The 72089-nt window shown below is 38.8% G+C and overlaps 4 protein-coding genes and 1 long non-coding RNA gene across 5 annotated transcripts in view; 4 read left to right on the top strand and 1 right to left on the bottom strand.

Moving 5' to 3' along the window:
- Window positions 1-5023, top strand: part of LOC124262562 (acid-sensing ion channel 1B-like) — an 18733-nt gene extending 13710 nt beyond the window's left edge. The window contains exons 5-9 of the mRNA XM_046697063.1: window positions 234-284; window positions 835-994; window positions 1380-1471; window positions 1882-2033; window positions 4153-5023. Of these exons, the coding sequence (XP_046553019.1) occupies window positions 234-284; window positions 835-994; window positions 1380-1471; window positions 1882-2015 (437 nt within the window). The 3' untranslated portion in view covers window positions 2016-2033; window positions 4153-5023. The remainder of the gene's footprint in view (window positions 1-233; window positions 285-834; window positions 995-1379; window positions 1472-1881; window positions 2034-4152) is intronic.
- A 13940-nt stretch (window positions 5024-18963) lies between these two features.
- On the top strand, window positions 18964-20222 carry LOC124262567. The gene is made up of 3 exons (XR_006894636.1): window positions 18964-19061; window positions 19486-19536; window positions 20116-20222. It is a non-coding gene; the product is annotated as an uncharacterized LOC124262567 (long non-coding RNA).
- A 6585-nt stretch (window positions 20223-26807) lies between these two features.
- Window positions 26808-36169, top strand: LOC124262572 (acid-sensing ion channel 1-like). Its single transcript, XM_046697069.1, has 7 exons — window positions 26808-26962; window positions 29644-30169; window positions 31335-31518; window positions 32582-32741; window positions 33289-33380; window positions 34928-35033; window positions 36154-36169. Exons 1-7 carry the CDS (start codon window positions 26808-26810, stop codon window positions 36167-36169), a joined length of 1239 nt encoding a protein of 412 aa, XP_046553025.1.
- Window positions 36170-36656: 487 nt separating this feature from the next.
- LOC124262559 (CD109 antigen-like) lies at window positions 36657-59150 on the bottom strand. The gene is made up of 37 exons (XM_046697059.1): window positions 59048-59150; window positions 58678-58755; window positions 57293-57486; window positions 55800-55825; window positions 53942-54101; window positions 53354-53424; window positions 52749-52877; window positions 52267-52306; window positions 51960-52044; window positions 51534-51645; window positions 50982-51206; window positions 48571-48804; window positions 47965-48063; window positions 47736-47798; window positions 47053-47244; window positions 46561-46710; window positions 46357-46440; window positions 45947-46022; window positions 45271-45562; window positions 44788-44905; window positions 44524-44637; window positions 44003-44107; window positions 43705-43833; window positions 42255-42393; window positions 41053-41229; window positions 40732-40813; window positions 40378-40534; window positions 39917-39991; window positions 39526-39703; window positions 39130-39335; window positions 38830-38979; window positions 38636-38698; window positions 38284-38393; window positions 37870-38017; window positions 37322-37424; window positions 37049-37131; window positions 36657-36762 (listed from the first exon to the last, which is right to left on the bottom strand). The coding sequence occupies exons 2-37, from the start codon at window positions 58725-58727 to the stop codon at window positions 36754-36756; spliced, it is 4428 nt and encodes a 1475-aa protein (XP_046553015.1). The 5' UTR covers window positions 58728-58755; window positions 59048-59150; the 3' UTR covers window positions 36657-36753.
- A 6262-nt stretch (window positions 59151-65412) lies between these two features.
- On the top strand, window positions 65413-71769 carry LOC124262571 (acid-sensing ion channel 1A-like). Its single transcript, XM_046697068.1, has 4 exons — window positions 65413-65922; window positions 66688-66789; window positions 67199-67382; window positions 71726-71769. The coding sequence occupies exons 1-4, from the start codon at window positions 65413-65415 to the stop codon at window positions 71767-71769; spliced, it is 840 nt and encodes a 279-aa protein (XP_046553024.1).
- The last annotated feature ends 320 nt before the right edge of the window (window positions 71770-72089 follow it).

Raw genomic sequence — 72089 nt, 5'->3', positions numbered from 1 at the left:
ATTTCTTGAAACTATTGGTTGGAATCCCTTCTAAGTTGTGGGTTTAGGTTCTTTTTCCTTTTCCCATTTAACCTTAACCATACACAAATAAAATTTTACAATGCAGAAAAGATTCACTTTATTTTAAGATAGTTTCTTGAACCTGTGGCATTTAAACACATTTGAATTATTAAATTCGAACTTCTAGTTGCATAGGTGTTTTGTATTACATTGACTGGTGATATATTTTTCAGCAAGAGTCAGTTTACGACACTGCTCTGTGAAGGAAGTGAAAACATGTTACGGTAAGATCATTTCCATTTCACTGAAATTACAAACGCGTAGATCCTATATATACAGCACTGACATTTTCGTGGTACAGATGCATTATATTTGTGGACTGTCCATAGTAAAACCGCAAAGGCACGACCATATTATAAGCGTGTGTCTAAACATCACTATAACATACTGACGCTACAATGAAGTTGCAACAGGGTAAGCGCATCCTCAACTGCCGATGGCTGCCATAAACAAACATGCAAAGGCTCCTTGTTTCAAGCAAACTCTTTCTGAATTGAAAACGAGTTCTCCCTCTTAAAACCGTTTTGGTACAAAAAGGAAGGGAACAGGCAGAGAGAATCCTTGTATATTGTACACAATTTTTTTAACAGGAACTGGTGTCATGATGTGTGTGTAATGTATACATATAGTGTGCGAACATCTTTCCACATGACACATAGTGACCAGTAAAGTCAATATAAACTTACACAATAATGGTGAAATACAACTTACTAACACCATATCACTTAGGGCCATATGGATTTGCTTAATGCAAAACTCTTTATTTGTGTTTAGATCAAGTACAGTGGGAAGTCAGGATGGGGAAGAGTTGTGCATGTCAGTACCCATGTGAAGAGACATCGTATGACATGCAGGTATCATCCATGGTACTGCCATCAAATGTCACCTTCCCGACTACTTTACTGAATGCGGCATATACCCCCGACAAGATAAGGTGAGAATTGATCTGTGGTGAAGCATATCTTTGATAAATTAGTAGTCCATCTTTAAAATTACAAATTGCATAGATAAGTGATTGTGCAAACAATATGCCCGATACGATTACAATCATTACATCAAAGAACTAACAAAGATAGTTCATACAGGTTCATCCATGGTACTACAGCAAACCACCCATCGTTTCTCGGATCTACACTGATTTGATATATCTTTGAATTTACTCATCAAGATGCATAGGAACTTGATAGTTAAGAAATAACAATGAAAACATGTCTCAACAATTACAACAAAGCATACACCTATAGTTTTTGGCACTGAATTTATAATCTCAGCAGATTCTGTGGAGCAACTCTTTACTCATGTTTCCTTATATCATCCAGACAAAATTACCTGGTTCTACAAATCAGACTTGCCAGCATGGTAGTTGAAAGGACCGAGCACATACCAGAACTGGAGTTGGGTGAAATATTTGGTCGGTATCAAGGTCTATTTTTCTGTTGTAATTCAATGCCTTTCTTGGGGACAAAGTTTTCAAGTTAGTTGGGTCTCAGTAACTTGCCCTGTAGAAGAACAATGTAGTCCGTGATCCGACTGGTTTGTGATCCTTGGTTCGATAGCACCGAATTATTGCTTTTAACGTTTTAGGCAAATGAGCATGTTCAACATTGCTCTCACAGTACACTAAATACAATTTATACAGAATAGTTTACTGGAAAGACTTACAAATGTGTTGTTCTTGTTCATGTGTTTAGTTTCTTCTCCAAAAGGATAAACTTTATTATCTTTTTGAAAGATAGAACTGCCATTGACACCTTGTTGACACAGAAATACTAACCACGCATACTTAATGTCAAGCTGACATGAGATTGTCTACTTGTGCAGCCAATATTGGTGGCCAGATTGGACTGTTTCTTGGGGCCAGCATACTCACCATCGTCGAACTCTTGGAACTAGTGGCCGCATGTTTGCTGACAAGCCTGGCGATCCTTTGTGCCAGACGTAAACGTCATGGTTGAGGAACAAAATGGACCTCGGTAATCCAGTTCACCTTTGATAATCCTGTTGTAAACAACTTATTTAGCACATGATCACATTCGTTATTGCTTGAAGTTTTCCCTGATTTTGAGAACAAAACATTTCAGGGACATATTTGTCCGACTTTTGAACCCTCATCATCGGTGTAAGGTCGAACATTAACTTGGTACATGTTTCCTCGCCATAGACTGACTGCATACATAGAGAAATAAGGGAATGTTGAGGTAATACCATTATATATGCATACGAGGGGCGTTCAAAAAGTAGTCAGCCTAACTGTATTCTCGATGTCTAATAGTTTGAAGTAATTATTAGCAATGCCATATACAAAATTTCACATATGTGGGTAATGTGGTTAACGAGATATTAGTCATCATAACAGATTGGGGTATAATATTTCTTTACAAATTACAGAAAATGAGAAACTATCTGCCATTTGGTACCGTTTGGATAATATACTGAAAGCCATTAAAAACGCAATAGGTATTTGTTGTCCTGAAACTTACAAAAGTTCTATTGAAGATTTTTTCCTGCGATACAGAGGATGTAGGGATAAAAGGCTGTTATTCTGGCCCATTTCGAGTCCGAGTCCAGGAGCATTCCTCTCCCATGAACTTTGATACTTAAAACTGAACCTTTGACATTTCTCGTAAACACAACCACATTCATGAAACACGTTGTGCACATGCATTACCTGCACCCAGGCCCTGTAAAAGCACAAGGAATTGTGGAACTCAATCACTTTGAGAAAATGCCACACTTGACACAAGACGAAAGGAATCAGGTTATCGGTATGGTCAGCCAAGGTGCTTCAGATGTGATGATTGCCAGGCACTTTAATGTGCATCCATCCACTGTAAGTCGACTCAGACAACGTTTTCGGGCTACCGGAAGTGTTGCTGATCGTCCGCGGCCTGGTGCACCACCTTTGATAACAGCTCGACAAAACCGCAATATCCGAGTTTCACACTTGCGAAATCGGTTCCAAACAGCTGATGATTAGGCAAGGAGGACAAATGGGACAAGTCAACGTCATTTCAGCGCCCAAAAGGTGCGAGGACGCCTTGCTGCCTTCAACATCCGGTGTCGTCACCCGTACCGTGGTCCAACCTTATTGCATCGCCACAGACTTGCCAGACAGCGATGGGCAGCAAATGGGACCAATCTTGGCAACAGGACATGGCCAGATGTCATTTTTTCAGATGAATCCAGGTTTAACTTATCATTGCATATGGACGTCAACAATGTGTCTTTCAATGCCCCAAAGTCTGCGAGCATGTCTTGCAGCGCACAGTGGACACACACGATACTGACTTCAAGTGACCCCTCCTCGCTTTGGTGTCGTTGTTGCGTCACTGATGTTGTTGTTGACTGGACATTTTCAGATGAAATTATTCACAGATGTTCACCTAAAACATATCTGCCAGTTAGGTTTATATATGTTGAAATTAGTGTGAGTAAAGAAAGTATGAATGTCAAATTGCATTTTTAATGGCTTTCAGTATAGTATGCGGTCCTCAGATAATATCTTATAACATATGTTTAGAATAGTATTGGATGACTCCCCGTCATAATAAACATTCAAAAATTTGGATTTGCTTGAATAATATTTAGACGGGGGCTGTTTTTTAAGGACACCCTTGTTTTATTCTTTCAAAACCATTGTGCCCAGATATTCAAGCTCACATTGTTTACAATATATTGAGAGCTTACACTTGTGTGACCATTCAGTATTTAGTTTGAACCCTTGGCATCATGTATGAATAAATGAAAACATAATAATAAGTTTTGTCCTTATGATTACGTCATCTGAAAGGGGGTGGGTAGTGTCTCCAGAATAAGATCTTTCAGTAAATATGGAGGGGGGAGTCACTTTAACAAGCCATTGTAGTTTCAAATTGCATTTTTATCCACTTTAATACCTAAGTATGATTCTAGCGGACTTCTGTCTAAGTCAAACAAGTTTTTTGCACATTTTGTTTGCTGAAGTTTGTGGTGCATATATTGCAGATTTTGCATTTTTGTGGGGTACCAAGACAAAAGTCAAACAAAATGGGGATCGTGAGTCTGGAACTTAACAAAAGCAATTTGCTTGAGGTTTTGTAAATACTTTTCCAGAGTACACCTGTCACCAGTGTGTAAGGGAGAGGACTCACTCTGTGGGGAGATACAGCGGTGGGATTGCTGTGTACATCAGGAAGCCTGTATCCACACTGTTCACCCGTATACACAGTGAATGGACGGACTGCGTATTCTTCCTGACCAGCATCCACGCCCAGACCCACATATTTGGTTTTGTCTACGTGCAAGACTCTACAACCTTGGCACAGCAGTCACAGGATCGTACAGGAATAGAACTTTTAGAGGAGAAACTAATTTTGCTTCATCTTGAATACCCTGATGCTATATTTACATTCTTTGGTGACTTGAACTCACGTATTGGTCAAGAACAGTGCTTTATAGAGGACGATAGTGTCGGCTATCTTCCTATTGATGAACAGGATTATGATTCAGATTCTTTCAGTATCCCGAGAAAGTCCAGAGACAATGTCTTAAATACCCATGGCAAACAGTTATTAGAGGTGTGTAGATATATGAAAGTACACATTTTAAACGGGAGATCGGGGTCAGGTAACCAAGGGAACTTCACATTTATTGGGCTACAAGGTAACAGCGTGGTAGACTATCGTATTGTGCCCACAGATTTATATGATTATTATAAAGATTTTGAAATAATCACAAGAACAGAGTCTGACCACCTCCCGATTACAGTAAGCCTGTTGTTGTCACGTGACCCGACAGCTGGTCCCGCACGTGCAGCACACACTCACACTCAGTCACATGCATTCGACAGGTACGCGTGGAGACCGGAGCAGCTCGGTGAGTTTGTGGATATTATGTGCAGTTCCATTGATACTTTCACACAGAACTTTGATAACAATATCCATATTGACATTAATAAAACCGTAACCTGCTTGCTTGACCTTTTCAGACACTGTTTTTCTCTAACTGATACCCAACACTCCCATACACGCAAGACCCACAGACCAAAGCACGAACAGACACAACCTAAATGGTTCGACAAAGAATGTGAAATTTTAAAACGCCGAAAGTATACACTTCTCGATAGATTTAGAGCGACAGCCGATCCTGTGCATTGCACCGAGTATCTCGATGCAAAACAAGACTTTAAAAAGCTATGCAACCACAAAAAAGCGGTATATGAGACAGATATTGAAAATGAAATTTTAGATGCAGCAAAGAGCAATATATGTAAAGACTTTTGGAAGGCCATTAAGAAACACAGCGAATCGAAACGCAGTTGTTGTAACATATCAGCTGATAACTGGTTTGAATATTTCAGTTCACTGCTCAACCCACATAACGACCATAAATCCCACTTTGATATGATGTACAACACTTTATCGATAACCATGATGTTACAAATTGCGACCAAGAAATTACGGAGGAAGAAATTAGAAAATCAGTTCATAACTTGAAAAACGGTAAATCCCCTGGGGCAGATGGTATCCCGGCGGAGGCTATCAAAGCTACGTGTCATGTATTGTCACCTTTCTATAAACGTCTTTTCAATGAAAATACGGGGAAACTGCCAGAAGCTTGGCATTTAGGCATTATAGTCCCATTGCACAAGACAGGAAATAGAGATGATCCTAATAATTATAGGGGAATAGCGCTTCTTGACATTATAAGTAAAGTTTTTACATCAATACTTGACACGCGTATAAAATCCTGGATATCAACCAAAGAACTACTCTCTGAGTCACAAGCTGGCTTTCGAAACAATTACAGTACAATTGACCAGATATTCATACTTAACTCAATAATTCATAAATACATAAGAAAAAAACGCGGCAAATTCTACTGTATATTTGTAGACTTCAAAAAAGCTTTCGACACTGTTGATAGGAATAAATTAATGTATGTTCTTTTGAATAATGGTTTACATGGCAAAATAACCTCTCTGCTTCGCAATATGTATTCGAATGTGAGAGCAGCTGTGAGGTGCAGTAAGCAGACTATAACTGATGTATTTAAGTCGACAGCCGGAGTCCGACAGGGTTGTATACTGTCTCCCGTTTTATTTATTCTATATATAGAGGAACTCGTAAACGATATTGTGAATAGCGAATACAGTGGTGCATTCATTGATGAAACTGTAGATGCATTATCTATCTGATTATTTGCGGACGACGTCGCCATATTTGGAGATAGTGTCATAAACTTGCAGAAGAAAATAGATGTTCTTAAATCATATTGCAAAAAATGGGGACTTTCGATTAATACCGAAAAGACTAAGATTGTTGTATTTAAAAAAGGTGGTGGACTTTCAAAAAATGAAAACGGGTTTATTGGCTCTGAAAGACTGGAATCTGTTTCCTATTACAAATATCTCGGAATAGTGTGTTCATGCCGGAACCTATTTTCAAGAGCTTGTGAGATTCTGTGTAAACAAGCCGAGAAGGCGTTATATCCTATCAAAAAAAGTATATGTTGATTTAAATCTCTTCCCCCAGATACATGCCTTAAGATTTTTTATGGCAAAATTCAACCAATCTTGCTCTACGGCTCAGAAATTTGGGGAACAATGTATCGTCATAACATTGAAAAAGTCCACACTAAGTTTTGCAAATTTGTCCTAGGAGTTGGTTACCGCTCTCCTAATAAGGCTGTTTTAGCGGAATGTGGAAGATATCCATTCCAAGTCAATAGTAAAACAAGAGTTATATCATACTGGTTACGACTACTTAGCCAGCCAGCCACAAGACACTCTAAACGTTGCTATAATATGATAAAAAATCTAGATGATAATGGAGATACTAACTGGACCTCCTCAGTTAGAACAATGTTATTTCAATACGGTTATGCACATGTGAGGATCCACCAAACAGTTGGAGATCCTAATATGTTCTTAAAGCTATTCAAACAACGCTGTAGAGATATATATTACCTAGAATGGTCATCCGATATTGCAAACTCCAAATATTTGTATGCATATTCACTATTTAAAAATGACATTGTCCATGAAACATATTTAGAAGTATTATCCTCTATGCAACTCCGCAGATCTCTTACAAAATTTAGATGTGGCATCAGTAAACTGAACGTACAAACCTATAGAAGATCCAAAGATGATGATATCAGTTCTGCCATGTGCGCTCATTGCGTCAATATTGTCTAGGACGAGTACCATGTTCTGTTACAATGCCCTGTTTTTTCTGATTTACGCATCAGGTATATACCACAATATTATTGTGTAAATCCCAACATACAGAAGTTTGTAAATTTACTTAACACCCTAAATGCAAATGTTATTTTACGCCTAGCCATATTTGTAAACAAAATCCATAACGTTTTATGATGCTTAAAAATGCCAGTGTACTTCTCATGCCAGCGCTCCAAAGAACATGATGTCAAAATGTCACTGTACTATTGGCCTCATGGCCACTCTACGAAATAAATCTGTCTGTCTGTCTGTCTGCTTGAGGTTGACAGATAATACAAGTATGTAGAAAAATATAACATAAAAAACACCTGCATTTTTATCATTTTCTAGATGAGGCTGACTAATTTTTGAACGCCCCCCGCATTATCACAACAATAAAAGTTTTCAACTTCATCATACGTTTCTGACAAAGTCTTCAGGAGACTTTCTCTGTATGCAGCTTAAACATAAGTGTAATCATCCTCAATCCGCATCAGAGAATCAATTTGTTCTTCTGCAAGATTTAGCTTCGTACAAGTGCCACGAACTGAATACCTTTCTCTGTCATTTTTATAATCCAAGCCTCTGCTCTCCCGTATAATACTTGTCAGACTATCATCTGTCTGACTCCGAGGTTTCCTTTCGTCAATACTAATGTTTGGGTAAAACGTCAATTTTTATAGTTCTTGCAAAGTCAATTCGATACAAGTTTTCTCGCTGTAGACTCAAAGAAATAAGGGAATCTTGAATTATGTATAATGCTCTCACAATATTAAGGTTTCCCACTTCATCAGTAAGTCATGTTTTTGACAAAGTATATATTCTACCTGTACAGATGACAAATGTTACTGTTCACTTGCATGGTCAATAGTTCAATATAATAACCATCACACTGTAAAGCCCTAACAATCCAACATGTACAATTCTACACTGAGGTCTCGTGCACACTCGTGACTACAGTTTCGAAATCATTTGGAATACGGAAAAATAGCATTACTGAATAGTGTAAAAATGCTGCTAATATATTGGCTGCACCAAACACAAACTGCTTACTAGCAAAAATGTCAAAGTAATTCATGCTGCTGGTAGACCATCTGATTACAGAGAGAAGTCGCTCACATGGCAAGCAGCTGACATACTTCTCAACTTAAACATATCACTTCCCAGCAGTAGTCCCCGATTAGAACGCTTTGACCATAATCTATAACAATTCTCTGCCACACCTATGAAACAAACATACTTAGAATGAATACATATATATCATTTAGGCCGTAACAATCAGGACAGTTCCGGTTTCCTTCAAAGTGTGACAATTAATTCGAGGGTGGGATGTTTCGGTACAGATCGACAACGGAACAAAAATATGTATCGGAACGTGGTACTAACAAAATAAAATACGTTGTTATCCATATAATGTGTCAAAATTGTACTTCCAAACTTGCAAGATGCCCCTCAAAGAAATTGTTAGCATTTTGCACACATTGTCATACATTTAGATGCAACATTATTTGCTGCTCGCCTTGTTCCAGATTGCTCCAGTCTCGAGGAAGCTGATCCCGGCTCAGTTGAATTGTGGATGTCAAATAGATAGGTGTTTTCTTAAAAAAAGCAACGAGGCATTGTTTTGTTGGTTTTATTTCTTCAGGAAGTCAAGTTTAATGTTTCATTGCGTTTATTATCTGAACATTGTGAAATATGGCTTCCAAACACAGTCTTTAGAAATATTGTTTAGTTTTGGTGTCAGAAATAAGTATTTAACACATCACTAACATAAAATATTTGGATTGTTCGTAGTTTCAAGCATAAGTGAGAAGTAGAACTAAACATCGTAGCCCGCTCATGTGATGAAATCCCAATCCATCGGCAACACATACCTCGATTACCTGTATATCTCGATTATGCTAATTTCATATACAATGTGTACAATATGATATGTATCTTCATATAAATTTGATGTATTTCCTATCAAGTCTATTTTTATTGTATTCTGTATGTGTTGCTCTTTCTAAGATTCTTCGGTGAATTATCAAAGGCGCCGACAGTACTTTATCAGACGATAATGTGCACATTTTGCATAACGTCACAATGTCTAAGCGTCACTGCGCCATTGTAGTCTGCCCCCTCGTAATCGAACAATTTCGCTTACGTCACAATGTAAGCAACGCCACGATGCCTGTCAGTTGTCATCGACTAGTACAGCCTCCTACAGTAAACTACTCCGTTACATCCCGTTTCTTGGTTTGCAATTGCTTCACGCAGCTAACGTCACTATGTTTTCCGACGGTTAAAATGCCTCAATTCGACTCACAAGTTTTCGGCGACACGTAAACGTTCGCAATGTTTACATTCCCACAATGCAATCATAGAATATCGCTTGATTACTCAGCTTCATCTGAAATGTACTGATCTAAACTTACGTCGGTATTAGACGTGTGACCTTCATATTGTCCTCGTGCTTTAACTATAATAGTTCAGGGCGAAAGTGTGCTTTATTACACTATACATGGGTGGTAGAGCGAACTGTATTTCTGAAATCTATTTACATATTGTAGTGAGGGAATGGGTTGGGTTTAACACTGCTTTGAACATTGTGTCTCTTTTATACATCCATGTGTCAGCTTGGTATAGGAACAACGGCTGAAGTGATGCAGGCATTAGACGTTCATCACGTTGGTGAAGTCAACGAGCACGGATATGCTGAATAACATCTATACAGAAGGTTTCTGTCGCAAAGCGAGATTCGAACTCACGATTTCAAGGGACGCAACTCTGTACAGTGAAATGCAGCCCGTCCGCCGTCTGGGCAACCCGTGCCTCCTGCACATGTTGTAGCATATATCTATGACTAAATACTGTCACACATAGACACTATTTTTACTGCTTTCAACAAAGTTTCACTCACTGCATATTCCGTTAATTGCACAAGCGTAAGTTTGTAAAGGCACCGAGTAACTCCACAGACAACTCTCTTTCAATTCTGTATGTGCATCATACACTTAAAAACATTCAGAGAAAATAACGTTTAATGGTTGATGAAATTAAAAAATCACATGGAATATAAAACATCATCAGAGTTAGAACAAAGTAGACAAAAGCACGTGTTTACATTTTACGACTCATTGTTAATCTGTTTGACAAGACTGGCTATTATACAAATAACACACGAATAGACTGCTTTAAATGCAATTCGTTCCTGGCTGTCCATTATGGCCCCGGCATTGTTAAGCTTTAAACATACATGATACTGAAAGTCTGCATTACAACATCAATCGACAGAACGTATTATTACATATTTACCTGTCGCTCACGTGAATTCATCGATGCTACTCCTGAATAAAACCTGTTCTGTCAGCCTATTCTGGGACTATACAGCAAACATCAATCATATCCTTCACACCGGAGTTCTGTAGAATGGCAGCATGAAGGTCGAGCCGGTTGCCACGCTGAAGGATGGTAGAACATTGCGAGAAGAACTATTTTCGTAATGGCAGGACTTATGTCGTGCCTTCCTGCAAGATACCAGTTTCCACGGATGGAAATATGTTCCTTGTCTGAGGCGACATATATTAGTCAGGTAAGACGAGTCCTTGTATTTCTTGTTTGAAACAAATACGTATTATTCATGCATTTTATTCCTTCTGTGTGTATTTTTCCGCGTGACCATTTAATAGGTCATTGGTTAGAGGCGGCACAAAACGTGTCATAAGACCAGTAATTGTTTAGGTCGGTTTGACATACATACATATTAACTTAACCGGAAGTCTGTCGTCATGACTGTCCAACCTTCTGTCGTTGCTTGATGTGTTGTTACTAATATGGATCAAAATAAGTGAGTAATTGTTCCTTTTTGTTGCGAATCTTTTCAATTAGATAAAAAAAATTATTAAATTATTTTCTTTTTTGTTTCTATATTCTCGTCGATTCTCTCAAATGCAAAATCTTAGAACATCTCCTACTCTAAGATGTTAATCTGTCCTCTGTTTTTATGCTGAATTACAAAGCCACCTTTCGTTGATTTTATATCCAGATGAGATTCGGTGCTGTGGCATCAGTTCCATGTGTACTCTTAAAATATAACGTGGTTACTCGAAAATAACCTTAAATTTCCAAACTTATAAGAGAACAGTCCCTGGTAAAAGTTGTCTGACAATTATGATCTGTTTGGAAGTGAAGTATGACAGTAGATGTTTTGACGATCTGAGGGACCATGCAGATCGGACATTTCCCAGACGAAATTGGATCAGTACCGAAATGATTGGTCAACTATTTCTTCACTCGATTGGGCATAAAACCGTCTTTTTGTGCTGGAACACAAATGGGTTGACTGTAAAGATTGATGATATCAGTTTTATAATTATCTTCGTAAATTTCACATGATATGTTTGACTGAGACATGTGTAACCGACATCTCTTACTGTTGGTTGGATGGCTATGACGTGTTTTATAGCCCTGCTTTCAAATTGCCAGATCACGGTAGATTCTCGGGTGGTGTTTGCATTTGTATCCACCATTCATTTTTGGAACATGTATGGAAATTAACATCTGATATCGATAATTTCATTTATATCAAATTCTTAATGGAATTTTTTTCTCTCGACAAAGATATGAATTTGATGTGTACTTGTATCCCTCCTATTGGATCAACGTACTATAAGCATATGAATCACAAATGTAATATTGAACAACGGGAGCAATATCTGCTAGCGAATCTCCATGACTTTGCTGAATGTCACACTGTTATCTCTGGTGATCTGAATGCCCGTACAGGCAAACCGAACAGTGTGTCTCCTAGTCTTGATGATGATAATGTGAATCATATATTCCAAGCGAGCGCTGATGATGACAACTATCCTCTTGGTGATCGTAATTCTCACGACAGTGTTGTTAATAATTTTGGCAATCTGTTATTAGATTTATGCTATGCCTGCAACATGTTCATAGCGAACGGTAGAGTGTATGGAGACACGCAAGGTGAATATACGTTTCATGGGCAACAGGGATCAAGTGTCAATAACTATTTTATTGGTTCACCAGACTTCTTCCAATTTATTAACTTATTGAATATTGGAGACAGAGTAGACTCTGATCATTTACCATTAGAACTGACTTGTCAATTTCCAAATATTAACAACTCAAGTGATAAAAACCATATTGATGATTATAAAGAAAAGATTGTTTGGAACGACGCCTTTTGCGAAATATTTTTGGATAATTTGAAAAGTACCATTTCATTTTATACTATTCAAAAAAGAAACGCATAAGCGTTTTGTTTATTTTTAAAGTCTATTAATTACCGATTGTGTTCAAAGAATCGTCAAAATATGTAACAAAAGTGTTGATAACATGACTTTACACAATTGCACAAGTAAAAACATCGACTTCACCTGAAAATGTTGATTTTGATGACATTTCTTACAAGGATTAAAAAGTCATCGCCACAACGCAACAGAAATCACCTTCTTTTGAAATTTTGCAGCAAAGCGCATGCACTGTCTGGCTATAAAAATCCAGACTACTTTCGGAAATCGGCATTCGTTTTGAAGGAGTTTCAAGGTCAAATCACTACGCGACGTCTTGACGCTGCAACGCCGAACCTCGCCATTGAAAAAATGCTCGCTGGAGAATACCAATCTTCTGTTGCCAGGCGTCTGAATGTTAGTCTGAGGACGATATCACGGCTTACAGCTCGTTACAACCAAACAGGCATAACAAATGACCATCCCCGCACTGGCAGACCTCGAGTCACCACTGTAGCCCAAGGTCGGTACATCCAGATACTACATTTGTGTGATCGTACTGCCACGGATGAGAGCACAGCAGCCAGTGTACCTGGACTTCGGAGGATATCCTGTCAAACTGTACGGAACAGGTTGAGAGAGATTGAACTGAGAGCCAGGAGATCCGACGTCGGGCCGTGCTACGTCGTCACCATGGCGCTTAACGTCTCCGTTATCTACAATTATCCACTTGGTTGTGTAGACATTTCCTTTATCTAAACTGATCCTAAAATTCATGTGCTAAAGTCTGTTTGTGGACGAGTTATACATGTTTGAAAATACAACATTTTCGCAACAGATTTCTGGGTTATGCGTTTCTTTTTTGGAATAGTAGATAATGACCGTCTCTTATCAAAACTTGAGTTCGATCTAAACGGAGCTTTAGAGGAGTTTGTCCATCGCATATTAAATTCAGCAGATTGTATGAAGAAAAAGACTAAGACGTTTAAGCAAAACAATAATACACCCTTAAGTGACGAGTGTAAAAATTGCACGACGAGACGAGCGCAAAGCACTTAGAAGTTTTGAGTGTAGTCGCTCGGAGAGCAACAGAAACATTTTTTGTAAAATGAGAACAAATATAAAGCTTCATGTAGAAAATTCAAATCAAACCTGCGTAATCAAAGACTGAACAAATTAAATGATTCTATCCACAATACTGCTATGTTCTGGAAACAAATTCGTTCATTTAGAAAGAGATCAAATCCTAAAAGTAATATTTCAAAATGTGAATGGATGACACATTTCAAGACAGTTTTTTCTAATGATGCTGTTTTTCAAAGTGATGGCTATTCCTTCGATGATGATAATATCTCTTCGAAGGATTATGACACTATTGATCTAATGATTTTGGAAACACAAATTTCAGTAGATGAGATAAAGAATGCTATGAATGATTTAAAGAGCGGAAAAGCAGCTGGTCCCGACAGTATTATAATCAAAATAATTAAATGGTTTCAAGTCGAGTTAATGTCCTTCCTCCATAAGTGTTTCAATACTGTTTTTGAAAGTGGCTAATTTCCAGAAAGCTGGTCTCGTTCAATTATCGTCCCTATACATGAAAAGGGGTCTCAAGACAATCCAGATAATTATAGAGGCGTATCTTTAATGAGTGTTATTGGGACAATATTTACAACTGTTTTAAACAACAGAATCTCAAACTGGTCAAATCTAAGAAACTTAATTCCTGAATAACAGGCGGCTTTTATAAAAGATTTTTCAACTGCTGACCATATCTTATATGCAATAATACAAAAGTGTATATCGCGTAATAAAGAAAAACTTTATGTACCATTTGTTGACTTTAAGAAAGCTTTTGACTTTGTGGATCGTTGTAAATTATGGCACTTCTTGCGAAAGTCTAGTTTACAAGAGAAAATGTATTCTATTTTAAAATATATGTACTTGAATATTAAATCATGTGTTCGTTGTGGGGATGATGTTACCGATTTTTTCGACTGCCCCATGGGAGTTCGGCAAGGGTGTATTTTAAGCCCTATATTGTATTCCTTCTTCATAAGCGAACTGTATTATGATATTTCTGATTCAGGGTAAACATGGTGTGCAAATGTTTCCAGATATGATTGAGATTTTTATCCTCCTTTTTGCCGATGATGTAATTTTAGTGTCAGATACTACCGTCGGTCTATAAAACCAACTGAATATCTTCGAACGTTATACAGATGAATGGAAATAATTTGTTAATTTTGAAAAAACAAACATAGTTATCTTTAGAAAAGGTGGGCCTGTCGCCTCTAAAGAAAACTGTTTTTTGAATGGCAAACAATTATCTACTGTTAATCACTATACCTATCTCGGAATAGTGTTTTCCCATACCATGAAGTTTAAAAAGAGTGTCATAGATCTGAAATCACGTGCTAAGAAGGCTCTTATCAATGTGATGTCAGTTTCCCAGAATTTTGAAATTTAAACCCCGAAAATATATTTCAAATTGTTTGATGCACAAATCCAACCGATTATGCTTTATGGGTCTGAAACTTGGGGATTTCAACGTAATGAATGTCTAAAGAAACTACACCTTTTAGCAAGTAAAAGATTTTTAAATGTAGCGCAAACAACACCAACTTATATGGTTTATGGAGAATGCGGTAGATATCCGATATATATAAATTCACAAATAAGATGTTTAAAATATTGGTTAAAGATCCTTGGGATCACGAACAAAGAATCCCAAAAACTAGCTTATAACATGCTTGTATATTTAGATGATAGGGGTAGGCCAACATGTGCGTCTCATATTAGAAATCTTTTATTTTCTCATGGCTTTGATTTGAGTGGCTTAATCAAACAGTTGGTAATATTAATCTATTTCTTAAGCAATTTCGAGAATAATCTGTTAGCATGTATTATCAAGAATGGCATTCCTGTCTAGACAATATTTCACGATATATCAGTTGTGTAGATCGCATAAGAGCTTAATTCAACCAGAACTATATCTATCTGTACTGACATCTAGAAATATCAGACGCACATTTGTCAATTTTCGATTGGGCTTGTTAGACTTATCAGTAAATAAAAGCGGACGATTTTCAATAGAGAGAAGTTTAAGGATGTTTCCATTATGTAACTCGGCTATAGAAGATGAAATTCACTTCGCTTTTATATGCCCACATTATTAAGAACAAAATATATCCCAAATAATTACTTGTTAAAATTTCAACTGCCTTTGTTTCCATTTTATCCTCCAAAAATGTAATACGTAATCTAGCGCTTTTTGTAAAACATGCTGTTATCCTTAGAAGCAATATCTTATCTGAACTGTCATTTCTTTTGTGAAATGTTTGTAACATGTGCTGTATATATACTTGTATTACTTGTATATGGGCCGGAGGCCTTAAGTATAATAAATATCTTTGACTTGACATGAGGGTATTAAGTGTCCCACTCCTCTGGCACCGCCTACCCAAGTTCGGCGCTCTATGACGTGGACTCGCACTCTCCGCTGTTAATTTTACCATCGGGTCTGAGGTTGACACTGAGTTTAAAAAAGACCTCTGTCTAGTTAGAATTTGTCAGACACGGCGACGTCTATCAAGGAGGTGTAAAGTGAAAACTTGACCTTAGTTTGGACTTATGTACAATTTACGTCTGTTGGCAATGTAATGATTTTAACGTGGCGTCACACGTCACCGTCGAGGGTGGAATAGAGATACACAAAGAAGAATCTGACTCATACCTCGATATCTGTTTGAAAGCTGGCGGTTAAGTGATTCCTTTTTTAAATTTTTTTTGGGGGAAATCCTGGCATCCCATAAATTGATCCTGTACACTGTGCACTGTTGTCCTGGGATCAGTCATGAATATTTTTGGTTTGTTGTTACCCTTTCCATCGGCGTGGTGGTGGCAATACCCTGTTACCTTAGGGAGAAGGCGACCATAAGTGGAGCACTTGTGCTCAACCCCTTTGTCTTATGGTCAAAAAAATATGTTTAAAACTAACAATATCCCGTTGGAGCCGTTATGTGTTGAGACAGTGTTGGGAAAAGGCTTACAAATAGTATTTGGGAAAGTGTGACGTGGTAGTAACAAGGAGCATGATGCAACGTAGTATTTTTAAAGCGAATGGTAGGATCCTTACTTTGGTAAGTATTGGCTGAAACATTACTCCTGGAGGGGCAGCCATGTACAGAACACATGGGATGGATTGTGCATTGGCGCTATATGCAACTCATTTGTGGCACCATTACCTTCACATTCACATGAATGTAAAAACAAAGTGATTGATTACATATTCCGTTTGTTATGGACGTACAACAGTTGAACGATTAGGATTAAATCAATTCTATATTTAGATGGCCATACAAATGGTCATTTTTAATATATTTTATAGTATGTAACGGCTTTAATTTCATATTCAACAAAAAAGTGTTGTGTTATATTTATCTAGCCTTATGAAATATTTTGAAACATCTCCATTATAAGCAATACAAGGGCATAGGTGCGACACAAATACACTTTACCGTATTCAGCAATGAGATGATTTGTGATACATATGGTTCAAACAAAGTTACCCCACTTCATAAGAAACAGGTTTCAGCTGGAACTATATTGTCCGTCGTTACAAACCAAGCACTGACGTTGGTATTGCACATTTCAGGGAAAAGTGTAATGTCTCGGAACTGTTTGTATCATGAAGAAGGTACAACTTGAAATTTTGCCAAACAAACTATATGTACTAGTTCTCAAGGGCTCGCTTCTTATCATTAGAAACACACTCGTCTGATTGCCTCTTTACACAAGGGGTAATGTGGAACCCAGTCTGCAAATCCATTACCCACCTGGTCCACTGTGTCTAGTCAAATGCGAAACGTCAAAGCACCCGAAGAGCATGAATGAGAATCAATAATTCTTCTGTATTGTCTCTAAAAGGCAGTAAACCAGTATATATTTGTGTTTCAGAATATTATGGATATTGCTGCTTTTAACAATGACTGGAGTGAGTTTGAATTCGCTGACTGATCTTTACAAGAAGTACTACAGCTACAGCTTCATCACCAAGATTACAAGAGAACGTAAACAACAGATCAGGTTTCCTGCTATCACTATATGCACTCTGAGCAAGTTTGACATAAGCGAACAGAACCTAACTAACGCAGAGCTAGCCTATCTTCGCAGCTCTGGGTACCTTGCACAAATGTCACCGCAAGTTGACTGGGACGGAGAGGAAGGGAGAGAGCTCGATAAACTCGATAATGTCAAATTCTGGGCTGGTAGGGCATATAAAAAAGAGGATATTTTCAAAGTAATATTCTTCAAAAATAACCGAATCCTCCAGGAAAGCCTGAACTATAGTCAGAAGCAAGATCATCGCCGCTTCACCTTTAACGCTAACGCTGACATCAATGCTCTTGAGTCTGAAGAAACCAAATTGACAATGTCTACCGACATCATGCAAGATACCTATCTGGAGGGAGCTGCATACGAGGCAGGTATACAGGTAAATATCATAATAGGTTAATTATAATTCTGACAGGCCAAGAAATGTGCCAAGGGTCTAAAAGCAAACTACTTGTTCATAGTCTAAGACGAATGTAGTATAACAATCTCTGACATTTACAGACCAACATTTTGATGTGGAACCTTTCTTCTAAATTCACTGTCACTGGTTTGTCTGGCCCATTCTCAATTATTTACATTAGTAAACAACTAGGAAGGAATATTATCTATGGGAAAAGAACATTCAAGACGGTTATTTATAACTTGCAGTTTGCACGGCAAAAACTGAAGCCATATTATGAAAACATAATGGAATGTATAATTGTTATGATGAGTGCACTCATAAACTTCCAATCTGGTGTCACAGTGTCGTCTTCTTTTTGTTAAATCAGGTATATATCGATGAACCTGAAACAGCGCCGAGCTACAGTGATCATTCATTGATTGGCGTATCAGTCGGGACGTCGACACGCATAGGGCTGACAAAGAAGAAGGTAGCTTTGTGTTAAAACCAAAAGATATATTAAATTATGAGTCATAAGTTGAAATCGGTTTATAAGTACACACGATATTACCTCTAAATCAGTTAATTTCACCAGTATGAATAACGCTAAATAATTTGGTATATTCCCAGCAAATTGGTTGAACAAATATAGGACTGAAAAAGCTAGAAGCTCAATGGTGGCGAACTAGGATTCGAACCAGTGTTGGATGTTTCTGGCACCCAGAAGACACACAACCCTGCACAGTGAATTGCAGGGCCATAAATATCTTGAACACGTGTGTTGCATTGGAGCATACAATCTCATGTATCTCGAGTCCATCTTTAACATATATGTGCATACGATGTTGTTGAAATGCGTCTGTTGATACATGCCCTCAGAAGAAGTACCTTACAGACCCCTATAATACCCGCGGGACGGATTGTGTGGACACTAAAGCCTCGGACTTTGTCAACCCTCTGGAGTGGTTCAAGGTGTACAGTTTTGACGGGTGTCTTCTGGAGTGCTCAAATAAGGTTGCCATGGATGCCTGTAACTGCACCGCCGGATGGGAACCCCAGCAAGGTACCTTTCCCATTTTCAAAAGCAGTGGACACTTCACATCCCAAGAAAGCAATAACACAGTTTCTGCCATTTGGATATATGTCTCAAAATTATGTGTAGTAAACAGGGATTAGTACAACGGTGTCCTGTTTCTTTTTCATTTACTAAACTAAGGCAGTGTGCCTTTAATATCATAGACTACGAACATGGCTGTTTTCACTTAGGGCATTTCTTGAAACTATTTGGAATCTCTCCAAGCTGTTGGTGTAGCGTTTTACCTTTTCTCCCAATACACAAAAAAACATCTTAGAAAATACAGAAAAGTTTCACGTCATTTTAAGATAGTTCTTGAACCTGTGGCATTTACACACATTTGAATTACTGAATTCGAGAATTTAGTTGCACACAAGCTTTGTATTACATTGACTGGTGATGTATTTTTCAGCAAGAGTCAGTCTGCGGCACTGCTCAGTGAAGGAAGTGAAAATATGTTACCGTAAGATCGTTTCTATTGCACTGAATATACAAACACGTATCTACAGCATTGACATTTTCCATGGTACAAATTCATTGTTATTGTTGATTTCCCATGATAAAACCCAAAAAAATGTTGCATGTGTCTCGCAAGCGTGTGTCTATTAATCACTGTGACATACTGACGCTACAATGAAGTTGCGTTAGGATAAGTGTGTCCTAAAGTGCCGATGGCTGCGATAAACAAACATGCAAAGGCTCCTTTTTCAAGCAAACACTTTCTGAAATTTGGAAACGAGTAAGTTCTCCTGTTGAAAAAAGGAAGGGAGACTGCAGAAAGAATACTTGTAAACTGTATACGATTTTTGCCATATGTTTTGAAGAATGCAGGCTGATTAGTGTAAGAAGAACAGGGACAAGTGTCATGATGTATGTGTAATGTATAATGTATGCATATGATGTACGAATATCTTTCCACATGACACATAGTGACTAGTGAGGTCAACATATTTACTTACACAATAAAGGTGAAACACAACTTACTAACGCCATATCACTTAGGACCATACGGATTTGCTAATGCAAAACTCTTTGTGTTTAGATCAAGTACAGTCGGAAGCCAGGATGGGGAAGAGTTGTGCATGTCAGTACCCATGTGAAGAGACATCGTATGACATACAAGTGTCATCCATGGTGCTGCCATCAAATGTCACGTTCCCAAGTACTTTACTGAATGCGGCATATACCCCTGACAAGATAAGGTGAGACTAGATCTGCAGTGAAGCATTTCTTTAATGAATTAATATTCATCTTTAAAATTACTTATCGCCATGCCCAGATAAGTGATTGTGCAGACAATATGCATGAAACAGTCTCCAGGTACGATTACAATCATTACATCAAAGAACTAACAGAGATCGTTCATACAAGTATCATCTATGGTACTGCAGTCAACATCCATCGCTTCTCGGATCTGTACTGATTTTCTATACCGTATTTCCTCTAATAAGCGCCCGGGCGCATATTTTTTCAACGGACTCCTAGACCCGGTGCTTATTGCGCTTACTGGATCTACCGCAATTAATTGTTAGTAAGCGTTAGGGACCATTCCTTCATAAATCTATTTTTGGACATTTATGAAAAAACGTACCCGATGCTCATCAGAGACCCAGCACTTATTTCTTAAACCACTGCTCTAACCCTGGCGCTCATAAGACGTCCGGCACACATTAGATACCCGGTGCGTATTGGAGGGAATACGGTATCTTTAAACTTACTCAACAAGATGCATAGCAAATTGATAGTTAAGAAACAACAATGAAAACATGTCTCATTACGACTGCATTCTTTAAAACAAAGCATACGCCTTTAGGTTTTGTCACTGAATTCAGGATCGGAGCATGTTCTGTGGAGCAATTCGTTACTCATGTTTTCCTTATATCATCCAGACAAAATTACCTGGTTCTACAAATCAGACTTGCCAGCATGGTAGTTGAAAGGACCGAGCACATACCAGAACTGGAGCTGAATGATATATTTGGTTTGTATCAAACTCTATTTTTGTGATGCGTTTCTTTGGGAAAGTGTTTTCAAGTTAGTTGGGACGCAGTAGCTTGCTGTGTAGAAACTGTGTTCTGCAGTCATGAACGTGATATATAATGTTTTCATATTGTTCAGTCCATGGTCCGACTCGTTAATTTTCCTTGGTTTGAGAGCACCGAATTCTTGCTCTTAACTCTATATGAAAATGATCCATTTCAACATTGCTCTCACAGTACCCTAACATTAATAAAAAAACACATGTTCAAGTGGAAATATCAGTGGATCAGTCACCCGGGCGGTACTGCTCATGTTGATCAATTCATTTATCCTTTAAATGGATCAGGATATCACATTGTTCAACATTGTCAAACTGATTTACGAAACTCGTGCCAGAATTCATGTGCTACCCTCACTCCCTACCCTCACTCCCCAAATGATACCCAAACGTGCACATATGCACTCTTGAAATAGTTTTCTAAACGTGATGGTTGAGGAAGAACATGGACCACGGTAATGTTTGACCTTTGAGGATTCTATTCTTAATAGCAAATCTATTTCATGTTCTCATTTGGTTTGTCTGAAGATTTCCTTTATTATATAAAACAACATTTTAGGGAAGTGTTTGTTAGACAGTGTAACATGATCAGTGCAGTTCTTTTAGGTCGAAAGTCAATTCAGGTTTAGTTGTAAAAGACAGAATCAATATCACAACATTAAAGTTTTCAACTTCAGCATAAAGATAGGTTTCTGACAAAGTCTTCAGTAGCCAGTTTCTGTACGCAGCTTGAACAAAAGGTGAGCGTCGAAGCTTGGGGCGCGAGCCTGAGTGGAGCCGCCTCGGGTGCAGATCTTGGTGGTAGTAGCAAATACTCAGAGAATCAATTTAACTTCTTACAAGGGCCAGTACTCATGTTAAGTAAAACCTCAATATTTATAGGTTTTTGGTAAAGGTCAGTTCGATACAAGTTTCCTCGCAGTAGACTAACTGCGATAAATAAAGAAATAAGGGCATCTTCAGTTTCATATAATGCTCTCACAATATTTAAGTTTTCCACTTCAGAGATGACAAATCTTACTGTTCATTCACATGGCCAGTATTTCGATAAAATAACCATTTCACTGTTAAAGGTCACATGCAACCAAAACATCAAACATAATTAAAACACAATTATCACTTCTTCATGACATATAATATGCATTGCTGATTATGAAAAAACAAATAAACAAAATTATAAGCGAATAATCGCAAATCAAAAGTGCAATATTTTGTACTTGGGTTTACCTCCCTCGAAACGAAGCAGCCGGGATACCGAACCCAGTCAGAGCGGGTGGGTGTGCACTCAAGTGTAACGGCTGGTTCATTAACAGATGACGCCTTCATGGCTCATTGTGTGTGTATATATAGAGATGTTGGGTTTTGTAAATACATGCTCATTTTTTGTGTATAACATTTTGCAATCAACAGACATCATAACATGTCATGTGTTCAAGTATCACACCTGCCTGTCTGTGTAATTACATAATGTGACAGAGACCGAACTCGGGCCATAAATCAATGCGTTTTGTTTATGGTGTATAGCCTGATTGGTGTTAATTTCAAATTGCATGTGGTCAGTGATCGCAGTTGTGTATTGAATATTGTCATTAGCAGACAGGCAGGCAGACACACAGGTGTCAATAAAACAAGACATTGAGTTTTGTCTGTGACAACGACATATCTATATCACAGTTAGAAATTGTGTCAACGCTAAATAATGACATTGCTTTTAAGTATCGAACTGAGAAAGTGTCTCGGTAAAAAGAACGTGTGGTGAAATAGACAAATGAAATGATATAAACAGTTAATTTACTGTCATAACATATAAAAAGCTCGCGCCTGTGAGATATCAACAAAACATTAGAAAAATAGCTCACACCAAAGCCTTCACCGAGTATTCACGGGACAACCCGCTTCCAAGCTGCGCGAACCTATTTCACTGCGCACATGCTATGAGCGCAGCCCAGCTGTTGAAACCCGTTTTCCCCAGAAAAGTCTGGGGAAAATTAGTGAATCGTTTGAACTCCGATTTCGCGCGTTTTTTTTCATCGCGTTATTTTTCAACTTTATAAGTTGAATTTGCATTTTTGACGATTTGTTTCGGTATGTCCATACCGAAAGGTATCAGAATCTGCAAAGTTGTGTTTTACGTTGCATGTGACCTTTAAGCTAATGCGTTTGAAAGCCCTAACAAACCAACTTGTTAAATGCTATATTCAGAACTCGTGCAAACTCGTGAATACAGCGAACAGTTTTGGAACCATTTGTTGGAATGTGGACAAATAGCATTACTGAATATTGCAAAATATGCTGCTGATACATTGATTGCACCAAAACAAAACTGCTGTCGAAGTAATTCATACCGTTTGTTGACCAGCTGATGACAAAGAATAGCCACTAACACAGCACTGACCATAAATTATCACAATTCTCTGTCAAGACTATGAAAGAAACATATTCAAAATACAAACATATATCATTTAGATCGTAACAATCAGGACCGTTCATATTCCTTCAAAATGTGTGATAATTATTAAGCAATTCGTGAGTGGGACGCTTCGATATAGATCGACAAGGAAAACGAATCTGTATGGAAACGTAGGACTAACGAAATATAATAAGTTGTTATCCATAGGGTTTGTCAATATTGTACTTCCAAACTTCTAAAATGCCCCTCAAAGAAATTGTTACAATTTTTTTCATTTTGTCATACATTGTCATGCATTTAGATACAATATTATTTGCTGCTTGCCTTGTTTCAGATTGCTGCAGTCTCGAGGAAGCTGATCCCTGCTGTGTTGAATTGTAGATATTCATGTTCCATTGAATACATATGTCGTTTTTTTTAAATAATAACGAGGCTTTGTGTTGTGGTTACTTTCCTCCGGGAAGTAAAAGTTAAACGCTTCACTGCGTCCATCTAAACATTGTAAAATATGGCTTCCAAACACATCCTTGAGAAATATTGGTTGATGTATGTTGTCAGAGATAAGCCTTAAACACATCACTGACATGAAATGTGTAAATTATTTGTAGTTTCAAGCATGAGTTAGAAGAACTAAACGTCGGATCCCATCGTATGATATAATACCTACCCACCAGCAACACATACCTCGACTACCTGGAAAATACATTTGGTTCATTAACTCACTTTAAAAGGAAGCTCTGTGGAGCCCTGTTGTGCCATGTTAGAGAAACGCCGTCGCCACAAAATGATCACTTTCATCTGCATCAAATGTTTTCAGGAAAGAACGTGCGTCTTCTCTTTTCACAAAATCACATTTCAACGGCAAAAGTTGTTATAACAGATATTCATAAAGCTTAAGCACGTATCCTGCTCCTCTGATGGTATCCTTTACTTGCAAAGCCAAGTAAAGTGTTTACAGGAAGAAACACAAATATTCATAAAGCTGTATGGTGATGTTGCCTTTTGTTAGGTTTATTGGTTTATTGGTTGATTGTTCTTTCTTTCCTTCTTTTGTATTGCTTTAATTGTTAAATATCATCGAAATGAAACATTTATATACATCACAGATATCATAGATTGTTTTAGTTGCAGGCGTACATCTGGTGATCAAGGGTAGTTGTAAGAAAAGAATCCAGATCATTATATTCAAAGTTTTCTTACTTTGAAAGAGGAAAACAAATATACTTATTTTCTAAGCTGTGTGCTAAGTTTCTTTATGCTTGAATGACTTGGGTTACAATGTGCCTGGACATTTGATCATGAAAAGGACAGCCATGTTTCATTATGAATGAAGATCTAAATGTATCCTTCAAGACCTCACACATTCACCCTAAATGAATGCTGTCTAAAGATTTCCAAATCTTCCCGAGAAAACATTAAACAGAACAATCTAGTGATCAGCTTTGATATATTCTATAAATGAGCAGTAAACCTTTAGAATAGAAACTAATTAATTTCCTCTCTGCCTTCTGTACATATAACTGTGGTTACGGAGATCCTCTTTGGTGTTTTGCCTGTTCATAAACAAGGTGGCAATACAGTCGATGATTTGATCATGAACATGATCTAATAACCACCATGGGTAACGTTATCATGGTATATATTGTTGGTTGGTTGTGTATTACAGCTATATGGCGTCGGTTTGTAAATAATCGAATCTGGACCACACAATCCAGTGATCAACAGCATGAGCACCGGTCTGGGATACGATGACATGTGTCAACCAAGTCAGCGAATCTGACCACCCGATCTCGTAGGTCGCTTCTTATGAAAAGCATGGGTTGTTGAAGATCGATTTTAACCCTTATCTATTCGGGTAGTAGATATTGTCAGTATGAAACAAACTAATGAACAGAATTAACCAACACTGTGTTATATTACCTCACCGAGGTCAAATGTCACAGAAAATTAACGTACTTGATACCAAGTACAAAAATAATCATTTAAAAACATCAGAAAAAATATTACCATTTCATGAGGGCACTGTAGTTTTCCAACAGAATTAGTGTTTAGTGTTCGCTGTATTAAATATTTACACACACACACAAACACACACACACACACACAATTTTATCAAAAGAGGACGTTAAGGTAACCGGCATATACACTTATCCAACCAATGTTGATAGACCAACATTATTCATTTAACATCAATATTCTAATGTGTGGAGGTCATCATGCGAATGTGGATCGTAAATATCTTGTATTAGGAAAACACTTTGTGTTTTGAGAGCCTTGGCGTACATATTACTGCACCGGACTGTACTATTGGTTTACGATGATCACAATCAAACAAATACAAAGATTCTACACATTATTACGGTTCTGAAAAGTTTTATTAAAATACAGTACATATTATTATATAATTAACTTCATAGATGTCGGTTCAGGTAAAATGTTACACCAATCGCAATAAATGTGTATTTCCTGCCCAAACTGTAAAGGTCTGTAACATATGCAGTACCGTTGAAAAGAGTGAGTGAGTGAGTTTAGTTTTACGCCGCACTCCGCAATATTCCAGCTATATGGCGGCGGTCTGCAAATAATCGAGTCTGGACCATACAATCCAGTGATCAACAGCATAAGCATCGAGCGCAATTGACATATGTCAACTAAGTCAGCGAGTCTGACTACCCGATCCCGTTAGTCGCCTCTTACGACAAGCATGGGTTACTGAGGGTACATTCTAACCCGGACCTTCATGGGGAGACAAGCATGGGTTACTGAAGATACATTCTAACCCGGACCTTCACGGGTAACCGTTGATAAGAGAGACCAGGATTTCAACAAACTGCACAAATGCCTAGCAACTGTAAAAACATCGATCAATTGGGCAGCTATAACATGCACTCAGACAAGTTCCGAGAAAGCAAATTAAAAACATCGGATGATCTGTTTAAATCACATCAAATATAACCTATGGCAGGTGGAACAAAAACAAAACAAAAGCTCGTGTTAACAATTTACAGTTCAATTGTAAATCTGTTTGACTAAGATTAATATTACACAGATAACACAATTCGTCACAAACTGTGTTCAATAAATATATTTACTCAGAGGCTGATATAACAGCTCTGGCACTGTTGACCATTAAACAATTATGATATTGTATTACTTCATCAAACAACAGGGCGTGTGGGGTGATTTCATTGATGATACTCTGAAAATATGACATGTCAACCTTTTCCAGACCACACAGCAAGCATTGATCATATTCTTTGAATGCGGCGTTGTCTCCACTGGCAGGATGAAGGTGGAGCCCGTGGTCCCTCTTAAGGATAGTGTGACATTGCGGGAAGAAGTCATATCTCAGTGGCAGGACTTATGGCGAGACTTCCTGCAAAATACCAGCCTCCATGGCAGTAAGAATACCAATTGTCACAAGCGTCATAAAATTGTCAGGTGAGTCGAGTCATTTGGGGTAGTTTGTGTTTCTTGATCGAGATATCCTTATGGAAAGTAATAAAGGTTTTATTTTGTTGTTGCTTGACGCTTCACTCTGCAATATTCCAACTATACTGCAGCAGCCTGTAAATAATCGTGTCTGGACCAGAAAATCCAGTGCTTCACAGCACGAGCAGCGATCTAAGCTGGGATATGATGACATGTTTCAACCAAGTCAGCAAGCCTGACCACCCGATCCCGTTAGTCGCTTCTTACGACAAGCATGGGTTTGCTGAGATCAATTCTAACCAGGATCATTAACGGTGTGAATAAATGAAAGTATACTCTTCCAAAAAGAAATGCATAAGTCAAAAATAAGGATATGTATTAAACGTATTTAAGCGTACATATGTCGATGAAGCTTGAACATAGATGAAGGGAATTCGACACACGGATGAAAATATGTATTGTTGCAATTGTCAGTATTAACTCAGTTCACTCTACATATGTGGACATAACGGGCGTTCAGGTCAGTACTTGGTGACACCACCCCTTGTAGCTGTCACTGCTCGACACCACCTTGGAATGGATTGCAGAAGTCGTGGGACTTTTGCTTGGGGAATTCTTCGCCATTCCTCCTGCAAGGCGTTGGCAAGTTCTGCAAGTGTCCAAGGACGATGGTGACTTTTACGGAGGCGTCGATCAAGTTCGTCCCATAGATGCTCGATCGGGTTCAGATCAGACGAATTGGAAGGCCAAGGAAGCACACTGACGTTTGCATTGGCGAGATCACTCGAGCTGCGTGGGGTCGGGTCGAAACAGCTCTCTCTGGTGGTTAGAAAGTGGGAGGAGGTGCGGTCGCAGGATTTGGTTGATGTAGCGATTTGCTGTTAGATTGCCTTGAACCACCACTAGCTCTGATCTACCCGTGTAGGACGTAGCTCCCCACACCATGACGCTCACTCCGCCAAATCCGTAGACCTGTCGAACGCAGTTCTGCGCAAAACGTTCGTGTTGACGTCGACAGACACGTCGTTGAAGGAAAAAATGAGATTCATCGCTGAACTAAACACGATCCATGCGTTCCCCAGGTTCCCTGCCTGTACCCTGTTGCAACATTGGACACGTCGTTGTCGGTGTAGGCGTGTCATTACAGGTCCAACGTTTTGGTCGATATGCTCCAATTCCCACTTCTCTCAGACGATTTCTGATGGTTTGGGCGGAAATTCTTCGAAGACCAGGCACCTAGCCTGTAATGTCCGTTGCTGTAGCAAATCGGTCACGTAGGTGATACACCCGGATTAATCATTCCGGAGCAGGAGTGGTGACTCTTGGTATTCTCTACCTTGGTATTTTTCCAATTGTCTAATATGAGGATTGCTGTATATCACAATATTGCAAATATATCGCAATGAACTGCTGAAAACGCCTATGCGTTTCTTTTTTGTAAGAGTGTATATAGGAAATTGCTCATATATCAATTTCCAGGTTCGAGAGTGAAAATCTGGGAATAAATGAAGGAACCCTTGCACTTTCATGTCCCTCATATCTTCCATTTCAAACAGTTTTGTTTTTGCTCTTCAGACTTACAAAAGATAATAGTGCTCTTCTGTCACATGCAATTTCAAGACAAAGAAAGTTCGAAGAGCCCCATGGTGAAACTGTAGGAAGCGGTTGCATTGTGACATATTAGGTTCTTCTTTATTCTTTCAGCTGAACTGCCAACGGAACTTTATTGTTGCAATGGCATTAATCTTGTTATATTTAAAAGACCGTGTAGCTCTAGTTCAAGCATTATCAAACGTTAAATATGCCAGATTTGATGTTCATGTAACGTTGGCAGAAATAAAGATACACTGAAAAAATCATTGCAAAGAGCCCATTAAGTAATCGCAAAACACACAGGTAATGGCCCAGCAGAAGCATTCTTGTAATGTCAAAGGAGATGATGTTTACAGAGCCAACATGCTTTTAAAGAGCATACCAACAATAATTGTCATTTTTTAAAACTTTTTTCCCCCAAATTGGGTATTGACTGTATGGAATTGTTATTTTAGCTTAAAGTAATTGGGGTTGGCATCGGTGCGAGCATCTATTTGATTGGTGGAACGGTTTCTGACGAGATGATGTTTACAATTCATTTTTGATCCTGGGATATTCACTCTAAATATATTGCCTAATACCATATACTATTCCCAACGTTTTCTGGATAATACAGTGTTTGCAATTGCCTACCAGTCAGATTTAGGAAGGTGCTTTAATAAATTTGTTTTCTTTTGCTGACGTTATCATCCACAATGTCGTGCTGTGATGCAACATTGATACTTTGGTGTATGAGTCAGACGGACCACTGTAGACTGTGAAAATGCCATCTTTCGAGGACTCTAAAATCTTTTTGGCATGATACAATTACATGCAATACAGATTCTGAATGCGTTTCTTGATTTGTCAAAATCGTAGGTGTGGTGAACATTTACAACCTGCATCACATCCAGCTTTTCATCCACATCAAGGTGACGCTCTATGATATACTGCTGAAAGAAGTGTCGAATGACATAGTTATTGAATATTTGTAATAATGATGATTAAGGAGAATGGGGACACGATGTAAATCAGAATAGAATTCTTTAAGGTTATGGTAGGATGAGGTTGTCATACCTCTGGTTCATTCTCCGAACTGGTTCATTTTGCTGTTTCAGGGTGGTGTGGACTGTGTTGCTTTTGGCAATGGCTGGAGTGTGTCTGAAGACGCTAACTGATCTTTACAGTAGGTACTATAGCTACAGCTTCACCACCAAGATTACAAGGGAACGCAAACAACAGATCAGGTTTCCTTCTATCACTATATGTAACCGGAACAAGTTTCACATAAGCCAAAAGAACCTTAATGACACACAACTCAATTATCTTCGACATACTGGGGACCTAGAAGAAATATACCCGTTTATTGACTGGAATGGGAAGGAGGGGACCGAGCTAAATAAGATGGATTATGTCAAATTCTGGGAAAGAGGGGCATACAAAGAAGAGGATATGTTCAAAATGGCATATTTCAAGAACCAACCTTTCAACGTGATGAGGCTGAACTACAGTCAGAAACAAGAGCAACGCTGTTTCACATTCAACGGTGGTGATTTCGTGTCCGAAAATAGCGGACTGACCTTTGTTATTGACATCATGCAATGGACCTATTTGGATGGAGGAGTATACGAGGCCGGAGTTACGGTAAAAGTTTTGATACATTTCAATTGTTGATACATATGATAATATTTCAGTGACAGAAAAGTATAAAGGTGTTTAATAAGGTTATTACCTCATTAAATATAACAATATCATTTTTATCTTACTGTTCACAGCAAACTGTCTCCACATTACAAACCCATGAAGATCCCGGTTAGAATTGGTCTTCAGTAACCCATAACCCACGGGATCGGGTGGTCAGGCACGCCGACTTGGTTGACACATGTCATCGTATCCCAGTCGATGCTCATGTTGTCGATAACTGGAATGTCTGGTCCAGACTCGATTATTTACAGACCGCCGCCATACAGCTGGAATATTGCGGAGTGCGGCGTTAAACAACACACCCACCAACCAACCCCAAATTACAAACTGGATAATGTGTGATGATTAACCTTGGCCTTCAATGGCGAGTCCATAACTTAGCATGACCATGAACTCAAGAGGCAAATAACATGTTGATGGAAAAGTCAATTATAAAATCGTCCTCAGTTTGGTTTCCATCCGCGATTATTCAGTTTATATTTTCTCCATTCTATTTGAAAACAAATATCCTGTACCCATTTGTCACCTTCGTCGCACCTATCTGTTATTCTACGTTTCGATCCGTGAAGATTCCAAATTATAACTTATCTACAACTACCCAGAGTAGTTTTCAAACAATATTTTGAGCTCTCGAGATTGTTTTGTTTCACCCGTCTTCTATATACCAACTCAGGTCTCTATCGATGAACCAGACACAGCCCCGAGCTATAGTGATGATTCAATGACTGGTGTCTCAGTCGGGACGTCCACACGCTTAAAGATGACAAAGAAAGAGGTACGTTTGTGTCGGGAATATTCAGACGCCTGTTAAATTGTAGATACCCTAAACCCCTAAATTAACAGGTGTCCTCCTACATACCAAGAAAGAATATTGGTTGCGTGGGGATTTCAAGTTCAAAACTATTTTTTAGCAACCTATGCTTATCAACTGTTCAGTCCTCGGTGGTTACCTATGATTTAACAGACCTCTCATTTGCACGGATTGTGTTGATTAGTCTCGGACGCGTGTCGCATAAGAGCACACAATCCCGTGCATCTCGAGTCCAACTTAACATGTATGGGCTGGTGATGTTGTTGAATTGCGGTTCTCATCATATGTCTACAGATGAAATACCTTCCGCACCCATATAATTCCCGCGGGACGGACTGTGTGGACACGAAAACCTCGCACTTTGTCAACCCCCTGGAATGGTTCAAGGTGTACAGCTTTGACGGGTGTCTTCAGGAGTGCTCCAATAAGGCTGCCATGGATGCCTGTAACTGCACCGCAGGATGGGAACCTCGTCAAGGTACTTATATGTTTTCATTTTCACAACAAAGGACAAGTAACGTTCAATGATAACAATAACGAATTTGATACCGTTGGATGGGAACCTCAATTAGGTGTCGCTATTCATATTTCAATTTATTCTGGTTCTTTTTTAGATACAAATAAAAGTGACTCTGTCATTTTGAGCATTTCTCAAAACCTGAATACATGACGCTTTTATGGATAACAATGTCTGTTTATTCTAAATACGACGTTCCAGAGCTAGTTCTTTCTCCTTCATCAGGTGATAAATATTGAAGGAGCAAGAATTAGCTCTGAAACGTCGTATGAATAATAATAAGTTCTTATCCAAAAAACTTGTCATGTATTCATGTTCGTCCAACTTCTAAATGCCTTTCAAGAACTTTCTAAAAAGTATAACTGGAACAAGTTATAGATAAACGGGTGTCTGTATTTTCTATCCTGTTTCCTATCAGTATCAGTAATCATAATAGCAATAGCAAATATGATACAAACACAGCTCATCTCTGAAATTATGGCCTTTAAACTCACTGGAGCAGAGGCATTTGTGTTAAATTGATTGGCGATACCTATTCCAGCCAGGGTCGGTCTGCGGCATTGCTCTGTAAAGGAACTCCACACGTGTTACCGTCCAAAAAGCAGTAAGTTTATTTCTGTGGCACGTATGTTACAACCAAATAGTACCTTTGGTTATTAAATGTCCATGGCTGTATTTCTAATTTTGCATTGTGTTTGTGGTTCTTGTAAAATGACCTTGTGTCCAGCATCCACTTTCGGAAACCTTAAGTTTTATTGAGGGTTTTAGTTTGAAAAGTTCGAAATGTACCAACACAATGCCTCTAGTAATTTTGAAGGCTGTTTTCAACATAGCTAGCCCTGACGTGCCGTTTATTGCAATATCAGGTTTATCTGTGTCAGGAACTGTCTTTGCAAACGTGTCCCTGCAATTTATTTGATGACCTCTTGATTCAATGTAAAATTACATAATGATATTGAGATACCGCCATATGAAACCATGTATATATTTGATCATGTAAGACTCTCTCTATATATATATTTAGATCAAGTACAATCGGAAGCCAGAATGGGGAAGAATTGTGCATGTCGGTACCCATGTGAAGAGACATCGTATGACATACAAGTGTCATCCATGGCGCTGCCATCAAATGTCACGTTCCTCTCTAATCTACTGCATGCAGCATATACCCGTGAAATGATGAGGTGAGAACAGATCTAAAGTGAAGCAGCTCTTTGATAAGTTAATATTTCATCTTCGAAATTACTAATCGCGATGCAGCGAGAATTTATTGTATAGTAAATATGCATGAAAGAGTTTCCACTGATACGCGTTACATCATTTAACATTTAATTTAAGATGTGTACAAACGGTGTGGACAAAATATAACGACAACTTCCATAAAGAATGTAAATGTGGACTCTGCAGCATGAATTGAGCTATATAACAAGCATGTGTGTAATCACTTGCTATTAGTAAGTAGTGGTACCAGGTCTTAGCATGTCCCAGCGGTGGCCTCTATCAAACACACTGGTAAAGGCGTTTACCTGATATCACACGACGACGTGAGGAAAAGTAAAAAGAGAAATGCATCGGAAATTATTTTTTACTCTGTTGCTTCAATTTTGGAAATATCAGACCATCTATGAATTGGGACTTTTACTAGGGCATCTAATGTTCTCACAATAATCGAAAAACCTTGAAATCAGCGCTCAGGCCATAAACATTTTGGTCATGTTTTTTTTTATTCAGACAAAATATCCTGATTGTACAGATAAGGTTATCCAACATGGTAGTTGACAGGGCGGAACACAAGCCGGACTTGGAGCTGGGTGATATATTTGGTCTGTATGAACTTTATGCATTTATGTAATTACTCAAAGTTTGATTTGGAGAAAGTATATATTATATAAGAGAATATCCAACAAATATAGATTGAACTATGGTGGTGTGTGGTCCTGTGCAAAGAGCTCAGGTCACAAATCAGTTGAAGTTAAGCAACGTTGAACGCAGACAGTCATTGTATAGGTAACCGTTTGGGGCAGCTTGACTCCTGAGAGTTTCTAGGACTTCAGTCCTGCCCCACAACGAACCACATGTGGTCTCAACTTGGACAAGTGAGTTTGATCAAAATCGCTTCTGATCACCCAGCAGAAAATGGGTACCCTGTGGAATAAGCCATGAGACTATCAACCTTCTAGCGACTGACGGGCGGCTTGGGTTATCCATGGTAATTATAATCAGATTGTGCGCTTTCAACAGGATATGAAGCCTGGAAAGCCGCATCATAAATATTATCATAATTAACTATCCTGGTACTGGGAGCTGAATGTGACGAACGGACAGGTTGATGGAGTCGTGATGTGTTTGACACCCTATATCTGTATGTGATCAGCGAGCACAATAGATATTCCATCTGATGATTGCAACACCTGAATTTACTTATGCCTAGGTATACTAAGAGTCAAACATGTCTTTGACGATCGCTGTATCGGGCATAGTAGAAACTGGGTCAACACAGCGTCACGTTGCAAACGTCTTCAGTGTCAGCCAAAGGCATCGATGCCAGACGTTAGGATCAGTTGCCCATCAACTAGCTGGTGGTCGACAGTGCTACACCTCGGAGAGACAGGTTTCTCATGGCTGCAGCAAGACGTCATCACTTTGAGGTCACTTTGAGCGATCCTCAATAACTTGTGTACAGTTAAAATACTGTTCAACGAAATGTCCAATTCATTCCCTCGCTCACTAACGATTGTTTTAGTTCATATGTTAAAGCGATGCTCGAAATATTCCAAATCTTCAGTAGGTAGAGAATCAGCCATTTCATTTTCGGTTGAGGCCTATGAGCATATGACATTGAAAAGATATCCTACCTCAGATAAGAAATAACACCATTGACTACTCACTGGTTGTCCTGATAAGAAAAGTGAATTAGTGAATATGGTTTTACGCCGCTTTTAGCAATATCACGGCGGAGAGCACCAGAAATGGGCTTCACACATTGAACCCATGTGGGGAATCGATCCCTGGTCTTCGGCGTGACGAGCGGACGCTTTAATCACTAGGCCATCCCACCTCCCCGATAAAAATAAATTTCATAGGAAACGTTGGTATGTGTCAAAGCACTGTCTGAAAGCTTAGAAGCATGTGCCGAGAATGGTAATTTGAGGAAGAAGATGATTCCAGATTTGATTCACCGTTGCTTCTTGGCTGTAAGTGATGGAAATGTTATTGGCACTGTAAATTCTAGGTCATGACGGGATATTACAAGCTCACATAGACAAGCTACTGCAGCATACACATTGTGGTGGTTTTTCCCTGTGGGAAACATTCTCGTTTCACTATACTGATAAACGTCAACCTGACGTCTCCTTGTGTACCTTTGCAGCCAGAGTTGGTGGTCAGATTGGACTGTTCCTTGGGGCAAGTATACTCACCACCGTAGAACTGCTGGAACTATTGGCCGCGTGTTTGCTGGCAAGCTTGACGTCACTGTGGGCCAGATATAAACCTAAAGGTTGCAGAACACAATGGACCCTGGTAACCCAGATAGATCACTCATTTTTATTATCATTCTCTAAATAATGTACTAATGATATGTTTTCACCACTCAGTGTTCGAAGTGTTTGTATGTTTTTCATAAGTTTTCCATCATAAGGGATAAATATTTCAATGCAAAAACTGTTAAGGATCTTTTTAGTTATGTTAATTACCATTTTATTATCGAATTTTTCAAAGAAATAGAACTCATAGATGAATTTTGATTCATATGTTTTGTAGATTAATGCATTTTAGTATTGGTGATTTAAATTAGAAAGTGAATTTTTATGAGTGGCTGTACCTTCGAAGGGGGTTGACGTAGGGTAAAAATATTGTCAAAAAACATTACAAGTAAATTTAAGTCTACCAGGTTTTTAATCGTAGTATTTTTGTCATTTTAATGTATGGCTAAATCTCAGCATAAACGCCAATGACTGAAGGGATGGTGTAAATCAAGCTAGGGTCCATGCAGGTTGCAAAAGTAATGTAAGTCCCCATGGACCCTAGTATGGTGATCTAGAATATAGAATCTGTTTTAGTCACGGTATGGCTAATATATTGCCGATGTCACTTTAAATCTTAACTCACTCACTCATAGGTTTTCTAAATGATTTTTCACCATAAAAGAAAAACATTTCAGTGTGTTTGTTTGTTGTTTAACGCCGCACCCAGCAATATTCCAGCTGTTTGGCCGCGGTCTGTAAATAATCGCTTCTGGACCACACAATCCTGTCATCAACTGCATGAACATCGATGTACGCCATTGGGATTCGATGACATGTGTCAACCAAGTGAGCGAGTCTGGCCACCCGATGCCGTCAGTCGCCTCTTACGATAAACAAAGTTTGTTGAAGACTGATTCTAACCTAGATCTTCACGGGTCAAAAACATTTCAGAGACATATTTATCCAACAATGTAACCCTTTAGTTCCGGACATTTTCTATTTCTCTCAGAACGATATTTATTGCATTTGCATGCATTGTTTTCAACAGAGATCGTTTCTATTTGCAATAAATATTGGTTTGCCTTTCTTCCAGACTGTCCACTGACTTTTGTTCCCCTGATGTCTGCAGTCAGCTGTGGACGTGAAGTTCATATCCCTCGTTCCATGGAATATATTTCTTAAAATGGACATGTGGCTTTTTTGTGGTTCTTTCTCGTGGACTTCACGTGTGTCGCTTAGATAACTTTGTCCCTGTGTATACGACGGGTCAGAGGCATTCTGTTTCAAAGTGATGCAATCTGTTACAGGACATTTGCAACCATTTCTAATATGAAAAACCCCAAAGCAACACAACGGGAATATCGCTGTAAACCATAAACGTAACGTTTATTTTTCTGGTCTGGTTGTTCTTTAAGAGTCAAATATTATCAATACATAACAATAAAACACGTGAATATAATACATGTATATGTTTTCAAGTGTGTGCCAGACCTGATATCCTTTTTAGAGGGGAAGCAGGCAGTGTCATGCACGGACACTCGCACAGAGAGTATATATTCTGGAGTGGTATCCATGTTATGTTTTGATGCATATGCTGATATCAGAGTGTAGCCAAAAGATACGCCAGAAAGATAAGACTCATTTGCATTTTATTGCTGTTAATAATTCTTTGTACAATAATTTGGATAGCTGTTCGTTTATCGGTTCTTTCTTGACATCGTGAATCTGTTTATGAAGACTGGAAGACAATGTAAACATATTTAGCATACGATATGCATACGATAAGTGATTACAAATATGGTCATTTACATGGTTCCAATTAATCAAACTATTTATTGTTTATTGTCAACACAGACAAATATTGTTTCAGATAACATCAAACAAGGTTCTATTGTTGGTCTCGTAAACTATCTGTGCTAATTGTTTTAAATTATTTCAAGCATCAATTTCTTGTAAAACGACAAATATATTGTGACCCTATGACAAAATCAACAGCTATAACCGGCCATGTATAATTCTCCTACCTTCTGGCAGCACTTAGCGCAAATGTCACAAACAGTTGCGTCATGTAGGGTCTTTGAGCGGTAAAACGCAACACCCTGGTGTGCTGTAAGAGAGAGAAACGCCAGAGTCACAAAATCGTCATGTTCAATCCTGTTTGACGTTTTCATGACAAGAATATACTCCTGGCTTCATGAATTCGATTTCCAGGAAGCAAGTGAATAATGTCAACTCATTTTAAGTAAGAATGTTGATAGTAATTATTCAAGCAGAATGTGAAGATTAGCGTAACTTACTTGGCTCGTAGTAGTCAAAGACATGGATAGGAGATGCTTGTAGCTTAGCAACCAGACCATTTCTTCTTGCAGTGAATCTGATGCATGTTTCACTGGCTTCCAACTGTCAAAATAGGATATAATCATTGAGACATGTGTATTTATCAGAAGTACTTCATGTCTGCCAATCTAGACTTCAGAAACATACATGAATAAGTGTACTGAATAAATGTTGTAATCATACAGTTATATACGGTAATCTCAAGTGATAGATTAGTCAAATGTTTCATCAATGTCATTTTTTGCAGTTTGAGGAAGTTCGACGTTTATATATGAGTATATGCTCTGAAAAGTCGTGTTTCCAAACTTCTGAAGTTCATAGCTATAAATTCACCACTCTATGTGTATCAATTTTAAATGTCATTCAAATAATCTATACGATATGATAACTTTGACAATATACCAGTTGAAACGTTTCATTGGGCGTTTGCATTAAAACATGTGTCTCTTTTGTGTAATTGCTTGTTTCATGCTGTTTGACATCTGAAAGTTGAATAACTGCGAGGCACCTCGTTGAAGTAGACGACAAGAGTCTTGCCCAACAGTTCCGATTTCTGTGTTTTGCGGGTGACATAGAGTGACTCCATATCCGGTTCAAAGCCTGATGGGATTGTGATCTCGACCACGGCCATGTTGCTGGTTCTCGCCTTACTGTAACTGTTGGAGATTATGGAATAGTGTCTATGAGCCGTCACAGATATAATACATAGGAACATAACCTAGTTCAACGAAAGAAAGATCTGCAGGATATACGAGGCACATATAAAGAGATTAAAATTTAAATATGCTAAGGGAATCAATTACAACACCCGACTAAGAGATTGTAGAATGATTGTGATCTCTTTAGACGATGAACCAACATTGAGGAGCATGGACTCCCTCTCAGTCTTAACACCATCCACAGACACAAGCAGTACCCTTACCTCACACAGGTCCTGAGTGTGTACATGTTAAACGTCTCGATCTCTATGTCCTCGCTGATATCGAAGTACTGCTCCTCTACTGGCTTCTCCACGTTGAAGAACGATGCAATCTATATAAAAGCAGCATTCCAGTTAATAACCACTGTCCTGACAATGTCAGTGTAGTTACAAGAGCAACAATCCTAAATATAAACATTTCACCATCCCTGACAAATAGCAAACAATTTTTCTTCCAAATAAGAGTTGGCTTGAGTCTGAGTCTGAATGTAACAAATAAGCAATGCTAGGAAGGTTACTGTACAGCATTGTCAAAATAGTTTTCAGTGATGTCGTTATATCTGATGATACTAACCTCAAGGTATCCCACTCCATGGCCTTGAGCTCTTACGTTGAAGGTACCGGTGAAATCATTGGCCTGAAATACGAGTTTGTACCTGGTAAACACATATTAGGCCTCTAACAATGTCCTGCATGACACAGCAAAATTACCATGTAATGTTTCAAAATATTGCATACTATTGATATTATAAAAATGTGACAACTTACATCAGTAGCTTGAAGGTCAAGGGCGTTCTGGGCATTGATTTCAAAATGTTTGCTGAATTTCCCAGAACTGATGTCGGCGCTGATTTTGAAGGAATCTGAGTTGATGACGGTGGCAAATGCAGAAAGGGCGTCGAGAGCAACAACAGTATCCTGAAAAGGGGATTTAACATTGTTCATTAAAATTCTCAGAAAGAAAACAAAGTTGATAAAGTCATCTAACAGTTAATTTCTGATGCACTGGAACAATTCATTTTTGTCGACTTTTTCATTATAATTTTAATCATATCATATTTGCTATACCTGAGTGGAAACGAAGCCACCATTGGGATTCCTGGTGGAAATGAGCCACTTCATGATAGACAGGCCTTTGACAAAGTCCTTCCTGAGTGCATATGTCTTCAGAGCGTAGCCCGTTGTCTCAATGTCGATGGCGTCAGCGTATTGGTGATATGGTCTCCAGTAGGTGGATCTGGAGTTGCTGTATCTCTCCCAGAACATCATGTCATCTAGTAAATTTGTAGTAAATGTGTTGTTTATCAAAATACAGTGCATTAAATAAGGGTATTTAAAGATGAAGCCATACAGTTTGCTGTATATCTCTTTCAAGAAGTGCTTTAGATGTCGAGATATTTTCATGATATTCTGTAATCTTGAGATGTTATAATATAGCACTCTTACCATTCGTTTAATAAATACCTTTTGTTTTGGAAATATGTTCAAGTTTTTTGAAAGCGTCTTCGGCAAAGATGCTATCTGCTTTGGTTAAAGCATGAGTGACGATTGCAACAGTGTAGGGGTCATCATATCTCACGATGTTGAACTCAAGGAAGGCGCTGGCGCGGATCAAAGAATCATTCAGGTTGAACGCATTCACCTGTGAAGAGGGTATTGTGTTATACAGTATTGATATTAAGTTCTTATTCCAGTTTAAGATTTCACGGAATAGTTTGTATTTTTGCAATGTACAGTCGTCTCCATTTTATTGAATGATTTGATTGACAAATATGCAAGAAATATTGAATGTGAGTATTTACCTACAATGGTGAAAACCATGTGTTCATTTGGAAGCAAGTTTGATTACACTTACCCCTTCCAGTCCTTTGACTTCAAGCAGGGCATCAAGAACGAATGCTGTCAGGGCGTATCCGTGTCCAGATCCTCCCTAGAAAACACAAGGGAACAGGCACATGATCAGCTTTCATTTATCTTACATGCAAATTGCGATCTGGACTAAACTTGGTCTTCAGCAACCCATGCTTGTCGAAAGAGGCGACTAACGGGATCGGGTGGTCAAGCTCGCTGACTTGATTCACGCATGTTATCGTATCCCATTTGCATTGATACATATTCATGCTGTTGATCACTGGATTGTCTGATCCAAACTCCATTATTTACAGACCGTGCGGCGTTAAACAACAAACAAACAAACTGAAATGTTAAACAACACACAAACAAAACTAATTAAACAAATGATTAAATAATACAAAATGCAAATTGAATGACTTGCATGAGCAGGGTCCTTAACTTACAACCTGTATGCTGACGTACCTGGATGCTGGAGCTGTGCACATATCCTTTCTCGCTGAAGTCCCCATTGCTGTTTTGCTTGCTTATAAGCCAGGTGGCAGCACGGGCAATGATTCGGTCATTTATGTAGATGTACTTACGAGCCTGGATGAATGTTTTCACAACAAATGCTGTCAACCTGAAATGAAACACTGAACAAATATAAGCATTGTAAGTTAAAATAAACAATTACCCTATATATACCATATCCTCATCAAATTCACATCATTGGCTCTATCATACATGCGATTTATTATACATTTCATTGATAGAACAATCAACACCTTTACTCCAGTTAATCCAGTTAAATCCTGAAAAGTGAATGGGTGTACTTGCCAGGTGCTTCCGTAGTAGTCGCTGTTCCCCCAGATGGAGTAGGAGCCATCGTTGTGCTGGTAGGTCAACTCACGCTGGAAACCTGAGCAAAATAATAGATGATTATGGAGCTGTCAAAATAGGTTCAGCCCAAAACATACATATATTGTTAAAGCGAAATAATGCAGGTTTACCTATTTCGGCAAGGAATAGAATGATGGAACTGAGTTACTTTGAGGTTTAATTCCTACATATTATGTATAGCCCTCACCATTTAACTGACTGAAGGTAGGCTATTTCAAAATGTATATGCTAACCGTTGGGGGAGAGTAACATGATTACCTTCCTCCATGAATGGAATGACTGTCTGCTCAAGTTTTCCGTCAAATTTCTTGGCACTGACAAGGTAGTTGGAGATGTAGACATCAGGAGCTAGTCCCATCATGTTCTGTTCCCCACAGCCAGTGGGCATCTTCAGAAGACTGTCCAGGCCTTCGAGGCTGGGGCTCACCACGTCGCCTGTTTACACAAACATATGTGTTCATACTGGACTTCAGGAGAACACATGTTTTAGCATAGCTAACTTTGTTGCTTACCTTCCAACACTTGCCTGCTCATAAATATCTTTATGTTATATTTGAAAATACGACATTAGAATATATAGAAACGGGTATCAGCTGAACTTGAGATCACGTTTCACTTACGGTTAACATACATTTAAAGTTTCACCATTTACCCAAGAATATACGCATCACTGCATCAGTAATATTTATGTCACAGATATGTGTATAGTCCAAATGCCACTGCCAAATCAAGTCTTTTTTAAGATGAAAGTGAACGTGTCCGCTTCAGAAACTGAATTAATGAACTCCATACATTTGTTTAGGGTAAGAACACTAAATTAAATATTGTAAATGATCCAGACATAAAACGTTAAATCAAGACCTTGATCGAGCTACAACACATGTCATGCACTTATGTATGTATATATACTGGACAAAATAAGATAGGGATATTGGTATTTTTATGATTGATATTATATCAGTGTGTCATGAATAAATAGATCACTATTCAGAATTTCAGAATTTACGTATATCCCTAACTATTTTGTCCAGTATATATTAAAGGTGCATTGAGTGCATACCTTTGAGTCCCTTTGCGGTTTCCTAACTGATTCTACTGAAAAGTTTGGTGCATAAGACTGTTTCTGTAAACCAGGGATACTGACCGGATTAATGTGTATACACACAATGTGGCAATACATATATACTCGTGGAAACAAATAAAGTAACACATGAAAGTACAAGTGCTCCTTTATTCTTTTCCAGGTTTCTTCACAAATTGTGTATTGCACTATGGGTGAAATACTGGAAATAAAGGAACACTTGTACTTTCATGTGTTACCTTATTTGTTTCCATGAGTATATTTGATTAACAGTCTCTCTTAAATGGATGATGACGCATTTCATAATGCCCTGGTAGCGGTTCACAGCTATCCATATTTATTCATTAAAGGGTAAATAATCATCTTAGCTTCCACGTACCAAAAGCCCTGACCCTTGCTTTCTGTGAGTCCTTTACGATGTACTTTGGCAGAGGAATGGAAAGATTTTTGTTGTAGGTGTTGCCAGACAGGAGATCGATGGTGACGGGGAAGTTTGTCTCCTTTCTGATACCTTCCGGCTGAAAGAGTAAACAGAAATTAATACGATTACAAGAACTTAACCAGTTGTAGTCATGCCGCCATCCAAATTCTGTACACGTTACAGAACAAAGGGACTAGGGGTGGGTTGGGTTTAAAGTAGCTTTAAACATTATTACAGTTACATCATTGCATGCAGACTTGATCTGGATGAAAGATGAAAGTGCCATTTACTGATTTGGTGAAACACGCGACCACGGTACTAACAAACAGACAACGATGATTGCAGATTGGCATAGGGGCGGAAGAAGCATAGAACAATAATATACTATCCCAAAAAAGAAACGCTTAGGCGTTTTGTATTTTTTTAAAATCTATTAATTACCTACTGCGATCAAACAATCGTCAAAATATGTAACAAAAGTGTTGATAACATGATTGTACACAATTGCACAAGTGAAAAGTCGACTTTACCTGAAAATGTTGATTTTGATGAGATTTCTTACAAGAATTAAGAAGGCATCGCCACAACGCAACAGAAATCACCTTCCAGTTGAAATTATGCAGCAAAGAGCATGCACTGTCTGACTATAAAAATCCAGATTAGTTTCGGAAATCGGCATCCGTTTTGAAAGAGTTTCAAGGTTAAATCACTACGCCAAGTCTTGACTTTGCGACACGGAACATCGCCATTGAAAGAAGGCTGGAGATTACCAATTTTCTGTTGCTAGACGTCTGAATGTTAGTCAGAGCATGACATCACTGCTTGCAGCTCGTTACAACCAAACATGTATAACAAATGACCGTCCCCGTACAGGCAGACCTCGCGTCACCACTGCAGCCCAAGATCGGTACATCGGGGTACTACATTTGCGTGATCGTACTGTCATGGGTGAGAGCACAGCAGCCAAGGATATCCGGTCAAACTGTACGGAACAGGTTGAGAGAGATTGGACTGAGAGCCAGGAGACCCGACGTCGGGACCATGCTACGTGGTCACCCTCGCCCTCAACGTCTCCGTTATCTAAAATTATCCACTTGGTTGTATAGACATTACCTTCTTCTAAACTGATGTAAAAATTCATTTCATATAGTCATGTTTGTGGACAAGTTATACATGTTTGAAATTTCTGGGTAATGCATTTCTTTTTTGAATAGGATAAATTGGACATTGCGCATCATATCCAGAGAATCCCTGCTCAAGTGCACTTAGTCATATGCTCCTGGAGAAAAGGACGGTTTTCAGGTTGGAACGGAAGCTGCTGAGTTCCTCCTTTTGGCCGACACGCAGGCTCAGCCCATTCCACAGATCAGCGCTTTTTCTACGAAGAATCTACATTGCCCTTACTAACCTCAACTGTGATTTTTCTCTGTACAGCATCGGCTGCAGCAGTTGATCTGGCAGACACCTGGATGTCAAGTTGTCCCAAGGTTGTAGGGACGATGGGAAAGTTAACAGTCTTTGATTCCCCTGAAGCAACCTGGGAATAAATCAACAATACTATGCTCCAATACTGCAATGCTCGACAGAATGCAATGAAAATCAGAATCGGGATAGGCATAAAGAGGTTTAGTCAAAACTGGATTACAACAATTCACAACATTATATTAAAAAGTCAAAACCTAATAAATATGTGTTTTAATACTTACGCGAACTGTCTTAACTTGGTCTGCAGAGAAGGCCTTGAGACTCTCAGTTATGGGGTCGAAGAGGATGTTATCGTAGTCATTGGATTTTTTCATCGTCACCACCACCTGACGACGGTAGCTGATTTAGTATAATTGTTAAACATAGTCATGAAGATCTCCCGCTTTTTTCTACTGGATATCTGTCGCTAATTGGAATAGTTTATCATAAAAAATGGCAGAAGTGTGGAAGGATAAAGAACACAACACGAATCGTACATAATAGCTGTAAAACCATTTCAATATTCGTAAGAAACGTCTGCTCAAAGCGTGGACGATCGACCCTTCCAGCTATGCTAATTCCGGACACACCTACAGACACCGGTGAAGATATTCTTTCACATTTATAAACATCAATGCTATGGCTCACCATCGGGAATATACATCGAAGATTCACTTGTTTTTCCAAATTACGATTATTTTGTCGCCCTGATTTCAGCGAATTAGAATTTAGTTTTCTGTAGTTTCCTAATAACAGGACTCACATCGAGATCAGTCTGCAGATAGTTGAAGACGTTGGCCTGAACCACAACTTGCTCACCGCGGATGACGGACATTGGAACAGCAACACTCACAAAAAATGGGCGGAAAACCTTCATCTGGAATACATCATTCAAGGGGTAAACTGATCAGTAAATCACTGTCTGAAATTAAATGATACTTCTATGAAGACAGACCTACATGTCTAACTCAGGTCCAGATGGTTTTACATGTTGTAGGAACAATTTCTGAAAGCCCTTCGACAATACCTTGGATGCTGATGATGTAACTCCGAGCCCGGACACAGGGTTAACTGCGAATGCTGTCGCCAACCATGACGTTATGGTGTCAGGAACAGTTGCAGATATACTTGCAATGCCATTGGAACTGGATAATGACATCGGAGTTTCAAAATGAACAGGCGAAGAGTTGTGAAAGCCAACAGATAATATGCAGGGGTTAAACGGATAAACGAAACCACGCTGGTGTTACTTACCAGATTCTATTCTCAGTGGTGAATTCCTGCCTAATTCTTTTAATGTGATTGACTTAACAATAATGTTATCATCGTGGAATAAAATCCAGTGATTATGACTATTTATTTTGCAACATCGTACCGATGATAGTGGTTATCCAAAGTGATGAACCCATCTCAATCTTTCACTCACTCAAAACAAGGGTTCCTTGTATTATTGTTAAATATTAAGAATACTGTGTTTTCACTAATGAAGAATTTTGAAACTGTTTCTCACCCAACGGTTGTGTTTGTCCAGAGCCACGTCTCTGGGAAGAACTTCCTCACTCGCTGTACCTGTTGTAAGGCATTAGTTGGTCCAGTGTAAGGTGTTGCTCCTGGGGCGGGGGTGTAACCTATCGGATATTTCGATGGACCAGGGTAGGGTGTTGCTCCCGGGTAAGGCATGTAGCCGATCGGGTAAGGTGTTGGGCCAAGGTAAGGTGTTGCTCCTGTAGGGTAAGTTGTTGTTCCAGCAAAAATGTAGGTGGGGGATGTTGGTCCAACATTAGGTGAAGACGTTGAAAAACCTGATAATAAAAACCTAAACATTATTTTCAGGAAACGATGTTATATACTGTATCTGTTTGTCATGTAATGTATGACGTTCCCATCACTTGTCTACGTTTTACATGTACACACAATTTAATTATATATTTAAGGTGTACACCAAGTGAATTAATTTCAAGTACAACAAAGTACTGAGTGAGTGTGGTTTTACACCACCTTTAGAACTATTCCAGCAATACAAGCGTAGTAGGAGACACAAGAAATGGGCTTTGCACATTGCACCCTTGTGCGAATCGAATCTATCCATTCGGCGTGCAGAGCGAACGTTTAAACCACTAGGCTACCACACCGCACCTACAACAAAGTAGATTCATGGTTAAAAATATATGACATATAATCCGCACCTGGTATGTGTCCATAAGCAATTCCACCAGGATTTGTTGGCACATTTGTATCGGTGAATACAGCAACATTGACATCCTGGAAATGTACAAAATGCAGTGATTCAGTTTGCAAATCTGTCTTGTGTATATATCTCTTTTTGACATTTTCCTTAGTTGGGTAAATTCTTTATTTCTTTTTTATTGAAACTAATTCTGAGGTAGTTTCACCAGACTTTTCTGGAACAACCACATTTGTACACACCCACACCCACACCCACACCTGTACACACCCACGACCACACCCACACCCACACCCACACCCAACAAATACAACCCTGGCAGGACACGCCACACATTGTCCATTCCCCCTACGCACACACACTAGATAATCAAAGATAGGTCCATGATCCCAAACTTCCCGTGGTACTTACCTTAAAGACTTGACTGGCGTCTGTCTCTCCCGAGTAGGTGTTGGCCACGCCACGGCTGTCAAAGTATTTTAGCTCAGTCTCTACCTAAATCCAAAATTTTATCTTGTGAGATCTTAATGTTCACCAGGAAACCATACCATCGGAAAATAGATAAATATATAATGTTTTGTATTCTTGAAGATATGGAAAGGTAACGTAACTAACCATATCACTTGTGATGTCATTTCCACTGGCCAGGAGAGTCACTGATTGGTCAACAACAAGTAAACTGACAAATGACTGTGGATCAGCTGAGACTTGGACATCAACGGTCTCGTGGGGCTGAGATTCGTTCCTGGTAAAGTCGAGAGTCACCTTCAAATAAACAATTCAATATTTAACTATCAAATAGTAGTTCATGTGTTCGCAAAAAAGGTACCTAGCAGGTTGTCATCATAAACGCTTACAAAGACAATGATAATGTTCCACTAAAGAAATACGTGAACGGTGCAAGTGACAAAATGACCGAACATCATATCTCTCTGATATGTCAGATTTCAATATGTCCTCCACGTGTTTTCGATAAAACCTTACCAAAGCCGTTAATGTTGTAACGTTGAACAAACAGAGAGAGAAAGAAAAAAGTCACAAAAATTACATTTCTAGTAAAGTTTAGGACATCCAATGACTGGTATTGAATGACCTTTTTTGCAATACCTTGTTGGAAAAGAGTCCCTGCACATTGAAGTTTATGCTGTCTGCAATGACCTCGCCATCCTCAAGGATGGTGTACATAAGGACACGAGCATGAGGTGCCATGTGAGGAGTGATTGGAAGAGTGAAGTTGAAGCTCTTTTCCATACCGCCATCAAGATGTCCGGCAGTAACAAAGGACCCAAGGGAGATAACCTAAACAAAAAGTGGTCATGTGTACAATATCACCGCCAATTTCAACTTTCCCAACATGACAAACATTGGCATATGCAATCACCAAAAGGTAGCGTGATCTACTTCATTCTTTAAACAAGAGTTGTTTATGTTCACCACTGTCAAATTCATAGAAGATGTGATTTAGGTATGTCGTGTATTTGATTTGAATAACAAAATTGTTCTATTGTATTCAAGTTGATTATTAGAAAAGGAAATATAAGAAAAATAAGTCTACGGTAAAGAAATCAAAAGCACCCGCAAATTCAATGAAAATGGATCTTTGCAATCACAGATAATTGATTATTATACTTATACGTATGAAGTGAATTGATCGAGTTCGCTTCGTTACATTACTTTCATTGCTCCCTTTCTTGAAACCTATATTCCTCATTGTTGGATACTGTAGCTTTAGCAAATAAACACTTTTACTGTTCCATGATATCAGACTTCAAGCTTAAAGATATATTTACCTCATACCAGACTGTATCGAGTGGTTGTGTAGACCTGATGACGATATTGGCATTTTCTCCGGACTGAAGGCAATAATAAATCACAATTTATGACTTCACATCTAGATATACTGATATTTTCAGAATCGTTAATTACTGATCAGTCAGACCAAAGTTTGAAGTTAATTCCTTTTGTTAACGTATAGCTGTTTTTATGAAAAATGTATTTTGTGTGACATATTTATTTTACCGTAACGTTGGTGTCGTGGAGGGAGAGCTGAATGAAGGAATCAGATGGGGAGTAGGCTTTCTTTATCGTCCATGACGTTGACGTTTCACCATAAAAAGCCTGTTGATTAACAAGGGGAAAAATCTTTGAGCATCAGTCACTTGGATGCACTGTTGTCTTTTCAAAAACAATAAGAACTATAGTCAAAACAAGAGTTAAATATAAGTGTTAACACATATAAAGGGAGTCTCAAAACTTGAGCTAATTTATTTTAGAATTTATTTTGAGATATTTTAGTTTCGTGGATTCCGATTCCAAGTAATACAAAGGTGCAAAGGGGTGGTTTAGCATCACTAGAAAGGAACACAAATGGTACTAGTCTTGTCAAATTATGCAAATTATATTAACATACAGACAAACATCTGCATCCTTATCACTCCTGCATAATATCATTGGCGGAATCTATAAGCCAAAGTCGTCCTTGGTGGGTGTTCTCTTAGTGACCACTGTATTTTAAGAAATAAGAAAACACCACAAATGTCAATCCGTGTTTCCTCATTTGTTTCTTTAAGTACAATTCGAGATTTCTTAACAATTGCAAAAAATATACAGTATTTTATCCTTCACCGTTATTGTCACTGAGACAGCATCCTCTGGAACCGTAAGTGTGACGTCCACAAGGCCATCTGCAGGAACTGGGAATGTCTGCTCATCAAGACCATAGGTCCCCTGGAAGTTGGAGTCGCAGCTGTGGTAGCGGCTCTGGTTCGGGACTCTAACACGGTAGGTTACACACGGGTAGATGGTCACATTCTGCCGGGGGGTCGGGAGTGGCAGATCGTTTTGAAGGGAGATTTTCACCTGAAAGTAACCAGACAATCAAGTGTATAGTTAATCGGAGAAGTGCTATTTTCTTTCCTTTACACCAGACGTATAATTTCTGAGTTTCAGATTATCTCAAGAAATACAAGTTTCAAGCTAGATCTCAGGTTATGCAGACGGCATTTGTCAAAACAATGTTTTAATCCTTAATACATATATTGTATAGTATGAACTGCTGTAGTTCAGGATAAATACCGAATTCCTGTGCTTTAGATCTGCTTAAACATTGAAAATCATAAACTACACTCTTCAAGAAAGAAACGCAGAGGTGATTTTGAGAATATCATGTAGCTACGGCACAACAATACATGTGTACTATTTCTTTCCAAAACGTCATCTTTGTGTGATTGTAGACAGTGTCAGCGCCAAAACGCGGCAATTTTAACTTTTTTCCTTCTTTTAGAAGCGTTTGAAGAAATATTCGCTAAAACGTCACCAAAAAAGCATGCAAAGCAAAATACACGCGCAAGTAAACGGAAAAGCCTGCAGTAGCATTCACTATAAAAAGGCAAACGTTGTGTTCAATTTTGTCATTCGTGTTTGCCTGGGAAAGAGAAAATCATCAGCCACGACTGAGTGCCGCGAATTGAAACATCGCCATAGACCACCTTGAAGCTGGGAAGTCGCAGTCTGCAGTTGCCCGACATTTCAACGTTCATCAGAGCACCATTTCTCGCCTTTAGGATCGTTTCCTGCAGACCAACTCCGCACAAAATCGCCCGAGAAGCGCCGTCCAAGAGTTACCACCCAAGCCAAGGACGGCTACATCCGAGTTGCACACTTGCGTCATCGTTTTCCACAGCCGTGGAGACTGCACAAGGCATCCCTGAACAATTTCCGATCAAACTGTCCGATCAATCCGATCGATTGCGTGAAGTGGGGATTCGATCAAGAAGGCCAGTTGTCGCTCCTGTTTTCAGAGACTTCCATCGGCGCAATCACTTGGAAAGTCCGAAACTGGAACTTTAGAAACTTAAGGCGAGTCTGTTTCAGTGATGAATAACGATTTCTTTTTCACCGGCGAGATAGAAGGCAAAAGATCAAAGATCTGATGTAGTGGTGGTTCAGGGCAATTTGACAGCAAATCGGTACATCAACGAAGTCCTTGCACGTCACATGCTTCCGATTATGGACCGACAGAGGGAGTTGGCCCAGCATGACAACGCTACTTCACACACAGCACGCGTCACGCATCAGTTCTAAAATCAGTGTCTTGCCATGGCCTTCCCGATCACCAGATTTATACCCGATAGAGCACCTGTGGGATGAACTCGATGGACGTGTACGCCAACTTCGATACATGAATCAGACACTTCCACAACTGGCCATCGCATTGCAGGGAGAGTGGGGAAGAATTCCGCGAGAGCGATCAGTCGACTTTTCCAATCTGTGCCGCGCAGTAATTGCTGCCAATGGTGGCCATACAAAGTAATAACTTTGACACCATCTTGTGGACTCAAGTAAACAGAAACACACCAATAAAGGCTACTGAAGTGTTGGCGACTCCTTGCCTATTTGCCTGTGAATTTTCACCTATGTACCATTGACATTACATGAAATAATTGCTCTTAAAGTAACGCAAAAACGCCAATTATATGCCTTTGTTTGTTTTTGGTTTGGGGGTTGTGTTTCTTTCTTTTTAGAAGAGTGTACAAAGATCTCTGTAAACAAGACAAAAGAGATGCCTTCAACTTTCCAAAAGTCACTTTTTCCTCTATTGTGGACAATATACACTCCAGACGTTCCAGTCAAGTATTTGGTGTCGACACATCTGAACTGTGAGATCCACTGGAACGTCTTCTTTCAAAGAGCGTCTAAAGTTCTTTTTACACAGTTGGCACTGCGACAAAACTGGTGTTAGATGCAATGCCCTGGTTTTTCTTGTAACAAGGTGAACAGCATGTCTTTGTGTCTGGCGCCTTTGGGGCAGCATTTGTACACATTTTTGCGAACCCCTTTCATATTGATTCATCAAGACATAATCGTAATGGTAGAGTGAACTGTGGTTTTAATTTAAACTTGTTATGTGTGGAAATAATAATTGGTCAGTTTCATTTATCTTACTTTAATTTACATTGCTTTTTTTATGTGAACCAAACACAAAACAAGACTCAAAGGTTATACTGTGAACAGAGTTATTTTCAGTGACAATTTACCGTGCCAGTGTAGTCGAGGCCAGGCTTGAAGTTGTGATCACTGTAGTCGAGGTAGGTTAACTTGACTGCGTTGGTGTAGAAAGTCACAGTCGAGGAACCACTTAGTTTCTTGCCCGTCAGCGTTTCTGTGACAGTGGCTTGTATTTCCAGTTTCCGACCATTGAGGTAAGATTCGAGGTGCTGAACCTCCACCATTGGAATCGTGAACTTACTTTCTCCATCAAGCTGTGTAAATATTTAAATTAAAATAATCACTTAATACGGATGTGTATTCTATGACATGTCGGCAGACAAAGGCGGGAAAGAATGCTTTTCTTTACCACATGGTTCCAGAGAGATGATTATGCAGTCTCCCTCACAACTGTGTGTTTCATATTCTGAAGAAATTTAAAGATATCATGTTTTTGTTTTCAGTGATAGCTTTGTTACGTTTTGTAAAGCCATGGATGAAAATGACCATCTTCCATAATTATCACAGCAACACACTTTCTTTCTTAATTGAGACAAACAAAAATTATAGTATTTGTTGGAAAAGAAGGTGCATCTACATACTGGGAAAGTCATGAGGATCTTCGGTTGCTCAGAGGAACAAGATCCAGAATAATCTCCAGGTATCGTAGCGTGAATCTCTGCGACACCAGACACTCCCTCGCCAAATGTATACCTAAATGATGCCAAAAAAGACATGCATTTCCTAAGGTTCAAAACACGTTTTGATTCTTTGATTTTCAAAGTGCTTTTGCAGATGAGCATACATGTGTTTTTAACAGCATACGCTCATCTCGAACACCTGGTATCATCATTTTTTCATAGTGATTCATAAACACACGCTTATGATTGGGTGTGAGTCACACTATGAACTCTGTTTTTATTAGATGTTCCTTGCGGTTTTTGGAAATGTTTCTGAGTGTCTTACTTTGAAAGAAATAGTGTTTAAATCAACATACTTTGAAAGAAATAGTGTTTAAATTCACATACTTTGCAAAAACTTTGCCCTTAATGTCTCGATCTGTTACCAGAGCAAAACTGGGAACATCCACTGTAACCTCAAAGCGTGGAAGATCTGGGAAAGAAAGAATGTCATGTAAATATACATTTGTGAACAAAGATATTATACCTGACAGTCTCATTAAGCAGGTTGCTGTTTAGGGGAACGTCATCATTTCTGATATTACGAACATCATCTCCAACCCAGCATAACCCCAAGACATTTGATTTTCTAATTACCAAGCCTTATAGGATACAATATCCAAGTTATTTAGCTTTTAATCAAAATCATACTCACTATAGTTGGATACTTCAAATTTCTTCTCTTCCATCTGGCTCTGTTAAGGTGAAGTTCGATTGACAGTAAGTTTTCAAGTTTTTACAGACATGTTACACATGGCCTAACAGATGAAGTGGTATGATGTTGAGGGAAAATGTTAATCGATGTTAAACCATGCCTGCCTTTAGGCAAGTAAAGATACACTGTCTTCATAAAGAGAGTATTAACATCATATGATATTAATTACATTTCTGAAATGTGTATATATGAGACAATTTATTCATATTATTTCATATAAGTACACAGGTATAACTTCAATGATTACACCCACACATTGCAAATGACATGCAAATGACAGAAGCAATGTGAAGGATCACTGGCTTGATGAGACAGCAGCAAAAGCATGTGTATATATGTTTATAATACGTTAACTTTTAAAACTTGGTCGAAGCAAGTTTTCTAAAGTTAAAAAAACCACAGAAGCCGTGTCCTATAATTACGTTGGGTATTGTGACCCTGATCTTCCAATCTCCGAGGATGGGCATGGCGCTGAGTTTGAAGGACTTTGTAACGACACCAGTAGGATCTTTCACATCCTTCTGCAGCATCAGTTTGTTGTTGTTGGGATCCTGCATTGACAGCATACATGTCGTGTCACATACATAAAACTTAATTAAAATGTTCTTGTGACCAAGACATATATCCAAGTTTGATTGGGGTTATGCATGTATTATTTCACAAATCAGAATTAGAATCCTTGAAAATAGTACATCGGGTATTCAGCTGAAAAACACTTTGACAAAACCTAATTCCAATCACATTGAATGTGCATTTGCTTCCCTTTATACTTTGAGCACAAATACCGTACAAGCAACCTATCATGGTCAAAATCAACCTAAAATGATTTTGAATTGGAAACAATTTTGCATTGTGTCTTCGCTCATCACAACGGGCCATGACATATTCAACTGACCATTCTATGATTGATATCTAATGTGGTTTATTTGTTTCCTTAAATATATAGCATCCATACCACCACAATACACCCCATAGTTAATGCAAATGAAAATCTATGACTTTAGGATGGGGCAGGATGAACACTCACAAAGATCTCGATTGTCATGTTTCCTGTGTAGGAAAGAAGGTCAGAGTACACAGCAAATGTACGGATGTTGACTGCAAATAGAGGCGGGTGGTTAACAATCTTTGCAGAAATCTGGATAGACCGTAACATCGTATTCAAAGATCGTATCAAAACATCGTAAGTGTCATGAACATGATAATTCAGCGCAGGCCGAGACAGAGATCCCGTATATGGTTACTGTCGAAGGAAGTAAGGCTAGTAAGCAGCAACATTTGGGTGTAGGGTCTAACAATATTACCACGCAGGTGAATTAGAACCACCACCATGAAAATAGGGTGAAGAAAATATGACAGGCGAAATTGTTCCAGCTATCAGCTAGATTAAAACAGGTTATGCGCTGATCAATTTCAGTGATCACACAATCGTCCATTGTCATTTATTCACTTGGACAGTTAAAACTGTTCTACGAGTATTTAACCACTTGAACGGTTAGATCTTTTCTACGGGTAGTATAACTTTTTCACATGAAAATTGACTTATTCACTGGATAGTTAAACCATTTATCCCTCTCAAGCTTCAAAACAGGCAGACGAAGCGTGAACTACTTACCCGTGGATCCGGGCTTGTATATGGCTTTGTCTGTCTGGATAAAGGCTGACAGGTACTTGCTGTAGTACTTCAGGTTGTACATTCTTGTGTATTTCTCTCCAGAGCTAGTCTCTACCTGGACCTTCAGGAAGTAGTTGTCATATTTCAGATCCTGGGGAGTCTGCGGTACAATAATTCGAGTTAGTGTCAGTTGTGGCTGGTGTAGAAACCGTAGTGAACTATTTAAGTAACTTAGTGTAGTGGATACAATGCTGTTCTTAACAACAACGAGATGTAAATGGCACATCCCTCCAGTGCAGTGTTCAATGGCTTAAACATTCAGAAAGTTCGTTAAACATTCAATATCTCAAAAAGCAAGAACATGCGAAGGGTTAAACATAAGATAATGACATCATCTTTGTCACACAACCGTCCAAAATACAGTTATGTTTGAACTACTTATATTTGTATTCATTACTGATTATAAATAACAGCGGTCCTCGAGCGGAACTTGTCCTTATTCTGAATCGTAACCATTGAGTACTAACCTTTGTCGTTTATTTTCTGAATAACTTTGGAACAATAATAGTATAGTAGTTTACCCCATATATCGTAGGATTGGATCTTATGTATTATTATATAATAACTTTCTGCCAAATGTATCGATAGCCGTTCTGATGCCACATGATTTCTGTATCCTTATCTGACACTTTCGCAATAAAATCGTAGTAGTAGGTTAACTGCTTATCGATCAACGATCTCAATGTAGCAGCACAATTTCTCAGGAATGAATTATCCAAAATAACAGATTGGACTAAAGAAATGCAACTTGAATTTAATCCGAGTAAAAGGATTTCAATCCAGATTACACTTGTTCACGCAAATCCAGATCTAACAATTTCATTAATAAGGCTATTATTCCTGAAGTAACATTTTGGAATATCGAATTGAAAAGATCAGTCCGATGATCAATTTTCTCAGATGTCACTAGTATCGCCTCAACAGAAAAACACTTGATGTAAGAAATATGCCATATTCATTTTTTTCGGTCTTTGCTTACTCTCGTCATATGTGGGATAATTGTACAAAAGAACAACTGCGCATGCGTGTAAAATATAAATGCATTTAGACCTATCTGTGTCCCGCCCGTGCCACTAGTCACGATAAACTATATTTCGAAACAAATGTCATCTTGATAGAGAAAGGGAGATATCGTCAAGAGCTGAATATGTTTTATAAAATGATAAATAACATGACAAATGTTCATGGATCAAAGATGAAGATGAGGAATAGGGAGGCACGAAATGAAACAGATTAACCACAACTTTACTTGTAAATCATTTGAGTTTACCAACAATTGCATCCAACATGTTACGAATACGTTTAATACATCAGTTCGAAGTGTTTATTTCATATGTGCATATTATTTAGACAATTTTAGTGTGTACAAACGATGTAGCTGGATGTTGACGCAGTGAAGACGCTGTCGTGAATTGTACCACTCGATAAAGTTAGGTTAATGAAAACGATAAACCCCTTTCTGCATCTATAAACAAATCTCAAGCAGAGTCGATTGTGCGATTCCTACCATACCATTAGCATGTGTTTATATCACTATCACTATCATAAGAATAGTTACACCAGGGCTGCACGAAAAGGTTAGCGTATCCTGCCCACCAGTGTCATAAACATGTGGAAGAGCCCCCGACAGCAGTCGGTACGTATCCTACACATCATAATAGTGAATTGCATCGAACATTATTTTGTCACTGATTTGTCTAATTTTGAAATGTCTTTCACATGTCTATCATGAAACCTTTTGAAAGCTTTACTGTGGCGTTGAATGTAACCTTGATCAAACACCTCTTAGCCAATTTACCTTGACATTCACGATACCTGCATCTCCTGAAAGTACAAAAAGTAAATTTTTCATTACAATAACCTCTATAGCTGTGGGGTAGCGTAGTGGTAAAAGCGTTTACCCCTCACGCCGAAGAAACGGGTTCGACTCCCATGTGGAAGCCCACTTCTGATGTTCCCCGCCGTGATATTGCTGGAATATTGATAAGGCGGCGTACCATACTCACAACAATAACCTCTACAGGCAGACCCACTGATTTTAATTCAAAAAAATGTAAAATAACGTCTAAAATGCATTACAATAGGAAGCATCACTGAGACAATACATATCATACATATTACAAGCCCTTATAAACCATTTGCAACCGCTTCCGTGGTGTAGTGGTTAGAGCGTCCGCCGAGTGAGCGGAAGGTCGCGCGTTCAGTCCTCAGCCGCGTCATACCAAAAGACGTTAAAATATGGTACTTGTTGGTCCCTGCCTGGCGCTCGGCATTAATGGGTACAACAAGGACTGGTCGGCTCGGAGTCAGAAAAATGTGTCTGAGTGTGGTATTCATGCTTAACTGCTGCATGGTATCTCAGTGAACTAGCACTATAAAACCAGCTTCAGTCTGGGCTAGTACAAGCAGCCACACATACACACGCATGCACGAAGTCATATGAGCGAAATATTCTTAAGTACGACGTTAAACCTCATTTCACCTCACCTCACCATAAATCATTTGAAACCGATAAACCATAATACCGAGATAAGACATGGGTCATTCTGAATAAAGTGTTTTACAGAAGGTAATCATTTTGAAGAATTACGGTATAATGTGTTCATGACAATGACGGCAGTGCTGATGCCAATCCTCTTGTTCTAATATCATACTTGACTTATCTTTTAACAAATGTCAACACTATGACCTAAATGTCACTTCGCATGCAGCTAAAGCACAATATTATGTATGTATGTATGTATGTATGTATGTATGTATGTATGTATGTATGTATGTATGTATGTATGTATGTATGTATGTATGTATGTATGTATGTATGTATGTATGTATGTATGTATGTGTGTGTGTGTGTGTGTGTGTGTGTGTGTGTGTGTGTGTGTGTGTGTGTGTGTAAGTGTGTGTATTCCACTGGGTGATAAATAAATTGTATTTCAATGTGTTATTCGTTCGAATTATTTTAAAGAAGAATCCGTGATTTTCATGAAGGGTATAATTAATACTGAATGAAAGGTTTCTATTTGTGAAAAAAAGAAACATATTTAGTTATAATGTTAGGTTTTATCTTGTTGAAACCGTCGTGAGAAATGATTGGCATAAGTAGTGTCAAACTTGATAAATTACTGTATATAACAGCGAAAAAAATTATGTGGCCTACCTCCGAGAACAAAGTTTGTGTTACTGGCAGCGTTCTCTGTCACGCGGCGGTGATACTGTTAGAAGATTGTTCAACGGGGTGTAAAACCCAACTCACTCACTCACTCACTCACACTGACTCATGCTGTGGCCTACCTCCGAGGATTGTGTTTGTGTTATTGGCATGGTCGACGTAGATTTGCTCATAGTGGTAGTAAGGGTAGTTGTTCCACTCTTGTGTCTGTACACGTGCTGTTACAGTCAGGTCCTGACTGGCGTTCAGGGAGTTGACCCCCAGACGCAGGGTTGTCGAGGGGCTGATGGTCTTAGGGGCAAGGATCAGAAAGGTACTGCAAGATGCACAGAAACAGAAAGGATGACATTATATTCCAGTGTTATTCACTCTAATATGGATGCACGCAATGCGGGTGTTTGATTAGAATACACCCAGACAAATCAGTGGCTGATAATATGAGAGTTGATCATCATCGGTGAATCACTCCGGACAGCCAGACCAAACTGTTGGTTCGTTGGTTTGTTGTTTTACCCCGCTCTCAGCAATATTCCAGCTATATCCAGTGATCAACAGCATGAGCAATGGATACAATGACATGTGCCTGACCACCTCTTAGTCGCCTCTTACGACAAGCATGGGTTACTAAAGATCAATTCTAACCCGGATCATCACGGGTTAGAACGATCTGGAGACCTGCACGATCACGTCTCACATCTATCTGCATAGAGGCCATAGTGGCTATTACTGGAATTAGCACACTGATTATGCATTCAATAAGCGTGACGATACGATTCAGACTGAAGCATGTTGTTATAAATTACTATCCCGAACAACATTTTCAGACACAAATTGTCCAATAATGAACTGTTTAAAAGATAAACACTTCACCGATTTTCAAGTACCCCATAAGTTTGGTTCCATGGGAACGAAAAACATATTGTGGATCGTGAGCTGATCAACATTATGACGTAGGTTTGTTAAATGTACTGTGTTTTTCATGTTTCGATACAATAATTTCGTAAAGGCTTCTCCAGGGGGAAATGTGAAATGTGTTACGGGAAATGTGATTCCTATGGGGGTTTTTAAAAATAATTTTCTGAAACTCCTATACCAGACACCACACGATTCGCCTCGCATATTATTCATACGAAGCTTCGAAAAAGGAGGTATTTCCCGTTTTTGTGTCATGTTAACGAACGGAAAGCCTGATTACATAAACAGGTTATACTGTCCTATTATAAAGCTACAGAGTTTATGTCTTGATACAAATCAAAGTGAAACATCAGTTTGAAAAGGAATGATAATCTCTGATGAACAATAAACGTTGTGTTTACATATACTCATGCCAATAATAGTTGTCACCCCCAGCCTATTTGGGGTGAAAACCATTATCGGCATGGACATAAATTGGACTCGTGATCAATTAACGAGTGGGATCATCCTGACGGAACGTCACTATATTACATACCATGATTCTTGGTGTTATTCTTGCAACATAAACAGGTAAGTCCATCAAAACACGTACTTTTTAGCATTAACAATGCTGATTGATGCGAGAAGAAGTAGCTTCCACATGTCGGAGTTCCAAACACTGACCGGTTTTCTGGAACGTATAGAGAATCATCGTGACGTGTCATGCATTACTGTTGATATCCATGGAATTAAAGTAAACCAATGAGAACCAGGATGGAACTTTTCCGTAACAAACCCAAGCCATGTTACATCAAAACAGAAATATAACATTTTCTAAATAGTGTAATATAATCACAAACAAGTTTGAATGGAGAAATATCGACAACCAAAACTTCTATGTTTAAAAACTAAATGCAGAAAATGTTTTAACAAAAATATTTATCGTTATAGTGATTTAGCATTCCCCGCTGTGCCATGCATACCCAGTTACGGTAGGACTTGGTCCTGTATATTTTCCACTTGTCCCTTATCTTCTTCGTTGACGTTGTGTCTTGTGCAGCTGGCTTGACCCTGTGCTTGGAACTGGCGTCCAGTACTGGTGCTTGGCTTATATAGAACACCTCCTATCTTATCTGTCCGCCCTCAGTACTACACAGCCTACGATTGCAGACGGACACTCTCACGCCGAGGTTTGGAGACAACACCATGCCCGCCCACATATAACTAATGTGGCACTGATAATCAGGATCATACCAACCACCTGGTTTTCAATATTGTGTTTTTGTCACAGCGACTATGGAGTGAAAAATCATGAGTGTTCTGTGGACGTTTTGCCTCAAAGCGATGGGAATATATTCATCACAAACTGGACAATATCCCTGGTAGATATATAGTTGTAAGAGGAATTTCTCTCTGAACAATCAGGTAGTACGGATTAAACTTATTTGACTTTCAAATGTGCACTGCTTTATATAAACATATAGTTCAGCGACGAGTGTTAATTGGTTCTTAGCAGTCTTTTGTTGGTAGGTTAAATAGTAATCTGTTCTATTTCCTTCTTAAACAAGTCTAAGCTTTAATATGGTGTAGGTGTTATTACACTTGGACCATATACGTACATTAATTCTGTAAAGATAATTCAAAAGTATATAGATTTGTAGCAACTCTATTTAGAAACCTATTTGAGACTTAGTCATGCCATTAAGGCATTTCATAAACAAAACAATACGAAAGGCGAAAAAAATGACCAGTTTATGTTATTCTGAACGCTGCAGATTTCATACACAACATCTGGACATTAACCTCTGACCAGTGCATGTTGATGTCCATAAAACAGAAGTGACAAAACCTTTCCAGAATCTTGTGAAATATCAGCTAAATGGAAAGTCCGATTTATCATAACCCTCACAATTAGTGATAACAGAAGGATGAGAGTATACTGTAGAATAGTAGAATAAATTTCCCTGTCACAAATATGCGTAAAACGTATCTTATTACCACTCGTATCATAACCTAATCACATCTAGCAGATGGAATGACCCTGCTGACCCCCGACATCAAAACATCGCAGGACGTTTGCTTTTTTTAACAAAACACATGCCCGTTTCGGGAAACTGAAGAGTACAACAGGCAGTAACATGTATTTAATCACCTATGAAGGGCATTATATGCTCTTCCGGTGTGATGACAACATTGGGGTCCTAACGTGAGTGAGTGAGTGTGTTTAGAGTTACGCCGCTTCTAGCAATATTCCAGCAGTTGATTCAGTCAGTTGGCCGTAACAAAGATCTCGGGTACCCAAAGCTGCGAAGATAGCTTAGCTCTGCGTTAGTGAGGTTCTGTTGGGTCTTGTCAAACTTGCTCATGGTGCAGATAGTGACATCAGGGAATATGATCTGTTGTTTGCGTTCTCTTGTAATCTTGGTGATGACATTGTTGCTGTAGTACTTCTTGTAAAGATCAACTAAAGTATTCAGACACACCTCAATTATTTTTAAAAGCAGCAATGTCCATAATATTCTGAAACAGGAATATGAACCAGTTTCTGTTTTGTTTCGATAGTTTTTGATTCACGGTGATTCTCTGGGCAAAGGTTTAGCCAGCTGGGTTCCACATTAACCATAATGTATTACGAATGGCACGTAGCATGAATAAACGAATGAGTGAGTTGGGTTTTACGCCGCTTTTAGCAATACTCCAGCAATATCACGGCGGGGGACATCAGTAATGTGCTTCACACATTGTACCCATGTGGGGAATGGAACCCGGGCCTTCGGCGTGACGAGTGATCGAGTTAACCACTAGGCTTCCCGACCATCCCAGGGGGTCGTAATAAATTCATGCCTCCTTTTATTAACCGATCTAAGTGTTACATTCTCATTTACCTTGAACTTGAACACATAACTCGTAAATCGGCCACCTCAGCCGAAAGCAGGTATAACCAGACAGCCATGAGCAGATATTCTTCACCGTAACATGAAATTCTAACAATTCATTTGGAACATTTTTTAAATTTTAGCCTCTTGAAAATGTCAGCTTTAGAGCTGTGGTTTCAAAAGGAACAACTCTTATTCACAAGCGCATATGGAATAAAGCGCCTCACAGCCGCGATGGCTTCGAGGGTTATATCGCTGACTTTGTTTTCTGGCGCTCAGGTACCTGACTGTAATGGTGTGGGTTCGAGTCCGAGATGGGACTGAACCAAAACCAAAAGTACTAGAATCTTTGCTTGACTGAGAAAGAGTAATCCCAAATGAAACATACATGTATGTGACTTAGAAGGCCATTGTTACAGTTGGGGACTATGCGTGTCCGTCCGTCAAGGACCTTAATATACTCAAAGCTTTCTAAAATTATGAAACGGTGTTCAGCTGATATGATAGAAACGACAAAACCCTTTTCCATATCCAAGAGTCGATATCACGAGCACGTATTTGTTTCACGCGGCATTCAGCAGTATTACAGCTGTACGGTGCGATCTGTAAGCAATATAGTCCGGACCAGATAATCCAGTGATTGACACAGGAGCTGGTGAAAATGAATGTGATTCATATTTCTCGTATATTTGCTGATGTCACTGTTTTGAGGAGTAGTAAACATCAGTCCAGGCACATTTGGTAAGTGAGATAGTGTTGAGAGAAACATTGTTTGGAATATCATTGAAAAGGTGACACGATAACATGTCTAGCGGGACAACACTAATGGTTCGCATTGTTGGTCCCTAACTAACGGTTAGGGTAGGCGTCTCTGCAAACAGGCGTTTCACTACCCCCAACCCCAGGGGATGTATTTACCAGATCCCCTGTAACAGTCGCCACAATACATCGGAGAAACATTCAGACCCCTTAACAACAGACTCAAAGAAGGCATGTCCCAACTAGACTTGAAATCCGCCATCTCTGAACACATCCTCAACAACGAAGATCATCACATCAAGTGGGAAGCCAAGTTCTGTCTACCAACAACAACAACTGGCGACGCAGAAAACTGCAAGAAGCCATTAACATCAGGAGACACCAGCCAGCCATGAACCGCGACCAGTGAACTGACCTCCCCAACGCCTGGGACTTAGTGCTTTGATCGTTGTTTGGTTGTTGTCAGTACCTATTGCTTTATCAATGTCTGTGCTAATTATTTTGTTCTTGGTCCATTTGTTTGTACTGACCTCAATTTGTCAATCTCTTTTTGCGTTTTTCTATTAGTGCTATAACCCCCAACCTCCAATCTGCCCTTTGTTCATTCTCTATATCCTGGCTTCCAGATGTCCACAGTTCATCATACTACTTAACTGTTAAATGTTTGCTTCTGTTCAGCACTAATTAACTGTTAAGTGCTGGCTTCCATTTGTTCCATTGTTTAGCCTGTATGTTTGTTGTCTTATTACTTTTGTTGTTCTTGCATATACATATATACCTCATACCATTCATTCACATGATAAAGGAATAAGGATATACTCCAAAACGTTCGATTTCTCATAATGAGAACCCGTGAATGTCCGGGTAAGAATATTGATCTTCAGCTGTTGAAGATGTTGATCACTGAATTGTCTGGTCCAGACTCGATTATTTACTGACCGCCGCCATATAGCTGGAATATTGCTGAGTGCGGCTTAAACCTAAACTCACTCACTCTCAAAATGAGAAATGGACATCCATAAAAAACTTTCTTCCTCATAAAATCTGTTTGGCTGTTTGTTGTTTAACGCTGCACTAAGCAATATTCCAGCAATATGGTGGCTCACACAATCTATCACGTTCAACGACTAATGGAAATATTGTCAGGTGTCCCGTTTACACTGATGAAATATTTATCTCAATACAAAAAATAAGGTATCAATAGTTGTGACACCTTTTTATTGAATACAACTACTTTGTAATGGTGTAGTTCCAACATTGGTGTTTTCAAACGGGTCCGTATCCAATTGTTTACCGTCAATTACAGAGCCTTAATTTTCTGCACGCATCTCGCAACTCTACACAATTATTTCTTTCTGTTAGGCATGTGCATTAGACACACAGACAAGTTACCGGGAAGATAAGTTGAATTGCAGATCACACTTGAAACATTACAGGCAATAAAACATAATGTGAGATATCAGAACAAACTAAACATTAACACATGATAACATTTTACAACTCATTGTTAATTTGTTTGACATGACTGGCTATTACTCAGACCACACACGAATAGTCACATAATACCTTAAATGCAATTCGTTACCCACTGGCTCTCCATTATAGCCCCGGCATTGTTAAGCATTGAACATACATGACGCTGGAAGACTCCATTACTACTTAAACCACAGAATGCATTATTACTTGTTTACAATTCTGGCATGAATTCATTGATGTTAATCTGAAATAGAACCTGTTATGTTAGCTTATTTTGGGATCACACGGCGTTCTGTAGACAGCTGCAGAACAGGCAGGATGAAGGTGGAACCGGTTGCCACGCTGAAGGATGGTAGAACATTGCGAGAAGAAGTACTTTCGCATTGGCTGGACTTATGTTGTGCCTTCCTGCAAGATACCAGTCTCCATGGTTGCAAATATATTCGTTCTCAGAGACGGCATAAAATAGTCAGGTAAGACAACTCATTTTGGGGGACAAATATGTTAATGTTTCTACATTTTACCCCTTCTACTTTTTTTGTCTCTTATCGTATTTCGGCCTTTGTGAGATATACTTGTAAATCTTCTTGTTCAAAAGAGCTGAACAAACTGAGCAAAAACGATTGGTCCTTTGTCATTAGCGGCACAAAAGAGTTCGGTCAGTTTCGGTCACAAATGTCCATCAAAGTTTGTTGTCGTTACTGGTAGTGTGAATCAACATACATGTGTATTTGTGTTTATTTTTTCTATTTTGTTTTTTTAATTTTTTTGGGCTGCAAAGTGTAATGATTAAATGTATACATTGTTATCCAAAGATTCTCAAAACATCTCTGAAATTGCCTGACTGAGAAAGCATAACAGTCCCTGGTTTTGATTACCCGATGCCATTTAGAAAGTGGTAAAATGTAATATATGTTATATTTGGGATTACACTTTCTTAATAAAGTACAGATTCTAGTACTTTTGTTGGGTTGAGTCCCATCCGGGATTGTGGAACTCGAGGTGACTGAGCGGGTTAGGCAGCTGACTTTGTGTGCTGTCGATTAGGTGCCTGACTCTGAGGGCGTGGGTTCGAATCCCGAATGGGACTGAACCCAAGAAAAGTACTAGAATCTGTACTTTATTAAGAAAGTGTAATCACAAATATAACATATGTTACAAGTCATTGGTTTTGATGCTGAAATATGAAGATGTCTCGTTATATTTATATCTGTTTACTTTATATCTAGATGAGATACCAAGCAGTGGCATTATTTTCATACTTTCTCTTAAGTATAAGATACTCGAACATATCTTACTAGGCATCTTCTAGGAGATAACCGCTTCTAGTCATAGTTGCGTGATATTCATGCACAAATTGCTAACAATATAACCGGTTATGAAGTACAGTCAGCACAATTAGAAACGTGACACACACTTTATTGGTAATAATTGTCGGGAGGTTGATTTTGTTTACTTTCGTTTTGTGCAATCCTCGCCGGAATGACATCCAGACTCTTTTAAAAGTAGTCTTGGCACCCGACGTGAAAAAATTGCCAAAAAACGTGAAGAAGATCGTGCAGCGAGTTACATGCACCGGAATACAATTGGTGCCGTTGGTAGGGTCAATGGTGGACAATCCGTTGCAGCATTTGCCCGAGTCTTGAGCTGTCGTCGTCAGACAACACAGTCTGAGGACCAGTGTTCAACAGGCGGCACTGTTGCATATCGCTTACATCAAGATGACGAACAAATCAGGTCACATCATCGTGCTCAGCGTTTATGACGGGTTCAGATGGAACTGTATTGTCTGTGGTCCCTGAAGAGCACTGATGTTTTGCTTCAATGTGTTAACTGCACATTCCAAAGTGCAGTATCTAGGAACCGCCAGAATGTATATAACATACGATTTATGTTCGTTTATTAAGTTCGTTTATTCAGGGCGGTGGGGTAGCACAGTTGTTAAAGCTTTCGCTCATCACGCCGAAGCCCAGGGTTGGATTCCCCTCATGGGTACATTGTGTGGAACCCATTTCTGGTATCCCTTAATACTGCTAAAAGCTTAAAACCCAACTCACTCACTCACTCACTCATCCTACTTGCTATTCCTAATACATTATGATAAATGTGGAACTCAGTTGGCTAAACCTTTGCCGAGAGAATCATCGTGAATCAAAAATTATCTTAAGATTCGAAACAAAACAGAAACTGGTTCATACTCCTGTTTCAGAATATTATGGACATTGCTGCTTCTAACAATGATTGGGGGGTGTATGAATACGCTGGTTAATCTTTACAAGAAGTACTACAGCTACAATATCATCACCAAGATTACAAGAGAACGCAAACAACAAATCAGGTTCCCTGATGTCACTATCTGCACCATGAGCATGTTTGACAAGACCCAACAGAATCTCACTAACGCAGAGCTAAGCTATCTTCGCAGCTTTGGGTACCTGAGATCTGTGTTACGGCGAACTGTCTGGGACGGAGAGGAAGGGAGAGAGCTCGATAAACTGGATAATGTCAAATTCTGGGCTGGTGGGGCATACAAAAAAGAGGACATATTCAAGATCATATACTTCAAAAATAAGAAAGTGCTCCCTGAAAGCCTCACCTACAGTCCGAAACAAGATCAGCGCTGCTTCACCTTCAACGCTCACTCTGATGTCAATGCTCAGGAATCTGAAGGTGCAAGTTTGACAATGGCTCTCAACATCATGCAAGAGACCTATCTGGAGGGAGCTGCATACGAGGCAGGGGTACAGGTAAATATCATAATAAGTCACTGGTTTTTCTGTCCCAGTCTCGAAAGTTTACAGTTTGTTTATTTGTTGTTTAAAGCCACTCTCAGCAATAACCCAGCTATATGACGGCAGTCTGTAAACAATCGAGTGATTGACACCATGAACATGATCAACACAATAGGAATACGATGACATGTGTCAACCACGTCAGCGAGCCTAACGACCCGATCACGATAGTCGCCTCTTACGACAGACACCGGTTGCTGAAGACCAATTTTAACCCGGATCTTCCCATTGAGATTTCAGGTACTTCTGCCCCCACGGTTCGAAACAGACTGATGACACACATTTGACATATTGTTGAACAACTAACAAGCAATAATCTAACTGGGCAAAGAATATTCTAGACGGTTGTTTGTAGCTTCACGCAACTGAAAAAACCATAGAAGCGAACTGATCTCAGCTATTTGTCAAAATATATATTAAAAGTAATATATAGTTGAAATAAAGGGTGCACTCATAAACTTGTAATCTTGTATGACATAACTGTTATTAATTATCTTGGAAAATATTTATATCCAGCTCTTAAAAACGTAATGCGTTTTTGCGATTGTGATATATCTATATCCTCATGTGTTTCCTGCTCCGTAGCATCCATGTTATTGATTATATTGGCGCCTGTTAAACTGTGCACATGGTATAAATTGTATAATGGGCCTGTGGCCCCTTTACTGAAATAAACACACCTCTCTCTATCGCTAAGGTCTCTCTTAATTATTGGATCAGGCATACATCGATGAACCTGATACAGCGCCCAGCTACAGTGATCTTTCATTGATTGGTGTATCAGCCGTGACGTCGACACGCATACAGCTGACAAAGAAGAAGGTAAGTTTGTGTCAAGTCCAATGAATTTACTCAATTTGAATCATATACGGTTCATAGAATTATAAATAAACATGTTTCTAGACCAGCATGCTTGGTCCTGTCATGTTAATTTAACATCGAAATTTCACACCTGCTCTGTCTGTATAAAAACTATATCTCAACAAACTCAGAAAATGTTATCATGGGATTGTACTCACAGTAACTTCACAAAACGATCATTTGGTGAAATTGAGCTGTTAAACAGAAGCACAATCATGGCGATTCGAACCAGGATCCTGGCACAAGTAACCGAAATAGTTCCGCTTAGCAATCGCAGGGTCATAAATGTCTTGCGTGTCCTGTTTTGCAAACAAACAACTATATATGCTTACGATGTTGTTAAAATGCATGTTTGGATACATGCCCTCAGATGAAGTACCTTCCAGACCCCTATAATTCCCGCGGGACGGATTGTGTGGACACTACAGCCTCGGACTTTGTCAACCCGCTTGAGTGGTTCAAGATGTACAGCTTTGATGGATGTCTCCAGGAGTGCTCCAATAAGGCAGCCATGGATGCTTGTAACTGCACCGCCGGATGGGAACCCCAGCAAGGTACCTTTCCCTTTTTCCAAAACAATGAACACTTTACATCATACGGAAGCAATGACATAGTTTCTGATATTTTGTGCGATACCTCGAACAAATGGATGAGAACCTCACCCAGGTTTTGTTACACGGATGTCCTGTTTCTTATCCGTTTCCTGAACAAAGGCAATGTACCTTCATATAGTACGAACACAATTGCTCTTAGGGGCATTTCTCGAGTCACTTGACTGCATGCTGTATTTGGGTTTCTTCTTTCCTCTCATTTAACAATAGACCCGTGAAGGTCTGGGTTAGAATTGGCCTTCTGTAACCCATGCTTGTCGTAAGAGGCGACTAACGAGATCAGGTGGTCAGGCTCGCTGACTTGGTTGACACATGTCATCGGTTACCAATTGCGCAGATCGATGCTCATACTATTGATCACTGGATTGTCTGGTCCAGACTCGATTATTACCGCTGCCATATAGCTGGAATATTGCTGAGTGCGGCGTAAAACTCAACTCACTCACACTCATTTAACAATAATATTCCACAAATAACATCCTTACAATGCAGAAAATTATTTCATTTTGAGATATTTCTTAAACTGGTATTAAGTACATGTGCGATACTGAATTCCAGCTTCCTTATAGTAGCAGACGTGCTATAATGACTGGTGCGATATTTTTCAGCCAAGGTCAGTCTGCGGCACTGCTCTGTAAAGGAAGTGCATATATGTTACCGTCCCAAAAGCGGTAAGCTCATTTCTATTTCAATGAAATTACCAAAACGTAGTGCTTATGAATTGTGTTGGCATGTTCATGGCACAAATCCATTGTATTTTACTTAAGGCTCTTAAAGGTCACATAAACCCTAGGGGGGTAAAAATACATAAATCACTAACTGGCATCGTTATAAATGAAACCCCGTCATTAAAACTACTCATTTCGACCTTTAATTGACTTAAATCGACCTTTTTGACAACAGTGCACAATTCTCACCCGCGAACGAAATTTCAACCAATCAGAGCGGCGCGACTCTGTGACGTCATATGAGGAATAGCTTTGAGGGCCGATGCAGAATTCATCTACATTTTAGGGGGTAAATTATCTTGTTTACAGGCTTGTATAAACCTGAAATCGTGACAATTGTTGTGGAAAATGAAAGCTATATGTTCTCACAATCTACTGTTTTTTAATTTTGTCTCCTGCTTTGCCTAGTTTCCGAGTTACAGCTTGTTTTCATAGACGCTTCTGTCACAATTGATTGGTGTCGTTAGGCCCTATTTGTATAATGACTGATCCAAATTGATCCCATTTCTGTGTTTTTTTTTACCTCGATATTTAATCATGTCATGTAAAAATCTGTTTGTATTCTCAAAACAGTGTCGGCCCATAAGTTTTCACATGCAATACAGCAATTAATACTCCCTTGTTGTAACCCGTGTTAGGTGGTATAAACCTACACATGTTATTTGTCATCATTTACTTGATGGTCAGTTAATGAATTTATAACAGGTATAATTAGTGGTAACACACTTAGATTACCCGACAAAGGTTCCCATTTGGCATTTCTTGTGTCTGGAGTAAATATTCAACATTATAAACATCGATCAAAGGATTAACCGATAACACGCTGATTGATTAATTACTTTTTATCTTACACAGCGGATTTGTCAAAAGGTAGTGTTTATGTATGTAGATTTACTAATCTATACTGAATACACTCTGCCGTGTCGGTGTCTGCGTAAAAACAACGTCCTTCTTTCAAAGGATTAACCGGCAATACATTGATTGATTGCCCATTATTGGCTAACTAAATTACTGTTTTAATGAAAGGCGGACATTATGCAATTAGTTGCCAGGTGTGCTATCTTGGGTGACCAATGAGACTATACACCAATACCTGAAAAGATTTATCACTTTTCGTATATTAAACTGTTAAAAGACACACCATTTGGAACAGTTTTGTGGATATTGATGGATACATTCCTCAAACAAGGTAATGGCCTGATATTGTTCCTATAACTTTAATCTGTTTTAATTTTAATATTTGCATTTTGTTTTTATTCATTTGTCGTAGCATTCAACAGAATCATTGTTTTCGCCGTGAAGTGTAATGAGACAGACAACATACACTAGGTGTGTGTGCGAATTATGATTCACATTGGCAAACTATAAAATGTCTAGATATTACAGTTCTGTTATAAATTCACTATAAGTATCAGCAGATCGTCAGCTTTTATTTAGTTTCAAAATGCATAAAAGTATGATAATAAACTAATTAGGATTATAAGACCAAATATAAAGACGCACATTGACTAGTATCTACATACTGGTGAGTGGACATTAACCATGTGAATGTAGCAAGAAATTTATCGCGCAGTATTGTGACTTCGACCCCCACCTCGCTTCCGTGGAAGAAATCGTTATGTTATAAGTTGTGTCATGCAAAATCCTTTTGGTTATGATTCCAATACATATTTAACTACGAGTAGAAAGTAGTTTTGATTTTCTAACTTGATGAAAACAAACTATAATCTCATTAATTCTAACAGACTTTACGATTTTCAAAAAATGGCGGCGCCCTCTCGGGAACATCCGCCAGTCTGTGGATAAATGCTATTTAGGTTTGTTTTCACCGAGTTACAAAATCAAAACTACTTTCTACTGGTAGTAAAATATGTATTTTATTGATGGCCAATAGGATTTTGCATGACATAGCGTATAACATAACAATTTCTCTCCTGGCAGCGAGGTGGGTGTCAATATAATACTACTTACAATATTATTGTTACTTCGACCACAACCTCACTTCCGAGGAAGAAATCGTTATGTTACAAGTTGTGTTATGGAAAATCTTTATGGTCATCAATCATATACATATTTTACTATAACTAGTAAGTAGTTTTGATTCTTTAACTTCCGTGAAGCGATCTGAACACAAGTAAGATATCGTTTCAGGCTTCCACAACGCTCGCTTCGCACTCACAAACATAACCCATTTTGCACGAACTGCGGGGTCCTGTGGAAATCTGTGCATGGAGACACCATCACCCGACCCCTAGGAGCAATTGACGACAAAGCAACGACTCGGCATGTCGTCGTTCATGTCGAGAAATCATCAAAATGATGAGCGTGCTACACATTTTCTATACAACTAACTGAAAATCGTTCCTCATATGACGTCACTGCAGTGCTCTGGCGACAGAGTTACGTAACCTGTCTGTGGTTTCGTTGGCGGGCGAGAGGGAAGCAGGCGACTTTTTGGCCACTTTTAATCTCTCGGTATTAATTAACCACAAGTTTTTTAAAGAATAAATTTGGTGTTCCGCATAAGACTAACCACAAATCTTTCATATGTAATGGTTAAAAGAGTAACAAAAAACAAAGTTTAGTGGTTCTTTAATGAAAGCCGTAAAAACCTTTCGATAAATCTTTCTTTGCTCGTACGACATTTGCTATATAATAAACTTGTGTCTAATATATTTACACGGTAAAATAGGGATGTTAGAAGATGTTCAATAGAAGGGTAAGCGTATCGGGAACTACAGGTGGCTCCCAAAAACATGCAAAAACAATCTGGCTGAGTAATTTGGGAATCATGAAGTACTTACTCTTGAAACATTTTTGGTTTAGAAAGAAGGGGACTTGGATAATAGAGTTTATGTTCTTTATTTTCTTTGCCAATAGATTGCAGTAAGCTTTTAAAAAATAACTGTCTGATTAGTGTAAGACAGAAAAACAGGATCCGTCAGTATGTAATGTGTAAACATAATCCCACAAAACACATATAGACCACTGAAGTCAATACATGTATATACTTTCATAATGAAGGTGACACACAGCCAACTAACACCAAATTACTTAGGGTCATACAATTTCTGGTACAAAACGCTTTATGTTAGTAACGTACAGAATAAAGGTGAAATACAGCTTACTAACACCAAATCACTTAGGACCATGTGGATTTGCTAATGCAAAATTCTTGTGTTTAGATCAAGTACAGTCGGAAGCCAGGATAGGGAAGATTTGTGCATGTCGGTATCCATGTGAAGAGACATCGTATGACATACAAGTGTCATCTATGGTACTGTCGCACAATATCCCATCCGTCCCTTATTTGCCGGTTTCTTCCCCTGATATAAGGTGAGAAGGATCTGTATCTATTTAATATTATCACTGAAATTTCTCATCAATATGCATTGTAAATCAGTAGTGAAGGAAATAGCAATGAAAACATTTTTCAAAAACTCACGACTGCATTAGTTAGAGCAAAACAGACATCCTTCGTAGGTTTTCTCATCGAGATAAGAATCTGAGCAGATTTTGTGGAAGACTTTTTACTCATGTTCTTCTTTTATCTTCCAGACAAAATTACCTGGTTCTACAAATCAGACTTGCCAGCATGGTAGTTGAAATGACCGAGCACATACCAGAACTGGAGTTGAATGATATATTTGGTCTGTATCAAACTCTATTTTGGTGCTATATTTCAATCCCTTTCTTTTGGGAAAGGATGACCAAAACATCCGCACCGCGCTGTGTAGAAACAGTGTTCCATCACCAAGGATATTTCAAACAGAATTTATCGTGGCTTTCAATATAAACTCGGTTTATTATTCTTAGTTTGTTCTTTACTTTTTACCAAAGTAATTTTATCATGGTGCCATTGGTGATGTTGGTCAATCTTAAGATTCGAATGACCTCTTGAAAGGTACCTCGTCATTTATCC

The sequence above is a fragment of the Haliotis rubra genome, unplaced genomic scaffold (assembly GCF_003918875.1).
Source record: "Haliotis rubra isolate DU_JTF1 unplaced genomic scaffold, ASM391887v1 Scf845, whole genome shotgun sequence".
In the NCBI taxonomy this organism is placed as follows: Eukaryota; Metazoa; Mollusca; class Gastropoda; order Lepetellida; family Haliotidae; genus Haliotis; species Haliotis rubra.
This window is presented reverse-complemented; position numbering and strand designations above follow the sequence as displayed.

Excerpts from the sequence above, each read along its gene's own strand:
- LOC124262571 (XM_046697068.1), top strand. The coding sequence starts at position 65,413 with ATGATTGGGGGGTGTATGAATACGCTGGTTAATCTTTACAAGAAGTAC. Across the intron at positions 66,790-67,198 it reads TACAGCTGACAAAGAAGAAG|ATGAAGTACCTTCCAGACCC; the intron begins GTAAGTTTGTGT and ends ACATGCCCTCAG. Across the intron at positions 67,383-71,725 it reads CGGATGGGAACCCCAGCAAG|ACAAAATTACCTGGTTCTAC; the intron begins GTACCTTTCCCT and ends TTTATCTTCCAG.
- LOC124262559 (XM_046697059.1), bottom strand. The coding sequence starts at position 58,727 with ATGTGGAAGCTACTTCTTCTCGCATCAATCAGCATTGTTAATGCTAAA. Across the intron at positions 46,023-46,356 it reads ACGCCAGTCAAGTCTTTAAG|GATGTCAATGTTGCTGTATT; the intron begins GTAAGTACCACG and ends GTACATTTCCAG. Across the intron at positions 40,535-40,731 it reads GACTACTACGGAAGCACCTG|GTTGACAGCATTTGTTGTGA; the intron begins GCAAGTACACCC and ends GTTTCATTTCAG.
- LOC124262572 (XM_046697069.1), top strand. The coding sequence starts at position 26,808 with ATGAAGGTGGAGCCCGTGGTCCCTCTTAAGGATAGTGTGACATTGCGG. Across the intron at positions 30,170-31,334 it reads TATACGAGGCCGGAGTTACG|ATGAAATACCTTCCGCACCC; the intron begins GTAAAAGTTTTG and ends ATATGTCTACAG. Across the intron at positions 31,519-32,581 it reads AGGATGGGAACCTCGTCAAG|ATCAAGTACAATCGGAAGCC; the intron begins GTACTTATATGT and ends ATATATATTTAG.